The sequence below is a fragment of the Callorhinus ursinus genome, unplaced genomic scaffold (genome assembly GCF_003265705.2).
Source record: "Callorhinus ursinus isolate GAN/ISIS: 27379988/994484 unplaced genomic scaffold, GSC_fseal_2.0 scaffold2, whole genome shotgun sequence".
Lineage (NCBI taxonomy): Eukaryota > Metazoa > Chordata > Mammalia > Carnivora > Otariidae > Callorhinus > Callorhinus ursinus.
In genome coordinates this window covers 37930916-37997229 of record NW_027397064.1, presented here as the reverse complement: position 1 = coordinate 37997229, position 66314 = coordinate 37930916, and the positions used below count along the sequence as shown (strand labels likewise).

Here is a 66314-nt window from a genome sequence, read left to right as displayed (position 1 = left end):
GTTCCTCAAAAAGTTGAAAATAGAGCTACCCTATGACCCAGAAACTGTACTACTAGGTATTTACCCTAAAGACACAAATGTAGTGATCTGAAGGGGGACCTGCACCCCAATGTTTATAGCAACAAAGTCCACAATAACCAAACTATCAAAAGAGCCCAGATGCCCATCGACAGATGAATGGCTAAAGAAAATGTGGTATACATACACAATGGAATATTACACAGCCATCAAAAAATGAAATCTTGCCATTTACAATGATATGGGTGGAACTAGAGGGTATTATGCCAAGAGAAATTAAGTCAATCAGAGACAGACAATTACCATATGATCTCCCTCATATGTGGAATTTAAGACAGGCAGAGGATCATAGAAGAGAAGAAAAAAATGAAACAAGATGAAACCAAGAGAGGGAGACAAACCATAAGAGACTCTTAATCTTAGGAAACAAACTGAGGGTTGCTGGAGAGGAGGGGGGTGGGGGGAAGGGGTGGCTGGGTGATGGACATTGGGGAGGGTATATGTTGTGGTGAGCTCTGGGTGTTGCATAAGACTGATGAATCACAGACCTGTACCCGTGAAACAAATAATACATTATATGTTAAATAATAATTATATGTTAATTAAAAATAATTAAAATAAATAAATGGAAATTCAATGAAAAAATTTATATAAGAAAGAGAGATATGATACCAAGTAGGTATTAAAGCCATGACTGAAACCCAAGCTGCTCAGCATCAGAGCTCAAGTGCTTAAGTATCATAAGCCTTACCAATGAGATTTCTTCCATGAGACAAGAGTCCTCAGTCTTATGAGGCAACAGCTGTGGAAAGAAATAATAAAAACATAAGAGCTACATAGTGGATGCTGTATCCTGAAGGATGTATGCTTCCAACTGCTGGAATTCCTCAGCCATCCATCCTCATAATTGCTCTAGATGAAAGGAATCACCTTGCCCAAGGTCAGCCCCCTTCCCAGGGGAGCTCACATGCCAGGGCTGATTGACATGGAAGACCATTCTGAGAACCATTCAAGCTTCCCATCTTTACATGGGGCTCACTGGCATCTTTTTCAAAACTGTATCCCAGCCCAGAAGCTCTCTCTGTTCAATCTTGCTTCCTTCCCTTTCTTTCCACAGCTGTTAATCCTCAAAGTGCCCCCTAACAAACATCCTACATCCTTATTTCCATTTCAAAAAGGAGAAGCTAGTCTCTGTCCTGCATGCTTATCTCCATCTCAGAGACTGATTCCTAGGAATCCTGGTCTAAGACATGCTATATAGCATAAGCAACATTTGAAGGGATGAGAAGGGGGAAAGAAATTCATTAACTTCCAGGGCAAGTTCTACTGGTAGTGGGTAGAGTTGAGGGAAGTAAATCTATTCTAGTTCTTATTTATCAACAAGAAAATCCAATATGGCTAGTTTCCATTCAAAAACAAACAAACCTTATTAAATGACATTATGTAGCTCATGAACTCTCTGGGAGGGTTGGAGAACAGTTCTGAAATTATCCCTACAGACGTGCATGACATACCTTGTCGATACACATTTACAACATCTCTGCCTGAAATATCCATGCCTCAGTCAGCAATCACCACATCTGGGATTGGACTTCAAAACATCTGCCACTGCCATTCAGGGAACTGTGATACCTTCATCATGTTTGCCATCTCCTCATGCAAGGCCACCTCCTAATGTTGCTAATCTCTGATTCCACGTCCGATTTATAGAACACTGGTCAGCGGCCTATATCCTCACAGCAATGGTATCTGAGGACACGCATTTTTCAGAAGGTAGACCTTAGGTGAGAAAGTCACAATAGGTAAGGATAATGTTCGAAGATGGAGGCTAGCCGCATCCTCCACTATAGGGGGAATTACCTGGATTTTCCTCTTTATATAGCAAGGGTTCTGGGCAGTCGTTCTGGGCTATGTAGTGTTCCACAGCAACTGGAATAGGAAATTAATAGCCAACCTCCCTTTCTCTTTTTTTTTTTTTAAGATTTTATTTATTTATTTATTTGACAGAGAGAGCAAGAGAGCACAAGCAGAGGGAGCAGTAGAAGGGGAGGGAGAAGGAGGCTTCCTGCTGAGCAAGGAGCCCGATGCGGGGCTTGATCCCAGGACCCTGGGATCATGACCTGAGCCGAAGGCAGACGCTTAACCATCTGAGCCACCCAGGTGCCCCCAACCTCCCTTTCTTAACCAAATGTTTACTGCTTTTTCTCCTCTCTATGCTCACAAAAAGTAGTATTGATTAATTACGTATATTTGTCTTTTTTTTAAAGCATTTTTTCATTCCTCTTAACTTGTTCTCCATTTTTCAATGGTTTCAATTAATCTTTACACTTTAAATTCACTGCAGATTTTATATTGGACAACATGGACCAAAAGCAATTATTGAATAAAATATGGTATTCCTAGAAGTAACATTCTGAATGGTTTCTGCTCATTGAAAAGAATTGAGGAATTGTTGTACATATTTCCATATTTTACTCATAATCACAATACAATTCTATCCTTCATAAGATTAGGCTATTCTTCATTATTTCTGATCTAAATCAAGCTATCTCAGCTGAAAGTCACATTTGTCATAATGATTATTAAAGTTAGTTTATAATAAACCAATCTCTGCTGCCATTTTATATGGTAAATTATAATTTAGTCTTAAACACTAAAATTACTCTTCTGAACTTACTAGTTAAAATATTCAATTTCTAACATTCTCTTAATATTACTCTGGTTTGGACAAATACAGGGATTATTTGTAAAGCTATGATCTCAGGTACAGGATCAGTAATGGGAGTTAACATCTCATCAAGTCAACGATGTTCTGCACCTTTTGTCTATGAACTCTTTACGGGCAAACAGAAACAAAGAAAGCAGGAGAATCTGGATTAATCACTGGTTTGGCTAATAATCTTTCCTTGCCAATGCAAAACACACACACACACACACACACACACACACACACACACACACACTGGTTAATTTAAAAGGTCTTTTGATGGAGTATTTTATTGGACTGTTGGTTGTTAAAAGCTATCATACATTAGGTTTGCACCGATACCTAGCACTTCTTTGCTAACATTTTCTAGGCTCCACTCAAAAGCAAAATTACATATGTAATAGCAATAGCATTAATAGTATTTTTCCTAATGAGAATTTTTTTTTAAAAAAAGGAAGACAATTCCATGACTTTCCAAAATTCTACTTATGAAGTAATTTTAATGTGTAGGGCATTTTCCTAAATGCATGAGACAAAATCTTTGTAGCTGTCTTCTGAGCCTGAACTTTTCCTTAGATGTAAAATACTGATGTGCTTGTTAGGACTCAAAGGGATTAAATGTAATTTGCATCTGATAGCACCTTTGTTTCCCAGGGTAATTATGTATCTAGAAAAATGAAACAAAGCAGTTTCTGACAAACTAGGTATTGGCTTCAAAAAAGAAAGAACCATTTTCTAATTAATAAGTGATATGAAAAAGGAAAATAATATTTGACTATTGAACTGCCTATACAAAGAAAAATCAACACACAGATTAATTGAAAAAGTTATTCCAGACAGTTTGGGGGAAAAAAGAAAGGCATGATTGGCATTGTAGCTTTTAGTTAATTGCTTTGGCACTGTATTCACACAAACATGGCTTATTTTGCTGCCACTCTTGAGGAATTCTTCACCACCATGTTACCCAGGTGGAAAACACTGTAAAATAAACTAAGAAATAATGAAAAATATTTTCCTATCATTATAATAAAAGTATCGGGATACTTGATGTCAGGATTGTTTATATGCTGATTTCCTCTAACATCGATGAGCAAGAGAAAATTACAATCAAATAGATACACTGAAAAACTTAAACCTTTGTGGAAATGAGGCTAGACAGAAGCAAGACCAGATGACAACAAAGATTTAGTACAAAGCGAAGATCTGTGTCTTTGCTGTCTTACTGGAAAGATTAATAGCTAATGCTTTATTTGGATAAAATGCTAGAAGACTTAAGCCAAAAAAGTCAAATCCTAATTATTAGTTGACAACATGTCTGACCAAGGCTTGACACCCCAACCCTGCCACTCCTCAGCTAAGTAACTCTGAGCAGGTGGCACTCATTTCACTTCAGTCTCTTCGTCAATAAAATGAGGAAGTTGCTAACACCTACTTCACAGATAGGTGTTATGGTTAAATTTCCTTCAACAGAAATACCCAATAATTTTTCCCTCGACAGGCATAATTTACCCTAATACTGAATCATGGCAAAGACAATAAAAATGAAGATGAAGAGTCAAAGAATTGGTAGACCAATTAATAAACTAGAATGTGTATACAATAACATGGAACACACCCCAGCAGAAATAGCCGATTTAAAAGGGATTTAGGGGTGCCTGGGTGGCTCAGTCGGTTAAGTATCTGCCTTTGGCTCAGGTCATGATCCTAGGGTCCTGAGATTGAGCCCCTCGTCGGGTTCTCTGCTCAGTGGGGAGTCTGCTTCTCTCTCACCCTCTGCCCCTCCCCGTACTTGTGCTCTCTCTCTCTCTCTCTAATAAATAAAATCTTTTAACTAATTAATTAAAAGGATTTACATGGGGGTGCCTGGGTGGCTCAGGTGGTTGAGCACCTAACTCTTGCTTTTCTTGCTAGAGTGGTTTCCAACTTTGTTTTTTGAGGAGAACAAAGGTCTTTGGTTTTTTTAAGGAATAAACAAAAGTAATTAAATAGATACATTTTATTGTATAGTGGCAGGTCTTTAAAAGGTTAGAGATGCAGAAAGTTCTAAGAGCAACTTTGTTTAGCTTCCAACTTGAATGCTGCCCAATAATTTTAAATTAAGGCATAGTTTAATATAAACCCTGAATATCTGGCAGCAAATAACATCCAACAGGTCTATCTGACAGTCATCCCACATGCAGCCAGCCATCTTCCTGGTAATAATTTCGAAATAGCCTAGCAGTTACTCTTGTTATTTTATGTTTGCTTAGGGATTCAGATTTTAAGCAGTTCAGCAATCAGGGGAAGCCTGAGCCAGATTTAATAAAATAGGGCAGTGTGTATTATACAAAATATATATAGGCTCGTCCTTCTTTCCACCCCTTCTTCATCTCTAGTTTCTTTCTAACAACTTTGCTCCTTGGTACCATGTCTATCAAATTCTTGGTAAGTTTCAGTGCCCTTGCAATTTACAGAAAACTGTTACTCTTGGGTGAACTTCCATCAGGGATAGGTAGAGGACTCAGGAATCTGACTATGAATGGCTACCTGGTAGGCCCAGGTTCATGGGTACCTAGCAAGGGGAATCATGGTAATACAGACAGAGAAAAAGGCAGGATGAGAACAGAATCAGTATTAAGAAAGTCTTCACGCAAAAATTCCAGGCCAAGAAGTGAAAATTTTATCCCAGGCAAAAGCCCTGAGACCAGGATGACAAAACGGAAGAGAAGTGATTACCCAAGACATCATTTCATCTAAGAAAAAGTCTGTGTGAGCTTTGCTTTGGGTGGGTACTAGGACAATTTGGTCCAGTAAATCCTGGCATTTGGGACAACATAAAGCCTTTTCTTCCCATATACTTTTAAAAATGGTGGCTGCTATCTTTACTTGTAACCTTCAGTTGTTTGTATTCTGCTGAGCTCTGTCCAACATGATATTTACATGCTGTCTGACACAATGGAGTGATTGCAATGGCAATACTCTACTCCCTTTATCCAAAAAATGCTCTAATATGAGCAAAAAAAAAAAAGATTCACAATTAGGACAGAGTTTTTTGTTATAATATTTCTCTGTAACACCATTAAATAGCTCCTATGATACAGCTCACAGATAATTCCTCTTTCCATACTTTAAACCCAATAGACACAAGACTTTACACATTGGGGACTCAGTATTAATCATAGAAAAATAATATTCTGTACCTCTAAATGACTAATACCTTTATTTTTCCACAAAACAATACTGGTTCTATTTTTAATAATACTTATTCCTGCTATGTGGTTATTCATAACAAAAAATTACTTATTTAGACACCTATAGGAAAAAAATGTATTCACTGGACACCAAATTAAAGTTCTAATTTTTAGACTTGATAGCCCTAAGATTTTTCAGAGAATTTAGCACAATATCTAAAGTCTTCTAGAATGACTTCCACTGTCACCTCTAAGTAGATAACTATATGACCAGCTATATTTCAACCCCATTTTCTTGAGCTTCAGAAATGCATCTCCAATTTAAGTGGACATCTCCACCTTGGCGTCAACAATCAACACCTCAAATTTAGGTCCAAAACTAATGTTATCTCTTCCATGAAATCCATCCCTTCTCCTCTGTTCCCTATTTCTGCTTCTTTGAATGATTATTAACTTATTCTCCTTGTTAAAAATGACAATTCATTATTTTACAAATACTTCTCTCTCAATATTAAATGGACACTCAAATTCTGTAGATTTTTTCTTCAACAGTATCTTCTACATGTGTTCCCTTTTCCATTCTTAACACGCTTTTCAAATTATCTTGTACTTAGATTATAACAAAGTCCTTAAAAAGCCCTTGCTTTTTCCTCTTCTTGCTAATCTATTTTGAACACAATGCCTCATCTACCATCCTACTGATGATGTCATGTCACTCACTCTACTCAAAAACTTTTATCTTCCTATTGCCCATTAGATCAAGTTCAAACACCTTGCTTAACCTGTTCATCATAACCCTCTAACAAACAAAGTCTATCTGCCTAGTCTTTCAAATGTATACATACTTCACAATGACAGAAATCTCCCTAAGTTTTGAACACAGATTAGATGGAAATCTTGAGCCTAGGGTACATTTCTGAAGGGGAGAGCCTATTGGACTCATTAGAATATTTTTTCTGATTCATAAAGAGTGGGATTGCTTGTGTATTTCTAGCGAATGCATGTCCCTAGAACAGTACTCATTCCACTAACAAAACTTTGGTAATGGAAAACTTCAGTTCTCCATCAGCTATGTGGCACACCCTATGGAGCTGATGGAAAATTCAGACAGCTGAATCACTGCTATAGTGCCTGCTTTTCAGGACTCTTTCAAATGCTGATTGCTCCTAAGGTGTATATTCCTGATCACTGTAGTGCAAGAATAACTGACCATCCTTAAGTGTGGATCAAAACTAAACAACAGATGCATATTTTACCATGTTTCTGCTAACATTTTCCAGTAAATTACAGATAATATACTTCTGCTTTCATATTTAATTTGATCTGCCTTGATACCTCACATGGACACTGGCATAGGCGTCTCTTCCTTTGGACTGTGTAAGAATTTTGTACTCTAACATCACAGAATTCCAGAACCCAGGCCTATACGATTTTTCTTTATAATCTGTCCTCCCTTCATGAGCTCATTAAATCCCAAAGGCTATAAATGTCACCGGTAAGCCAACACTTTTAAATTTATGACTCCAGCCTAGGTTTCTCCCGTAACCTCTGGACTTGCTCATCTAACTGCCTACTTGACATCTTCCATCTCCCCTTGGGTGTTTAATGACACCTTTTTTTTTTTTAAGATTTTAGAGAGAGAGAGAGCAGGTGGAGGGGCAGGGAGGCAGAGGGAGAGAGAGAAACCGAAGCCAACTCCGCACTGAGGGAGGAGGCCAACGCGGGGCTAGATCTCACAACTCTGAGATCACATGACCTGAGCTGAAACCAAGAGTCAGATGCTTAACTGACTCTGCCACCCAGGCACCATATGGGTGTTTAATGACAACTTAAAACTTATTATGCCAATAATTGGGCCCACGTGTTATTTGTCTTTATTCTAGCAGCATTTACCTTAATGTCTAAATTATAGTAAATGGTCACTTAACATTTTTTACTGATGGAACTTGCAAATTTCTAACTTTATATGAAACCAAATATTCCAGAAAAATAAAGTAATTTGATCCCAATTGCATTTAGTGCCATGTGTACACAATAACATTTTCTGGGGTTATAAATATTACAGTTAAAAATTCCACTGAAGAGGGTGCCTGGGTGCCTCAGTTGGTTAAGCGTCTGCCTTCAACTCAGGTCATGATCCCAGGGTCCTGGGATCAAGCCCCACATAGGGCTCCCCTATTCAGCGGGGAGCCTGCTTCTCCCTCTCCCCCTGCTTGTGTTCCCTCTCTAGCTGTCTCTCTCTCTGTCAAATAAATAAATAAAATCTTTAAAAAAAAATTCCACTGACTGGGTATTATATGCAAACAATGAATCACAGAACACTACATCAAAAACTAATGATGTAATGTATGGTGATTAACATAACATAATAAAATTTAAAAAAAATTCCACTGAAAATTTTGGCTTAAGCTCATTTTTATCTTTGACAAAAGAAAAATGAAGCCAGTGTACAAAGCTATCTGGCATTAATTTCACTAACAATACATTGCCACAGGTCATGGGAAACTACATGTCAACAACACCAAAAACATCATTATACCATCAGAAACCATGTAATTACCTCTCATCAAAGGAAAATATTGTGGAATTTGCTAATTCTATTCCTAAGATAGATTTCACAAAGTTTAAAAATGCAGTTTAATTCAGCAAACATTTGCTGAGTACCTCCAGACCCCAGGTGTTGCTGCTCGTGCTGTTTTCTTTCTCTTGTATCCCTTAGAGATAAAAAGAAAAGTGGTAGGACCATCAGCTGTGGAGACAGCAAGTCACTGTAATGAATTTGGGTGTTTCTCGCAGCCTTCCCTAAGGTTGTGCTGTTTGTGAATTTGAGGCAGGAGGAGACAAATAAGAAACACATCTCAACAATAATGAATCTAGTGTGGAAGAAAATGGTATATTCAGTGAAAAATGACTGTAACTGAGAAGATCTAAGGATGTGAACAAGTAAGTATCATTTCAGATCTCCTAAGTAGATCTGGGGAAAGAAGACAGATTCTAGAACCCTGAACAAGGCAAAGAGGAACTAGATAAGAATAATTTTTCCTATTATTATCCCAAGCATTGTACATGACAGATGCTATTCAAAGTTCAAATACATTAATTCCGTTAATTATCACAAGAACTCTAAGTATAGTTAATATGTACTAAGTAAATATTATAACAGACGTAAGATTGATACTACCATCCAATTTTACAGACAAATTAAATCAGAGAGAGGTTAATCAACTTGTCCCATGTCATAATTCTTTGTATTTATATACATGCAAATTTTATCTGCACAAACCCCATTTCCAGAAATACCAATGGCAGGCTTCTACTGACAGAAGAAAAAGGAGATACAAAGTTTATTATTTAAAGGATATAGAAATAAGCCAACTAGTAAGGATATAAAATGAGAAATCAGCAGCATTTCTCAAGAAAGGCAGAGATGCAAGCATTCAGCCCAAAATGCTCACCATGGAATATATAGCGGAGAATGAATCGTGAATGAGGCTTGCATCAGAGTCTAACATAAATGGATATGTAGCTCACACAGAACAGCCCTGGTTTAAAACTATATCCCTACAGAATTGTGACTTGTGTTTCCCTTGTCTGTCAAAAGTGTCCTGCTTGGATGGTGTATTACATGATCATTCTAAAAACCAGCCTTCTAAAAACTGTTTTCCTTGTTGTATGTACAGTACATATGAGACCAAATGCATGTATATTTTCTGCGCATGTGTGTGGGTTGAGGGGGGACACCTCATCTGGACCAGGTGATCCTCACAAATCTTGGGGTTACATATAGAGCATGGCACCCAAGAACAGAGAATGCAGGACACTCAGAAATAAGCATGTTCTTCCATTAGATTTTCTTTGCTAACAAAGCTTGGCCTGAGGATCTTTCTGCATTCAGTGAGGAGATAGAAAACAAAGGTTATCCAGACATCTCTGAGAGTCAGGCTGAGAATCCTTAGTTATAAGGAATATCCTGCATTATCACATGCATGCTACTTTGTTAATTGCTTTCTGCCAAAATACTTTTTAAAAATGGCCCTTGGGGGCACCTGTGTGGCTCAGTCAGTTAAGTCTGCCTTTAGCTCAGGTCATGATCCCGGGGTTCTGGGATCAAGTCCCACATCAGACTCCTAGCAGGGAGTCTGCTTCTCTCTCTCCTTCTGCTGCTCCCCCTGCTCGTGTGCGCTCTCGAGCTCACTCTCCCTCTCTCTTGCAAAAATGAATAAAAAAATAAAAATGGCCCTTAGGGGAAAAGCAAAAGTAAAAAAGCAAAATACACATGCATACACATGCAAACACACACACACACACAAGCATATAAATATTGCTGAAAGTAACATGTACTAATCAAAGAAACAGCCCTTACAACTCATAATCAAGACATTATGGAACAATGATAAGGGACAAAGAAGCTGTGTGTCTGCTAGACGTGGTACTGTCTGCTAGAAGCTCCAAAGCAGGGCATAGAATACATTGGTTTATAAAGTTCTTATTAAAGTGAAATAGTGTAGAAGTCTAAAATATGCAAATAAATATACTTAAGTAAACAAATGCATGCTTCAGTAAGTGAGTAATAGAAGCATGGTAGCTTCTAGGTTTCGATAAAGCATAGATCAACTATGTCTCCCTCTTAGATGTATGCGTTTCAAGACAAATTCATTCCACTGTGCCAGTAACTGAACTCTGGGTAATACTCAGACCCCAAAAGAAATAGCCAATTTAAAATGTTTTTCTAAAGCCTATGTGCTGCTTAATGTATTATTTTGATGGTGTCAGATTCGATTGTAAACATCTTAATTGGAATTTTTTCATATTTCAGTTTTCTTTTGTAAAACGTCATGTTTAGTATTACAAGTAAATGCAATATTTTGAGAGAGGCAAAGACAAAGAGGTTTTAAAAAGGGGGAAAAAGTGATTGTATGAATCCATGCTTTGGACTTCCAAACAGCTCACCATATGCTACAAGACTCCTCCATGTTCTATCTCTACTCATCTTTCTGGCCCTATGTTGCCTTCCAGCTACCATCATCCTGGGGATTTAAACCTTCCCTGCCCTTTAACCCTGCTCCCCAAAGTACCCTGAAAAAATTTCCAAACATTTATACAAAACACACTTGTAAGCAATTTGAAGACCGAGAATCTCCTCCTTCATCTCTATCCTCAGCACAGAGCATATTACCAAGCACGAAGCAGTTGTTTAATGAATATTTGCAGCATGAGTAAGTGAAAAGTTATGCTCACTGTTTCATTTAAAATGCAGAGCCTCATAATCTTGCTAACAGAGCCCATTCCTTATTTTCCAAAACTATCTTTTAAATCTTTTAACAAGGCTTGCTACAAACAGGATCTTGCACAAGCATGTGCTTGCATGGAAACACACACATACACACACAGACACACTTACATTTTTTTTTCTTTTTTTCCCCTTATTCTCCCCCTACAGAGCAAGATGTGGCTATTAGTCAGTCAATCAGTCAACCTGGGAAATGCAAATAGCAGCTCACCATGATTTCTCCAGGCTTCCTAGCTCAGGCAGCAAAAATAAACTATATTTCTTGGAGAAAATCAAATGAACCTCATGTGAATGAATTGTTTTCTTTACCATTTTCATTTTTTTAAAAAAAGCAGAAATGCTTTTACCTGGAAAGTACTTTCTTTGACTAAGTCAGTATCATGCCGACTGACCTTTACTTTATTGTTCCACCAGCTCTCTGGCATTGTAATGTTTTGGTCCATAATAATAGTCTTGAAGAATGAAATGGGCTTTTTGAAGCAATTTTCTCCCTAAGGATTTAAAAATCAGTCTTATTTTTCACATCCTCAAAACACTTTTAAAAAAATGAAAATGCCGTTAAGGCAGATGTGGGCTCATTTACGCGTTAATATTTTTAAATGCTGGATGAAAAAGAATACTGTGTATAGATATTTTTAAATGTCTTTCTAAGCTTGAGTGATTTCTGGGTTCAGGACCAAATGCAATAAATTATAAGACTATGATCCTTCCTTTGCAGAGCTTCCTGGGATGAGAATCCTAGACAGCCCATTAAGGGGTCAGAATTTTCTGTGTATGTACACAGTTTGCTCTGCTGGAAATGTCCTTGTGCCTGGCTCCAACCTGGTTGTGTTTCTAGTCTACCTTTAAAAACTTGACTTTCTCTGGTTCCACAGTTCCTGCTAGTATAGCCTTTCAACTGTTTCCCAAAAAAATAAAAAATAAAAATAAAAGAGAATCAAAAGCTTTTCAAGTTGCAAAACAACCTTCCTCTGCTGAGCTAACAGATTTCTCTCCCTTTTGTTTCAGAGAGGAAACTGAATATACTCTTAAACCCTTCCTCCATCCCCTAACACTTGCAGCTGTTTCCTTCGCAAAGATTCATGACTATCATAACAACAACAAAAAAAAACTTATCAAAATTTTGGTGACAATTCAAACAAAACTTACAAATGTGAAATTTAAAACTGTTTTTCTCAATTATTTTAACTCATCTATATATATATATATACCAATGAAGAGATTACCTGAGAAAGATTTTGTTTAATTAGCATCACTGATAAAAATGATTTAAATTTGTTAGACAAAGGAGATGGCATTGCTCTTAAGTAAATATTTTGTCAAACATTTTCTAAATAATCAAGAAAGTTCTACTCAAAGATAAGACTATTCAAATATATCATCTTTAATGAACTGGCCAACAAATATTTAAAGGAAAATACAGCACAGTGATCAGGACACTGTCCTAGACACACAGAGTTTGAAAAAAAAATCTTAATATACAAATTTCCCACCTAAAAAAAGATCACAGTCTATTTGATATTTGTGGGGTTTTTTTAAATATTTTATTTGTATTTATTTGAGAGAGAGAGAGCACGAGCAGTGGGAAGGGGCAGAGGGAGAGGGAGAAGCAGGCTCCCTGCGGAGCAAAGAGGGAGCCCCACACAGGGCTCAATCCCAGGACCCTGAGATCATGACCTGAACCCAAGCCAGACGCTTAACCAACTGAGGCACCCAGGCACCCTGATCGCAGCCTATTTGTAAGATGAAATAACAAGCATACATGAAAGAGGTATCAAGTAACAGTACTGTGGGTAGCTGCTAAAAGAATTGTGTAGGGATAAATGTCAGTAAAAAAGAATGAAGAACTGATTGTGAGTTGGTGGCAAGAAAGAAGTTTCATCATGAATCCTTCAATTCTTGTCAAATTTTTCTCTCTACTAGTATTTGTTGACAGGCTTCTAGATTTTAGTTGCTCCATTTTTCTCATGTTTGTTTCTCATCACCAAAGACTAATACAAAGTCCTCATGTTCTACCCATTCAATATCTAAATGCATAAGTTCACAATTTTTTAACTGTTTCAAACTAAAATTCTTCACCTTAATTTCCACCAAATCCCCTGGTACCGAGTCTAGAGTTTATCATTACCCACTACTGCTTCCTGGTACATTTGTAAACCTACCATAGGTAGGTAGGTTACCTATGGTAGGTTTACATACCTCTCTGCTACCACAGTCTATGTCAATACATCTTTGCTTCTATGAAAAGCATCCAGACCAATTCCTCACCCCCATCCTTCTCACACAACCTAATTTCTCCAACTTTTTTCAGCATCCTCTGTTCTCATTTTCTTCCCTTGCCAGCCTGAACCCCAGGCTGATGAGGTAAACTACTTTTCCACCAGTATCTTCAACTACCCACACGTTCATCCTTTCTTTGTACCTACAAATTGTCTTTATTCACCAGTCTAGTGTTTAGATACCTAAGCACCATTCTTAAAAAAATTTTATGTATTTGTGATATTAAAGATGTTGTTTAATGAAGGAAGACAGACTATGGAGAAGAGAGTAAGACAGTTGTTCATTCAAGGCGTTGAGTGGGGTGCCATGAGACTGACGTGTTGGTTAAAGTCACAGACCAGAATTCAACCATGAGCTCTGGCAAAACATTCAGTGGAATAACTGTTGTCAAATTGGAGCAGATAGGGGGATGGATTTGAGGTGGCAGTGAAAATAATATACCTTTTCAAGAAGATTGGCACTAGAGAAAATGAAAGATAAAATGATAGCTAAAGAGAGAGGTGGGGGTCTGTGAAATCCTTTTAACATGGCTGATTTTTAAATACAGCTAATGAGAAGATAATACGAAGGTAAATGCTGACTGTAAAGGAGAGAAAAAAATCATCGACTGGTGGATCAAAGTATCAGAAAAGGTGGTAAGAAATGAGATCAGAGGTGTCAGTCAAGAAGGAATACCTCTTATTTTATAGAATCGAGGAAAAGACAATATTAAAAAATTAGATAACCTCTAAGGTAAGAGAGTTGAATAAATTCCAAGTTGAGAGTCTGCTTTGTTTGTGTGAGTGTGGAGCTTGGAGAAAATGTCCCCTGATAAAAAGACTGAAGATCACAGATGAAGTAGGGAGTCTGAAGAGAATAGTAAAATTTTAGAAATAGTCTTGCAAGTAGCTGTCCTAGAGAGACATGAAAGGATTGTCAAACACATTTCAGGATCCAGGTATGTTCAAAATCCACACATTTATGGTATCAAGAATACACATAATTGTGGTTTTTCTATAGTAGCTTTCTAGGATGCTTCACAGATGATGTTCCAATTTCTGTGTTCAGATCACTTCACTTCAACCTGCTTATACTCTCTAATCCCTGTTCTCTCTGCTCCTGCCTTGTTTCCTGTGAAAAAATTCACAAGGTCCCCTCTCGTCTAATGCTTTGTACCATTCCTATAACCATGACTGCAGGCTCCATTCATGTGCACCTTTTGATTGCTTTGCTCAGTCTTGTTAACCCACCGCCTGTACTGGCTGAATTCCCTGAAATCTGATGTGACATGAGCTCATCAGATTCTCTGTATCCCTATGAACAGAAAACAGATGAACAATAAACATTCTACAGGCTTTGTTTGATTTGACTCTCTATAGCATTTGATTCTCTTCTATATTCTGTCTCTAGGCTTTGTTCATCTTTCTATAGTGTCTCCTAATGCTGGTGATTCCCGAGATTTCATCCTCATTACTGGAGACCTAGACAGAAGGAAACCAGATGGGTAGCCTTGGAAGTTGCCATCCAAGATTATCTGAAAAGCCTGATGTCTTGATGGGTCTCCCTTTAGTTGAAAAACAAAACAAAACAAAACAACACACACACACACCACCACCACCAGCATAACATTAGTAAAATTAAGAAAATTTGAAAAGGAGGCTGATTTGGGAAAGATAATGAGTTGGGTTTTAGATTTCAGGCTGATTATTTTCTATTCATGCTTCCATACCTACTCTCTGCTCTTCTCTGGCCTGGTCTGTCCTCCCCGAGACTGATTAGCATGAGTTTTTATTTATATTTATATATGTGTGTGTGTGTGTGTGTGTGTGTGTGTGTGTGTGTGTGTATATATATATATATATATATATATATATATATATATATATCTCACTTAGGTTCCCTTGTCCTTTGAATTCCTGTTAGGTTTGACCAATGAGAGGACCAGAAATAAGAGAATGGGAGAAAATAGAGGCCATGTACTGCTTCCTGAAAGTGGGACCAAAGTTTTATCAGGGGCTGCATTTCTCTCTCGTGGCCACAAATTTCTCAGGACATCTGTCTTAGCTTCAGTTCCCTCCAAGTTCCAGTAACCACTCCTCTCCGGACATTCAAGCTGAGAGGTGGTGAATTTCTTGCTACTGCCAGTCCCTGGATATATCAACATACCTTTAAAAAAAATATATTCTCTTACTCCTGCCCACATCACTGTAAATAGTTTATTCACTTAATCTCTTCAATTAACCCTTTGAGTATGCCACCTGTTTCCTGCCTGGACCCTTACTGATACTAAAGTGTTTTGTTCCACATGATGGCAGAATATCCCAAGAGTGAGATGGCAGCATTTCATTGGAGACACTGCACAGAAACAAAGGAGTGAATTCAGAACTAAAAATGTATACTTGGAAAAGTATCGGCACAAATATGATAATTCAATCCACAGCAGAGGATGAAATCTCTGAAGAATGGCATGGCTGGGAGGTACAAAGTAAAGAACTAAATACAAATAATGGATACACTCTTATTTAGAATAATTGGGAAGGAATGAATGAAAGGAAAAGCAAAAAGTAGAAAAAAACTAAAGTATCAAACAGAAGTGAATCTGGGGTTCAGCAAATCTTAACATTTTTATTTTACAATAATATAAGAAATTTTAGGAAATTTGGGGACTCTGGCTTCCCAAAACTATTAAATTTTGTTGTCCTATCATCTAAGTGTAGACTGTTCATATTTGAGTATATATTGGTGTATGTAATTATCTTTTCTAAAAATATTCCAAATTGTTCGCTTCTATCCTCATGCGCATAGAAGTCCTTACATTTGTATTGGTAAGAGTTTACATTATATAGTTTATTCTTTAACATAAATAGTCCCATATCATGCAAAATAACTTACCTAACCACGGAAATTTATAAAATTACCTATGATCAACTCTGGGTGTGTGTGTTTTGTGTGTGTGTGTGTTTTACAACTTCCTGTTGTTTTGAACAGAAGCAAGTCCTGATATTACAAATTACCTTTACCAACTTAAAGAAACTGTTGTGGTATGGGAGGTAGTTGGAGCATGGTTAGGTCTTGTTCTGTTCAGTTTTCAGCCAGGGACTAGGTTAAAGATGAAGAATATGTCTGCAGAAAGGGATTGAGACCAAATTCACAAGCCAACCTCTTATAGCAGTTATTATCTATTTTCAAACTTTGCCTTTCCAATGAAGTGTAAATTGATCATTGTGTTTGACAATGCAGTTCAAATACAGAAGAGAGCCAGTTTTAGCATGTGAAAAGAACTCTGCAGTAAATCTCAACTATCCCCCTGCTGAAACTTCTGTGGCATTCACTATCAGTCCTGGGTCTGTTTGCCTTTGGATCCATTGCCTGACCTTCTCTTGCTCTCTGTCCTAATGAGGGGAATCCTTGCAGTTTGCATTCACCAGACTATGTCAGAAGACCCTCAGCTGGGTTTGACCAGTTGAAAGCAACAGTGAGAGATTGGGGCTGGGGAGGAAGAGAAAAGCCAGATGTTTGCCCCCTCCTTCTATGTTAACTGCTGTCTCTGACAGCTGCTGTGTCTTTCCCTTGGCTTTAGCACCTGCCACACAGGCTCTCCCGGATTTTATCTGCCACTCAGTGACCCAATGATCTGAGTCTCTAGGCTCCAGTAATACTGCCTCCTGCTTTTGTCTCTCCAGCCGTGGGCTGGTAGCACCTTTTGGTCTTCCCAGTTGCTGGGTGTCTTCACTGTCCTCTCTTTCATTAACTGGAAACCAATTCCCTGTACTAAACTCCTTATCTTAAATATGTTGAGTGTTTTCTATTTTCCTCATTGGTCCCTGACTAATTAATACTCTATATTCTGCTCTTATGCTTATTTGCATATTTGTTTCATTCTATTACTCTTTGAAATTAGTGCCTGTAACACCTGGCACAGTGCCTAGCACAAAGTAAACGTCTCACAAATATGTGGAATCCCATTTCTAAAGGGAGTTTTGTGAGGTTATTTAATGGAAAATTAGAATGGAATCAAGAATCATAATTAGGGACATAGTCATTCACGGTAACCTTAAAAGCAGCTATTAAAACTACCCAATAATGACTTATCTCATTGTGACACTGATTGAAGGGAAAACCACAGCATTCCTAACCTACTCTCACACAAACTACCAAAAATCCTCTTAGAATTAATAGCAGTCATAACCCTTTTCATAGGTGAAAATGCAGCACTCTTACCAGAACAGTAACATAACAATTGTAATGGCCTGTAATTTATACCATGATTGGTAAAACGCAGGCATTCTGTGGTGGTTTCCATGGCTACATGCATAGAGAAAGGAGTGAGATTAGAGATGAAAATAAGCTATGACTGAATTGTAAGAAGTATCAAGAGTAACTCCAAGAACGAGGGGGAAGTGTTTTTAAAAAAAAAATGAAGTGTTACGATTGAAACCACATAATAAAATATGTGGTTGTTATTACAACCTGACAGTGATGTGATTAACTGAGAAATACTATCAAAGTAAAAAGAAATGAGTTACTTTAATGCAAGTGAGAGAGAACTCCACACAGAAAGCCACGAGAGTCCGATACTCTGCAGCACTCCCAGGTGGAAAGACAAGCTTCCCTGCTTGCAAGACCCCACAAACGCACTCTGATACTGATGGTAATGCTCCTCTCAACTATTCTGGTGACTTGATTCAGCAAGTAACGACCCCAGAACATTCTGTGGTGATTGTTGTAAACCTGAGAGAACTGAAGGTCAATTCCCACAAGCAAATGATGATTAACTCTAAACAAGGACATAGAGGTGGTGTTAAAGAAGGAGCTGGGGATGGTCGAATTTAGCCACCTCCCCGCATTTTCACCAACAAGCCACAATTCACACAACATAAAAAAAATTCCATTTACATCTAAATATCATCCTTGCAATACAATGAAACCTCAGGAACCGTTTCCTAGCTCACTTCCTCCCCCATTTTCTAAATAATTTGACAAAAAACTTTAGTATAACAATTCTGGGGCTTTTGTAGCTTTAAAATGCAAAGCATATGTTAGAAGATGGAGGATGGTCAGTAACATACGCTCCAGATGGAGAGGGCGTTTTAACACCAAAAACTGAAGCAAGCCACTCTACATTTACGCCCAGTTTTATCCAGGGTAACTTACTGACAAAGGTTGTAGGGTGGGCGGGCAGGCAGATTGATGATCAAGGGCACTATGCAGCTATCCTCCACAGCTATCATCCTCCCACTCTCTGCGAAGCCTGGACTTCAACCCACAGCTTTTATAGAGCAAGGGGCGTGGTGGTGAGGTCACAGGGTAGTTATCTAAAGTAGCACCATCTAAGCACCAGAGGATCTCTACGAGTTATCTAGAGTGGCACCATCTGTGCACCAGAGGGGAGAACAAGATAGAGGGCCAAGATGGAGTCAGTACTGTCAGCACTCCTACAACATGTCTGTCAAGTCCTATTGCAAATGACATCTCACCTGAGTACCCAAAATACTATCAATAATGACATTCCAAGGCGGGATGCCTAACCAACACCTTAAAAACTATCACATGGGCGCCTGGGTGGCTCAGTCGTTACGCATCTGCCTTCAGCTCAGGTCATGGTCCCAGGGTCCTGGGGTCGAGTCCCAGATCGGGCTCCCTGCTCGGTGGAGAGCCTGCTTCTCCCTCTCCCGCTCTCCCCTGCTTGTGTTCCCTCTCTCGCTGTGTCTCTCTCTGTCAAATAAATAAATAAAATCTTAAAAAAAAAAATTATCACGACTCAAATTCCACATCCACTTTCAGGTTGTGGCAGATGGAAAAGGTATAGTAAAAGAAGCTCTAACCTACAAGCTAATAGAAGGTAAATGGAATTATAGAAAATGTCAGTTAATCCAAAAGAAAGTTAATGAAATAAAAACAAGAAAAAGAAAAAAGAACACATGAGATGAACAGAAAATAAACACTAAGATAACTAATGTAAACTCAAATATATGCTGCTTACAAAAGAATTTAAATATAAGAACACAAAGAGGTTGAAAATAAGACAAGGGAAAAACCATACAAGCACTAAATAAATGATACCTGGTGTTTTCATACTAATGTGAAACAAAATAGACAGGAGGCACTATTAGAAATTTTTTAAAAGGACATTTCATAATGATAAAGTTGTCAATCCATAAGGAATAAAACAATTCCAAATCTGTAAGTACCTTGTAATGTTATCTCAAAATATATGAAGCCAATATTGACAAAAATACAAGGAGAATGGAAAGAACGATCGTGTTAGGAGTCTTTCAGTCATTTCTCTCAGTAACTGCTAGAACCAGCAAACAAAGTATCAAGAGAAATATAGAAGGTTTTAATAACACAATTAATAAAATTGACTATAGAACACTAAAATAACACTGCAGAATATATATATTCTTTTCAGATACTTGTAGAGCGTTTATAACACTTGACCTTATGCTAGGCCATAAGGGAAGTCTCAACAAATTTTAAGGATTAAAAACACATTCTGTATGTTGGCACCAAAACTTGTGAAGTACATTAAAAGAAATGAACATTACAGAACAAACTCTTTCATCTTGAATCAATTTAACACTGTTTTCAAATGTTTTGAAAGCCAGCCCATGATTTTCCCTTCAGCAAGGTTTGGGGAGTCTCTAACACTGTTGAGATTGAAGAGATCTCTTGTAGCTTTACATCTAAGCCACTAGCTTCCATAGTGTGGTACCTGTCTCCTTTAGAGCCTGTCTTCCAACCTTTACATCAGTGTTTTTCTCTTTTCTCTATGTCTGCACCCTGGTTTTCTGCCTTTGGGGAGATTTCTCTCTGTTCTGCTATCCTGTCTCTAGCCTTGGAAATGTGTATGCTTTACATTCAGTGACGACCCAGATTGCCTCAAGTGCAGTTTCTCTCATTTATCCTTCCTCACTTTGAGTCTTTCATAGCTGAAATTCTGGAGCATCTCACATGGATTTCTCTCAGCTCTCTTGACATGACTTCAGTCCAAGAGCCCAGACTTCCTTGGATGAATTTCTCTCAGCATTCCTACTATGCCCTCACCTTCAGAGGGAAGCTGCTTTGGATCTCAAAGAATCTCTGCATGGCTGAGAACATATATCTCAGCTCTCTTGCTTTATTCCCAGCCTTTGGTATATTACTCCCAAGTCCTTGGGAGAATTGATAGGAAAAATTTGGAAGGTGGGTACAGATTTAGTCTGTGGCTGGAGCCCCTCATAATTCTAATCTGTCATGTAGCCTTCCTGTGGCTTTAAAACTTCTTTTAAAATTTGGCAGATTTCTCTTTAACCCTATCTAGGACAGATTCTTTTCTGTCCATCATTCCACCTGAAATGAGAACAGGGTGGATGTCTTCTCTCTTATGTAGTCGTTACCATTTTCTGGAATTCTGACCAGTTAAGTTTCTTTGTGTTTTCAACTCTCAGAGGAATTTTTTAATGATTTTATAGTTTATCTAGCTCATTTAGTTCTTAGACTAAGAGTGACAGAATCTTGAGAATTTTGAAAACTCAACCAGAAGTAGAAATAACTCTCGTATTTCTTCTTCATCTTTCAGTTCAAACTATTTGCTTAACTTCCTTCCATTGGATGTCTTCTTTGATAAACTTGATTAGGAGAATTTAGAATATTATTTAGAACAGAATTTAGAATATTATTTAATTTCCAAAATTAAGTGTATTATCTGGTATTAAAATATATAGAATATGGACTCATTTCAAAAAATACATGCAAAGAATGTTGAAGGACAGAAATAATGAAGATAAAAACAGAATTTAATAAAATAAAAAACAAACACAATAGGGAAACAAAAAGGCAAAATTTGGTTCTCTGAAGAGACTAATAAATCTGATAAATTATCTAGTTAAACTAAGAAAGAGGAAATAAAGCAGGAATATCAGGAGTGAGAAAGGAGACAAGCCAAGAAACAGTAAAAAAAAAATTATAATAAAACATTAAAATGACTTATACCAAAATTAAGAAAATTTAGATGAACTGACCATATTTTAGATGAACCTACCAAAACTGACACAAAAAGAAAAATAGAAATCTGAAGTCTTATATCTATTATATCTTATTTAGATCTGTAAGTAGCTCTTCCACAAAAACACTTTAGACGCAGATGGTTTCAGTGATGATTTTTTTTTTAAGATTTATTTATTTTGAGAGAGTGAGAATGAGAGAGAGAGAGAGCACATAAGAAGGGGGAGGGCCAGAGGGAGAAGCAGGCTCCTCGCTGAGCAGGGAGCCCGATGCGGGACTCGATCCTGGGACTCCAGGATCATGACCTGAGCCGAAGGCAGTCGCTTAACCAACTGAGCCACCCAGGCGCCCTTAAGTGACTGAAGGGAAAAAAATAGTTTAATATAAAATATTCCAAAGATAAAAAAAGAAAAAGAAAAAAATTACAAGTTGTTCTATCAATCCAGAACAACTTTAACATCCAAACTTGAAAAGAGCATGAAAAGAGAGAAAAATTAGAGGACAATCTCTCCCATGAATAAAATCGAGAAAAAAAATACTAAATAAAATATTAGCAAGTAAGAAATAGCTGACCCCAAGATTATGGTCTCAGAATGTTATTAGCCAAATATACATGCCTTCCCCTCCCCTACCCCGCCAGGCTAGAGATCACAAGATTCTTCTTGGGAAAAAGCATAAACCAAAATATGCTAAAAGTTTAGTATTCCCACGCAAAAGGCTGCCTTAGTCACATAATCATACAGTGAAACCCATGAGCAGATAAGCTCTGCCAGGCACATGAAACTTTTACACAGTTTTTCTTTAAATCTCACTTTTAAATTTAAATGAACAACAAAGAAATCACTAGGTAGAAGGGGAAAGCCACATGAGCAAGTAGATGAAAAGCAAAGAGAAATAAGAGGAAACAGAAAATGCAGGAAGCAGAATAAAACTTAATAAGGAACTATAATTAATATTATTGAGGAAAATTTTGTTTCTAAAACAAGAACAATTTACTATACAAGGAAATATCAGGAATAATAAATAACTTGGAAACTGAAAATAAGTCAATTGAAAAATTAATGGCAAGTTTGGAACAGTCAGGAAAATCTCCAAAAAAATAAAATATAAAACAAAACAATACAGATATTGAAAGAAGAAAATTAAGAAGTTAAAAAGTCCCTACAGAAAGCCCAATATCTAAATAACCCTATACATCAAATTACTAATAATTTACTTGTTATCTAATAAGACATAAAGTAGAAAACAAGAAATTATGTATGAAAACAACAGAAAAAAGAAAAAAATATCTCCTAAATCAATTGTCTAGCATAATAAATATAAATTTAAAAAATCTAGACCAATACTTATGATCACAGAAATGCAGAGCACAAAAGATAAAGAAAAGATAATAAAGGGATAGACAGAAAAAATAGCTCCCTTTCACTTATTCCTAGGAAAGCTACTGAAGGATGTAGCTCCAACAAAATGCATATGTAAACAAAAAGGGAGATGTGGGATCCTATAAATGTAGATGATAATGAAGAGAAACCCCAGAATAATAAACATGCAACAGGCCTGGACAGCAAAAAGTTGGTCCAAACAGTAGGGTGTTTTGGATTGAAGTGTTCTAAAAGGGAAAAGACCAATCATGTGATGTGTTTGGCCTTTTAGAAAATACTATTGAATGATTACAGATCTCTGAGTTTATTTGAGAAGAATTAGAAAAATAAATGAAAATGTTAGGCAATTATTAACTCTTAAAGTTGTATGATTTAAAAAATCAATTATAATATACTGCTTGACTAAACTGTGAGCAATACTTTCCTAGTTACAATAATATATATCCTAATCTTTAATTGAAAATTCTAATATAGGGTGCGTGGGTGGCTCAGTCCGTTAAGTGTCTGCCTATGGCTCAAGTCATGATTCCAGCGTCCTGGGATCCAGTCCCGTGTTGGGCTCCCTGAGCTCTCTCCCTCCCTCTCCTTCTGCCCCTCCCCCCTGCCCGTGCCCTCTCTCTCACATGTGCACTCTCTCTCTCAAATAAATAAAATCTTAAAAAAAAAGAATTCTAATATTGCAATTTTGTGAGAATAAAAGTAATTAAGAACATAGGGTAGGCAGTTTCTATGATGTAAGAAATAAATATCTCTGAATCATAGCCACAAGTCAGTATATAATTTCTTAAACATAGAAATAAATCAGTAGCAATGGAGGTTGAGTTCCCTGGGAAGCTAAGAGATGGAAATTAGCTTGTAGCAGCTCATTAAGGATCACTCTCGGGCTTAATATCTATAGAAAGGAAGAACGAGAAGAGGATTGGGCAAAGGGAAAAATTAAGCAGCAATGCACTTACAAACATCTCAGCTGACTCTGCTCTGTAGATGGGATGACCATTCAGAGCAGTCTGGAGGTAGCATGATCCTTTGGAACAGTCCTGGGTTAGAGATGAGGGAGTGGAGAGAACGAGACCTTTATATCCATCTATCCTCCTGGCCCCACCCTGTAGACTAATCAGGGGATGCAGACTAACCAAGGAAGGGGTTGTGATCTTAGGGGAGGCAGCTCACTTAACTGAGGCAATTCCTGGAAAAGGCTGCTGACTGAGGGCTATCTGCCAGTGGCATATGCAACATCTGAGTAACAAATCCTTTATTTAAGAAGGGGGACCTGCACAGCATATCACAGCATCCACCACAGAAATGTAAGCCTATTATTTGGAAATATAGCAGCAAGTATCAAAAGAAGCAGCTACAAGAGCAGAAAGTGGTTGTCTCTGAGAAGCTGGTCTTGTGATATGGGGAATGGTTGAAAAATAAAGCTGTGTCTCATTTTAAGCCTACTGGGACTGTTTGATGGCTTTCACTCTGTGTTTATTAGTTGACAAAGAAAAAAATAATAATTTTTAACAGCAGGATACAAAAAAAACCATGTAAATGTAAATGTAAATATATACATATAAAGATAGAGAAAATACTTCAGATTTCATTTTTATATTAAGGTGATAGGACTATAGTTATACACATATAGATATATGAATATATATGAATATAAGTAGAATACAGATAAGTTCCCAATGTTCAAACTTCCTATAGTCATTTACTATATTTTTTAAACAGATAATAAATAAACTTCTATAAAGAAATGAATGTGTGATATTTGCTACTTAAAAGAAATATTTTAATTTACCTATTTTTGTATTAAAGTATATTTATCCACATTCGCTATATCCTGTTCAAGTTTTAGATATGGTTTTGAAAAATATACATCTATATATATCCATCTATATACACATTGCTAATCATGAGAAATTATGTTGAATGTGTAAGTGTGTATGTATGTGTGCATCTATCTACCTAGTATGTATCTATCCATCTATCTACCATCTGTCTATCCATGACATATCATGGTGAATTAAAGAGCAGGTAACCCAGAGAGACAGGAAATCTGTTTTACCTTTACCAACAGCAAGCTGTAAAATACTACTCTGAATCAAGTCATTACCAGAAGTTCTCCCTTTGCCAAATAGCAAATTCCTATCAAGGTCAAACATAAAAAAATATATATATATATTTTCCAAAGCATTCATGTACATTCCTCTCTTCTTCATCCAGGTATGATCTCTTTATCCTTCATAATAAACATAGAATGTAGCAGGCTGGTAATTAGAGCTTCTAAAACTTCCTTGATTAAAAATAAATAATTTTTTAAAAGGAAAACAAAACCTTGACACGTACTTGTTAAAAATGCAGATTCTCTAGCCCCTGTCCTAAGTGTCTGATTCAGTACCTCTGGTCCTAGGGCTATAAATCTGTATTTTAAGAAATTCTCCAGTTGTTTGTTATAGTCAGAAGTGTTTCGTAAACACTGCTATGGTATAAAAAGCAAATGCTTTAGAAGATGAGAGATTTGAGTTCTAGTCATAGAACTAAACATCCTCAACTCCTTGTTTTCTCTTAAGTCTAACTTAATGAATTAAATAACATATATTAGGACACAGCACAGTGACCAGCACTAAATAGTACATGGCAATTGTTCTTGTCCTTTTTTTAAAAAAAAAAGATTTTATTTATTTATTTGAGAGAGAGAGAATAAGAGCCAGAGAGCACGAGAGGGAAGAGGGTCAGAGGGAGAAGCTGACTCCCCCCCTGAGCAGGGAGCCCGATGCGGGACTCGATCCTGGGACTCCAGGATCATGACCTGAGCCGAAGGCAGTCGCTTAACCAACTGAGCCACCCAGGTGCCCATGTCCTTCTTTATCCCCACTCCCATTTTATCACTTACCACCTTACTTTATAATCAGTTGTTTATAATTGCTAGATTATGAAATCCATAAACACAGGTACCACACTTTTATTCTTGGGTCCCTAGCACCTACAATTGTAACTAGCACATGGTTGATGCCCCAAAACTACTTATGGGATTAATTGATTCAGGACAACCTCCTATTCACCAGTTACAGTTTTTTGCCCAGATTTACCGCCTTGTCCAAACTATTCTAGTTCCTTCCACTCCCAACAGATTGTATATAGCAATGTATATTCCTTATAACAAAAAGGAAAAGAAAATAGATAAAACAATATTCTTGTGACAAAAGTTAAATTGGTGGTTAAAATTAGAGGAAAATTAGAATAAAATTTAAGGGAAAAAGGGAGTTTGAAATGATTTTCCATAATTGCTTCTTTGTGCCATGTAAATGTGTGGATTTTATTGTTTTAATCTGCCATGTTTCTGAGTAACAAGTATACTTAGGTAGGCATTTAGACTCTTCCTAGAATAGAAATGATCATCAGTGTCAGTTTAACTCAGTTGCCTGCTGAAGGTGATAAAGGCAGCTCATTTTTTCTTCCTAATACAGAAGAAGTCCCTTTCACTGTTTCAAGTCTTGTGATCTTGAAGGTGCAGCCAGATGATGGGATTCAAATGATAACATGAAGACTGGTAAAATTCCATGAAAACTACTTTTCAAGTAACATGCATTCCATTCTTGGGGGGGACATATTTTTCAGAGAAGTAAAAATGAACTCGTTTATTACTTATTAGCTTCTGACAGATGCAGGAGGATTACTTGATAGTTTTGAGTCTTCATACCTGGAAATGAAAATTAAGTGTTTTGCTAAGAATGATGTGCTCACAAAATGTATTTTCAAAACCACCTCCAATTTGAGGAAGCTCTTGAAGAAAGGATCAGAAAGACAAAGACTGCAGCCTCACACTCAAGAGAAATAGTAGCACACAAATAGTTGTTCCATTTACTAACTCATTTTATCTATCATCTGACGAACCTCACTCATTTTCCCTGGTAATTTTTCTTAGATTTTCTTAGATTTCTTAGATTTTGCATAGCACAATACTTATTCCCTAGATCTCTAAGAGTACATGAATTTGAAGCCCAATCCCACCATTTAATGCAGTGAGTTTGGACAAATATTTAGTGTCTCAAATCAGTTTATTTATTAATGAAGTAAAGATACCATATCAGTGTCAAAGAATCGCTTTGAGAATTAGATTAGATAATGAATTTAGAGCACGCCCATTGCCCGGGTTATTATTATTAATTACATTAGGGTAAAACTCCAGGGAATTAGCAAACCAATGCCTAGTTTTTGATGTGCATTCCCCATTGTCTAAATTTCCACATGTGAATTCTAATGTACCACTTATTATTTTACAAGCACTGTACTCAATCTTTATTATTTCCTTTTTACAACAAAGCCTTGAGATAGATAATCTCAAATCATGTAAGTCAGGAAACTGAAGCACAGAGAAATGAAATACCTGGTCCAGAGACAGCAACTAATAGGCAGGAAGGATGCAGAGAGTCTTTTCCAGGTTTTCCCTAAAGGACAACTTTCACTGCACCCTGCTTAGTACAACCGGACTGAGAACAGGTAGAACACCAACATAAGCTACATCTATCTCAGTTTAGAATTAGAGAAAAACAAATCATACTGAGATGAAATAACTTCCATAAAGCTTCAAAGAAATGCTGCATCAAAGACTTGATTAAACTCTGATGTATCAGCTCCTTGAGTTTTTTGCACTTCTTTCGAAAGCTTGCCCTTGATTTGTAACTAAGAAATAGGAACTGACTACTTTATAAACCCATATCACGAGCAGCTGGCTTTCAGGAGACTTTTCCTTCATTGGTTTTTGCTTTTCCTGAAAAAACAAATGCCGGTAGCAATATTCTGCTAATATTTTTTAAGCACAGAATTTTAGTTTCACAGCAGAATACTCTTGTGACTGAGGATTTTACCTCAAAAACTGTAAATCTAATTACAATTATAATGAATGTTAGCTCATGCAGAAGTTTCTTGTTTCTTTGTTTTGACTTCTTCATGTATTACAGGCACATTACTGTATCACAGATAACAAAAGCAGTACAGAAAGGTTAAGTGACTTGATACAACAGTTAATATTATCAGCCCTAACATTTCTGTAACCTAAAAACAGTATGATAAACGTCAGCTCCTGTGCTTTGGTTTTAGATCCTCAAATATACCTGAGACATTTGGGAATATCTGCTTAATCTGCCTTCATTCTAACATTAAAATCTGTTCTCTGAAATAAATAATTTAACAACAATGTTATATATAGTCTGGGTCCAAATATAATCTCAAGAGCAAGTGCCTTTTTTTCACTAGATTAAACAAAATATATTAATTCAGTGTTCTCAGGCACATACTTCTACAATAAAAGGGTGCATATCACACTTACATGTTAGAAAATACTTCTTAAAAATCCAAAAGTGTGTCATAAAATGGTCACTTAAGACAAATTCTATTCCATAATTATGCAAAATAAATCAATTAGCCTCGTGTTTTAATAATACCTCTATGCAAATTTGACAAAAATACTCTCATATGTATTTGTACTTGGTACCAATGTATATAATTACATGCAAAGACTGTCTTTGCTTATAATATTTTAGCCTAAAATGAAATGTACATTTTTATTAATGATCAAGGAAGCGTAACCAAACAAATAAATAAGAAAAAATCATTAACAAAATACTAGCACCTTTAAAACCACAATTAAATGCTGAGACAACAAATATTTCCATAACCATAAAAACATTAGAAAACTGAGAATGGACTATTTCCCAGTAAGAACTCCAGAGCTCCAGATGTCTTCTGGCAGACATGGCAATCATAAGCTCCTAAAATGATGGGGTTAAAGGTACTTAAGCCACTGAACCACTCTCTAAGAGAGGCTCCAGGTTTAATGCCTCCTCTTCTTTCAACCCCACAGCCAATCCATCCTGTAGATTCTATCTTAAAAGCATGTATCTTCCTTTTTTTCCCCTTTCAGTTGTTAATGCCCTAAGTTAAGATCTTTCACCTGATTTCTGAATCTGGGAATAGTCTCCAAGTTGGTTCCTGCCTTGCATTTCCTCCCTGAAAGAATCACATTCCTGCTTTCTGAACATCTCCCACTGACCTGCTAAAAAATGCCCCATTAATTGTTGGGTCTTGACCTTAGAAGTATCCCAAGTAAAATCTGAAACTGGCCCCTAAACTTAGAGGGCAGGGCAAGACCAAGAAAGAGGTAGGCCACTGCAGATGGGTAGGTGGCAGGTTTAATTAGCAAGGGAACTTACACACAAGGCCTGTCTTTGGTGGCAGCAAGATGAGTAGGTTCCATGCCACCAGCCAGACTCTTATAATTAAGTTTAGATAGAGGCTTTAACTGGGTTTAGTCATGTGTACCATCCAGATATTCTCAAGGCTCCATCCTTGATACGGCTCCCACTGTGAGAATGGTGGGCAGCAAGTGCATTTCAAGGCTAGGATGAGGGGTGAGGAGCCTCTGATTGCATGATCTAGCCTCCAGGTCAAACAGCAGTTTGGTCATAATGATGACCTTCTCCAACAAGAACAGAGCAAGAGAATGGAGAACCTGATAAGAGTGAAATTTAAATAAAGAATCTCAGAACCTAAAATCAATAGAGGAAGAAAAGGCTGTTAAACGGGGTGGGTGGGCATCTCAGTAAGAGAGATATAGTGGGAGAAATCAATTCCCTGAATTCAACACCGTTCACAAGTATCCCCAACCTACATGTGCTTTCCTTATTTCCCACTACTTAAAAAATTGTTCTTTATACTTCAAAAAAAAAAGACTATTCCATACATCCCAAACATTCTGTTCTTACTCTCTCCTTCATGCCTATAATTCTCTTTGTCTAGAAGTAACATATCCTCTACTGGTTTGCCTATTAAAATATGACCTATTTTAATGACATCCACTATTTATCTGGCATATATTCCCCCTTTTTCTATTCATGGCATCCTAAATGTACTTTGCAGAGCTACTTTTACCCCCCAGGGCAGAATCTTGAAAGGCTGTTGATCTCTGCCTTGTCTTACCCTAGCTAGGGAGACCCTGAGTGCTCCAAGCTAGGCTGGAGAGATGTTCTACTCTTAGAATTACACCAGGATTAAAATTTGTTGGATATCAGACATCACTAGGAAAACTTCATGAAATCATGGCTCATTGATTCCTGATTTTTAGATAGGTGAACTATTCTGGTTCCTGTCTTTTGAAAGTTATCTTTTCAACATTTCCTTCATTTCTGTAAATCATCCTGGTTTTAATAGCAACTATTTTTAAGAAAATAAGCAGAATCATGTGGCTGGCTTGAAGCCAAGGAATTCTAACCATTAAATTATGTTGGACACTCTTCAAATAACACCTCAGAAAAGATATTCATGACCCTGAAAACCAAATTTGATGTTTCACCTGTGGTTCATGGTTCAGCAACATCAGCATCATCTGAGAACTTGTTAGAAATGCAAATTCTTGGGTCCCACCTCAAGACTTACTGAATCAAAAACCATAGGAGTACAGCTCAGAAATCTATGTGCCCTACAGTATGTAGCACATTGCGTCTCTCTAACATTGTGCCTTCAATTACAGTCACTTGTGTATCACAGTTTTCTCCTGTGTTCTATCCCTCAACATTACATATTCATCTCTGCATCTCTAATAACATCCAGTACAGCATCCCACATATAGTAGGAGCTCAACAAATACCGGTTACACTGAATTAAATAGGTATATTCAATAGTGGCAATAAAAAGCAGCTATTATCATTCACCTTATTTTCACCCGTTATATTTCTGTATAACAAAATATACAAACATTTATCTTTTAATTGCACATTCACCACCAATCTATCTGGAGCATAAATAATTAATGATTGATAGATATAAAAGAATCAAAAAGAAATAATGTTTTCAAGTTTCAGTTTCTCTAAAACTTTTCTCTGAAATAGAAAAAGAAATGTGTCATTCAAGTCTTTTACCCTAACTACATTAATAAAAGAATAGTTCTCTGTTTACTTGAATTTCTTTCCTTCTTGTTGACTATAAATATACTATTTACCTATATGCAATGAACATATGTGATAAGTTTTGATTACCTGTCTTCTATGGATTCCCAAACTAATAAATAATAAAATTTTCGTATCTGCAGTCTCTTCCATATACCTCAAAAGCTAATCTAGGCATTTGCAGAGTGGGAAAGAGGTATCACTGGTGACCAGATGTTAAGTTAAGGTGACCAAATACTCAACTCTGGCATTAACTGAGTTTTCTGCTTTCATCGGTTTTTTGTTTATGTTACACTCAACCTAACTTGAAGCCTAAAAATAATTTATAGCATAAGTTTATTGTTTTTCAAATAAGCTTTATTCTCATGATGTTTTAAAATATTTTTCTTGGACTGCCTGGGTGGCTCAGTCGGTTAAGCGTCTGACTCTTGATTTTGCGTCATGTCATGATTTCAGAGTTGTGAGATCAAGCCTATATCAGGCTGTGTGCTTAAGGTGGAGTCCACTTGAGATTCTCTCTCTCCCTCTCCCTCTGCCCCTACCCCCACTTGCATGCTCACTCTAGCTCTCTATTTCTAAAATAAATAAATAAATCTTTTAAAAATAATAATAAAATATTTTTCTTAGTTAAGTCTGAGATCCTGAACTTGCTATCGGAGTGATGGCTAGCTTGGAGCTTATTTCTGTTTTAACAGTGTTAACTCAAACTTCTTATATGTCCAGATAGAACTGTTCTGTGCAGAGCAAAATTACAGTAATAAACAAATTTCTTAAACTGCTTACATACAACTTTGTAACAATTTGGGACTTCAAAATTTCATCAGACACACTCCCAAACTATCTGCACTTCTCAACGACTTGTATCTCACAAAAGCAAGTGCCAAATGCATGATAAAACACTTTCTTGCCCAGCCTGATTATATATTTATATAATAAAATCTATTAGTTTGGCTAAATAGCATTTCTGATTATATCACCATTATTGATTCCAGTAAATCAATTCCTTTCCTGTTGAACTTTTTTCTATTAATTTAGTCATTGCTTTCTACTTATTTTTTTATATGTACCTAGCAATAATTTGGCCCCAAACTTTCCACAGAAATAAATGTCATCTCAGCATTGTCAAATGTAGCATGTAATCCATCTTTATTATCTCTTATACTTACTTGAGAGTTCAGGAGAGTATAGAATTCAAGACTGAAAATAATTTTTGTTCAGATATTCAGAAACATTTTCTTATTTGTCTTCTAGCTTCTAGTGGCTTCTATGAAGCCCAGTGATAATCTAATTTTCAATCTATTCTGATTCCCAGTCCTTTGGAGTTTTTACATATGCATAAGGTTAGAGGTGAAGGGAATGGGCTGCCCATGGGTATTCCTCACTGGATGATCAGATCAAACCCCACTTGCTTATTTGGGAGACTGCACTACAAAATCTTAATTGGACCAATCCTTTGACTTCTTCATGGATGTGTAGAGTGGCTGATGGCATTCTGGTAGTTGAGTAAGTGCAGGAGTTATGGTTTCACCATTGTTTACCATCACTCTCTAAATAGTGCCTCCCCTCCACTTTCAGAGATTTTCATGTCCTTGATTATGCAACACTTTGGGCTTCGTATCCCCTAAATATAAACCTCCTGGCAAGGTCAAGAAGATTAAATACCTAAAACACTTTTACTAGGTAGGAAACCTGAGAGCCTAACCACTTCCTATATAGACTTTAACTGATCGCTGTTCTCCAGTGTAAAGATATCTTTTTTTTTTCCAGTGTAAAGATATCTTGAGTCTTTGTAGTTCTCTAGAAATACAAATCCTTTTGCTTTATGTTGTCTCCTCTGTAAGAAATTACGTTTCCACTTCCTCCTGTCTGCCAAGACACTAGCAACTGGACCATCTGCTTTCAGTTTCCTCAAATTTTGTTGACAACTCAATATTGCGACCATCAATTCTCCCTTTATCTGGGCCTTTGAGAGTTTGTCTTTTTAAAAATTATTTGATGTCACATTAATGTGGTTTGGGAAGGCAGCAAAAAAAATTGCTTGATCTGCCATGTTTAATCTAAAGTCTTGAAAGGTAATTTTATACTAAAAAAAATTCAATAGTATAATGTAGCAATTACAAGTATGGGCTCTGGATTAAGATGGGTATAAATCCAAACTCTATGACTTACTAGCTTACTTACTGATAGAGCTATGTACCAATTTCTCTGAGCCTATTTTCATATCTAAGAACTTAAAGACTTATTATAAAAATTAAATGAGAAAATACATCTAAAGAATATAGTATGATGCCTCGAAAAAGCTTAGTAAATGCTGAGAGACCCCATCATATCTTCATATATGTAGCACATTTTAAGCATTTCCTTTATGCTTAGCAACTTTGATCTTTTACACACCTCATATCGAATCTATCAACTCAGCGTATCAATTCTTCCTCCCATATATGTCTCCATGCAGCCATCTTTCTTAAACTTTGCAAAGTAACATCCCTTCATGGTGACCAATACCCTCTCCCCGGGGGGAGTACTGTAGCAGCCACCCATGTACTTTTGGTCCTCTCCAATCAGTTCTCCATACGCAGTCAGAATGACACTCCTAAAACATAAATTTGTTCATGGCCTTCTGCTTTTAACAATTCATGGTGTTCTTTTGGACTCAGAATCATGCCCAAATGCCTTGTCATAGTGTAAGGAGGACTGAATGACAAATCTCTGCCTGCCTTGCCCTGTTTCCTTCTTGCTCACTGTGCTCCTGATATTCTGAGCTACTATTACTTCTACAGATATGCTAAGTTCTTCCCAGGCTAAGGAACTTTGCCCATATTTTTTCTCTGCCTGGACAGCTCTTGCCCCTGTATCTCTTACGATTGACTCCACTGAATCTTTCTGGTCTCAGTCTACACATCACCTTTTCAGAGAGGCCATACCTGATCATACACCCTGAAATAGGTCCTCATTCCCATTCTCATTCTGCTCGTTTTCTCAGCAACAACCCCTTTTCATGGCCTTTATTACAACTAACAATTGTTTACTTATTACTCTATTAAGTCATGTACCCATTTTCTAGAAATAATAAACCATATTGGGATATTTGGTGACTTGGGTCCAATTACAGATAATGTTGTTCTCTTAATGCCCACTCTTGGGTGTCTAGATACCACATCAGCTGTCTAGATACCACACACTAGGTCTATCTCTTGATCATCAGTTTTGGTGATATCATCCTGTATCCCTCCCTCCCTATTTTATCTACCAATACAGATTCTCAGATGTCCATTGGAAGACAAACTTTACGTGCTGAAGTTTTATTATATAACATGCCATTAGGTGTTAAAGTTTTGTTATGTAATAGACCTTAAGTAAAGTACAAGTTTGCAAGGAATATAATTAGAGCATGTGTTTTATTTAGATTCCATTTTATCATACATGACAGTGACATATGATATTATTGGAAGTACTGAAACAAATAAGTAAAAATCAAATGACTAAGAAAACTATTAGAAATATAAACTAAATTTTGTGCATATTGAAGAGTAATATTTCTTATACAAGATCACATTCCTGTAAAGGAATTGATTACCGTGTTCAGTCATTGCAGAGTGGCTGGATTTCCCATAACTAGTGACTATTGCCTTCCTTTATAAGGATCACATACTGAAAGACTGCATATTCACTGAATTGCTTTTTGAATCTAAGATTGAGTGATACAAACCAGAGACTGTAGACAGACGTAGGGATCGGAAAAATGTTAGCCTTTAAACTACAAGTCCAGTTTAAAAGTTCATGTAATTTCCTTCCTTCCTTCCTTCCTTCCTTCCTTCTTCCTCCTTTCCTTCTTTCCTTTCTGTTATGGTTTGGAAGGAGAGGAGTCACTAGGGAGAGTAACTATAGCCTATGAAATGATTTCCGAAGTTCTTGTTTCTTGTTGTGGTCTATGTGTTGATATTTAAATTAGTTACCATGTACGGGCATGGTTTTTGTGTTTTACAGACTGGTATTATTACCTTATTAGAGTTATAAACAAAAGCTATGGTAAAAAAAATAATTATAGGTGAATTGAAGACTTTTAAGAAAAAATAAAGCAGATTTTTATGTCATTAACACCAAGCACAAAAAACAATATTTGTGTTTGATTTTAAAAATTGATTTCATTTGGGGAGCCTGGGTGACTCAGTTGGTAAGCTCAGGTCCTGATCTCAGGGTTGTGAAATCAAGCCCTGCATCACGCTCCATGCTCAGAGCAGAGTTTGCTTGAGATTCTCTCTCCTTCTCCCTCTGCCCCTCCCACTCATGGCTTGCTCTCCCTCTCTAAAATAAATAAATAAATCTTTTATTAAAAAATTGATTTCCTTCATTTATTCATCCATTTATTTATCAAACAAAACAACAACAACAACAACAATTTAACAACTACTGAGTGCCAGACACTGCATTAGGCATTGGTTATACAACAATTGAAAAAATACAATTTCTCCCTAGTAAAACATACCTTCTATAGATGGAAGACATAAAATAGGCATACAAATGTGTCAGGGGCACTATAAAAACAAACAAACAGCATACAAAGGTAGGATAAGTAAAATAGACTAGAGGAGTGTGTATGTGTGTATGTTTGTGTATAATGGTAATTGACATTGAGACAAATTCTTGTCAATGATGACACTGAGACAAGGATTTGAAGGAAGTAAGAGAGTAAGTCATATCTTAGTCAAAAGTATGCCAAGAAGTGGGGAAGAATGAGCAAAGACTCCGGAGCAAACAAAGGAGCCAGAATTAGGAGAAAAGAGCTGAGTAGGGATAATTGGTGCCATAAGGTGGGAGATGAGGTCAAAGTGATAATGGAGACCTACCCTGTATAGGATTTTGTACGCATGGCAAAGACTTTTCATATAATTTAGCAGTATATGAAAAGCCACTGAAAGGATTCTGAGGAAACAGTTACATTCTATAATATTAAATGATCTTTATCAAGACACACACACACACATACACACACAAGCTTATGTACACCATAAATGGGAGTATTACAATCAACCTGCTAGAATCAAAAAATTCAAATGTAATAAGAAAACCTTAAGTAGAGTATATTGTTTATGAAGAATCCCTCTTCCAAAAAGCTTTGAACCAAATATATCATTTAAAAAAAAATTATCTGGGTGGCGCCTGGGTGGCTCAGTCGTTAAGCGTCTGCCTTCGGCTCAGGTCATGATCTCTGGGATCATGCCCTGCATTGGGCTCCCTGCTCTGCAGGAAGCTTGCTTCTCCCTCTCCCACTCACCCTGCTTGTGTTCCCTCTCTCGCTGTGTCTCTCTCTGTCAAATAAATAAACAAAATCTTCAAAAAAATTTTAAAAATTTAAAAAATTAAATAAAAAATAAAAAAATTATCTGTCATACACTAGGATATTAAAATTATCACTCTTATAGGATAGTCTTGACTTCTACTGAAATGATTTTAATGACTCTAGCAGAATGAGATTTTAGAAAAGTATTCTGATTCTTAAATGTAAGCCTACTTTCTTATGTATTCATAAAATATAGAAAAACCTTCATTTTGCATTTTAGAAGCTATATACTAAGATATTGGTGGTGAATGTGTATGTTAGATCAACACCAGAGTAGCTTTTTATGAAAGGTTTATAGACCTGTTCGGTATCTGACACAATGCCAAATACTCAAAATTGCTTATTTCATACATTTAAAACCACAATTTTTTTAAAAGATTTTATTTATTTATTCATGAGAGAAGGAGAGAGAGAGGGAGAGAGAGAGAGAGAAGCAGGCTCCCAAGAAGCAGGGAGCCCGATGCGGGACTCGATCCGAGGACCCTGGGATCATGACCTGAGCCGAAGGCAGATGCTTAACCATCTGAGCCACCCAGGTGCCCTAAAACCACGATTTTTAAGACTTATGAAACCTACATACATTTCTTAGTTGCCTAGTTAGGTGATTCCATTCTGCAAGGATTCCTTTTTACTATTTTTAATTGATGCATTTTCTCTTCAAAAATAATTTCTTATTTATCTATAAAAAAGAAGTCCACTTTATTAGATGTGCCCTTATGTTCATAACATAACTGATTCAACAGTGGGAGAAAAGAAAAAAGAAGTCAAATCAGTTTTGATGGCTTTGCCTTTGAGATACTATAATAAATTCGATGCTGAGGATTGAGAGCGGTGATCAGAAATTTCGTGGACTCCTTTAGGCAGAATTCTATTTCACCGACACAATCCACCAGGCTGGGTAATGAAGAAAATTCACAATAACTAATTGCTGCTATATCAGTTTTAATATCCACCCTCGTTTCGAGAACTTGATATATCCCAACTCTCAAGGGTATACCTATAATTATGCTTTTGAGGTGTTCAAGTGCTTTATCACAGAGAGACACTTGAACTCCAGTGTGAGAAGGTTAATTATTTAGAATATCCTTGAGAACATTCTCTGGTATGAGTGGATTACATGAAGACACCTTGAAGTGACTACAGAAGTCCCAAGAAAGATAAATGTAAAAATCAATGATTTGTCTATGCTTAGTCTCAGAGGACTGCTTTAGAATATTAATGATATTAGCTACTTAACCTTATTTTTAGAAACTGTTTTAAAATGTTTCTTCCTCTAGCTATGCATTTCCCTGGAGGATTGTGCTTAAATTCAGTTAAAATTTTTAATTTCCTGATTTTTATTATGGAATTAATCCATATAAATCATTCGGTGATGAATAAACATGGCTTGCCTATCATGTGTGTCTTTTGATGGTCTTCAGTGTGTGATTTCATGATTATAAGACTTTTGATAATTATGACAAGGTTTGTCATTCTGAACTACTAATTAGAAAACTTTTGGGTTAGGCTATATGCTCCATATTTAAAAGTCTCCTGAAAGAAAAAATTTATATAACTTCATAAACATAAATTGGGAGGAAATTTGAAGTTTCAAGGGTCTACTTGCTTGCCCACACATTAGATGTCCAAGGAATGTATATATGGACTACATGTCCCCAGGCTAAGGAAATGCATTGTTAAATTCTTGTTTACATTTTACCCCTCTTTAAATGTAAGCCTACTTTCTTCATTAAAGATGAGACATTTTCCCTAAAATAAAAGATTTCCTTTTTTATTTTATGTAATGACACTGTGCCTATTATTTCCCTCCTCATCCACTTTAGGTTTTAATTCCTTTTTCTCTTTTATCAATGGTCTAATCAACAACAGTCTTCCTTTCTCATTTGTAGGACCTCTTCTTTATGGAGTTGTGGTTCTCCCCAGGATCACAGTTTGGCAGCATTTGTAACTTAACAACTAAACTTGGATCTGGTAAGTAGCAGATTGTATGACAGAGCTCCGTCAGAAAGCGTACCTATCGTTATTTTAAAAATCTTTTTTGGGGGGCACCTGGGTGGCTCAGTCGTTAAGTGTCTGCCTTCAGCTCAGGTCGTGATCCCAGGGTCCTGGGATTGGGCCCCGCGTGGGGCTCCCTGCTCAGCGGGAGGCCTGCTTCTCCCTCTCACACTCCCCTTGCTTGTGTTCCCTCTCTCACTGTCTCTCTCTGTCAAATAAATAAATTAGGGGCACCTGGGTGGCTCAGTCAGTTAAGCGTCTGGCTCTCATTTGGCTCAGGTCATGATCTCAGGGTCGGGGTATCCAGCCCTGTGTTGGTGCTCAGGATGGAGTCAGCTGGAGATTTTCTCCCTCTCCCTCTCCCTCTGCTCCTCTGCCTGCTCATGCTCTTTCTCTCTCTTTCTAAAATAAATAAAATCTTTTAAAAAAAATCTTTTTTTATTATGCCAAGCGAAGTAAGTCAGTTGGAGAAAGACAAACATCATATGACTTCCTCATATGTGGAATTTAAGAAACAAAATAGATGAACATAGGGGAAGGGAGGGAAAATGAAAATAAGACAAAACCAGAGAGGGCAAACCATTAAGAGACTCTTAATCTCAGGAAACCAACTGAGGGTTGCTGGAGTGGAGGGGGTAGGAGATGGGGTGGCTGGGTGATGGACATTAAGGAGGGCATGTGATGTAATGAGCCCTGGGTGTTATATGCAACTGATGAATCACTAAACTCTACCTCTGAAACTAATAATACTCTATATGTTAATTATTTGATTTTAAATAAAAAGAAAAAAATCTTTTTTTAAATCCCTTAGCTCAGGCATAAGGGGAAATTTATTAGGAGGATATTGACCTATCCCACAGAATCCTAAGAAGATTTGAACAACCAGGAATAATTTGGCTGTGCACCAAAATACTGTCTTTAACAAAAATCCAATAGCATCTCTAAAGCAGAATTTGTAGATCTTCGCTTTACTGCAAGAGATAGATAATACAGTCTAGTTCTATTGACACCTCATTTCTGTGACTTGGTAAAAAACTACAAACTCCCGGGAGAGAGAATTTGATCAGGTAGCTTGGAGTCTGGTGGTCACCCCTGGTCAATTATCTGTGGCTACACACTGAGCCTCTTAGTAGATATGTTAAACACCCACCCTTCCCAGGGCACACTTCCCCTGAGGAGAGGAAAACAGTAGTGATTCAGGCAGTCAGCCTAGGAGTGCCCACTACATTCTCTTGCAGGTCACTCCGCCCTTAAAGAACCTGGAATGCCTTAGCCCTGAACTCATCCATAGTATTGTACCTCACAATGGAGGCCCTCTCATTTTCTATGCTTTGCTATTCTATAGAACCATTGATGTAGTTAGAACAGGGAAGGATTTCCTGGAATCTGAGCATACTCCACAAGGTGCTTTCTTCTCTTCCAATGTTGTTCCATTCTTAGGTGTTTCCTTGTTACTAGTATATAGTCACTATTATTTCTTCTGTTTAATTAATTAGCTAATTAATTATACAGATATTCATTGAACATGTGCTGAGTTTTGGGCTAGGAGCTGGGGAGACCCATTTTGGAACTACTAATGATGTCCAGCATAAAGTACATTTCTCCTTTGTTGGTTTAATGCTTCCCCCACACACACACCTTTTTTGGATCTTTACATAAGATATCAAATGTTAATTAAAGTCAAACGGTGCTTTGCATTTTACCCAGATTTCAGGTATATCTTATCTATTCCTCTGAGATAAGTATCAAATACTGTTATTCTCATGCAGAAGAGGAAACTGAAGCTCTGGGAAGTTAAGTGCTTTATTTGGGTTTTTATAGCTACTCAATGGCAGATCTAGGATTCCGGTAAGTGTCTGACAGTAATTTCATATTGTAGATTGTGATTTTACTCTTCTCTCCCTCCACTACTGAAAGAACCACGAGCATCAGTACTTTGAAGATATAGGGAAGTCAAAAGGATGACAATACGTATTTGCTAAGTGTATTCTACAAGTCTAAAAATCTGTACTGGAACTATTTAGAAAACTGATAATATGTTAAGATTATATGATATTTAGAAAATTGATAATATGTTAATATTTTGGCTGGGCACCAAAATACTGTCTTTAACAAAAATCCTATAGGTTTAGCTTGGTTAAATAATTTTAAGAAAAAAATTGAAATAGTCTTACTCTAAATTTTATGATTAGATGGTCTCTAGTCTTGATTAGACATGAACCAACAGATATAAAACCACTATCCAATGTCACCAGAGGTTTTTATAATGCAAATTTGCTAGTGATAATCATTACTTGTACCAATTACCAAGTTCTTAAATTATTGGATTCCAGTAAATACTTACAATCCAAGCATGATCGCTGAATCAAATACTATTTCATTAAGGAAGGATACATCACCCATAAATATAAAAGTTAACTTCAAAATTTTTAAGCAGTTATCATGGGTAAGGATAACAAAATAAGTTTTTGAACAAAAATATCTAAGTCAGTGTCTGCGTAAATGTTAGCAAATGACACTTGAATCAGCAACATTTATTAAATATGGGCTGTGTGACTGACATGATATTATGTAAATGGAAAGCTAAAAGTAAATGAATAAAATAAATAAGAATAAAATGTCGGAAAGTTTCTTTTAAGAACTTTGATAACTTGATCTGGCGACTCGTGAATTGAGGGACTTACTTATATTTGTATTTTTTTACAGCTTTCCAACAAAGTTCCACTTAAGATTTGAGACATCCCAGTCACCTTTACAATTTGAAAATAGTTGTGGAAAATTTATCTTTATGGTATGTATATTTTGGAAAAACTTATCCATAATTCTACACTACGAAAACATCAAAGACTTTCTGAAATCAGTGTAACACGAGAACGTTTCCACCACCACTTCACATACCTCCTGCTCCTTTCCTGTTCTTTCCATGTGCCTCTACCCACCTGATCCCATCCCTCAACACTTTTGGCATTAATAATTTTGAGACATTCAAAATTCATCCATGCATTCAAACCACTATTTTAAAGAACCCATGATATACCAGACACTGTCAGCGGTGAGGCTGAGGTAGTAGTAGAAGAGAGAGAGGATGGCGGTATTTTATTGTTATTGGCAGTGGGAATGGAGAGGGGTGGATGGAGGCGAGTTATTTGGGAGATATAATTATCCTTTCTTGGTAATTGAGGAATGTGGGGAGGTATCTGTTTCCCAAGGTTTGGTCACCGAATAGAATATATTAGATATAGTTGCTCAAGCAATTTTTGTTCCAGAAATCTGAACTGATTTCTAATGAAAGCATTTTTAAACATTTTATTAGTGCTCACATTCAAAGCAGCCATAGGAAGGTAAATATATTTTGAAGATGCATTCAGTTTTCCCGATGTTTGTTTTTGCATCATTATGAGATTTATACCAAATATGTTCAACATAAAACTTTAAAATACACTTATAAGAAAGCAAAACAGGCTTGTCAACAACTAAACAGGTTGTCAAAATAAATCTGTATAATGTCAGATAAAAGTTACAAACACTGAATAAAAAATTTCAATGTGAGTTTTAAGGTTCCATTTTTAAACAGCCTCAAACAAATGTCTTTTCAAAGCTTTCTTTTGCCAGTAGATGTTATTACTAAGGAGGGATAATTTCACTAGTAGGTGCATTATGGCCACCTAAATTAGGAGAGTCCACATCCTCACAGATGTTTCTCAGACAAGCAGATGGGGACTTCATGGACGATTTGTCCTTCTTCCCAGGAGCAAGTGTCATCTGGAGGAGACTGGAAACCTGCCATTTAGTACCACGTCAAAACACTCACTCGACCTGAATCCATATTCCAGTTGTTGTCATGATGTAGCAACTTTTATCTTGAGCTTACCATGTAAACAAAACACTCACCATGAGGCAAGACGGAGGTCTCACAGTTCTTTGGATTTAAGTGTGTATACTTCTCTCAATTTCTTCCTTCTACAAAAGGACTGCATCCTTTGGCTAGGTTTTAATGAAACATTTCAAACACCCAAAATGCCTAAGGATAAGATAGTCGATACTTAACGAATGTACCATCCCAGCTTGAAAATAAAACTTGAAAAACAGACGAGCTCTGCCTCTTTCAGATCACGTTTCTCTACGTAGCCATGAGAGGTAGCCTCTATTTTGAATTTTGTGTTTTCTGTTCCCATGCATTTCTTTATAGGTTTACTATGCATATATTAAACATATAATATTGTTTGGCAGGTTTTAAACTTAAAACAAATAGCGTACTGGTTATTCAACAACTGTCTCTGCTTCACACCTGTGTTCTATACTCTGCTCTATGATGCTGGGGCAGGGACACTGCAGACAACATTTCTGCTTCAGCAGCTGGTTTCCTGCTGGGCTCTGCCAATAGAGGTACCAGAGGGAGTCTGGAAGGTTGAAGAAAAAAGTGACTTGCTTCTTCTGGTTTGCTCCCTGTTGCTGTGACCCTTAGAGCTTGGCAACTCATCTTCACCCCAGCAGCAGCAGCAGTGTCTTCCATCAGTAGCAGTCCCTGAACCAGCCTTTTTGCTGCCTCGTCAGGAGCCAGGCACTGGCCATAGATGTCCCCCACCTTAGAGGTGTGGGTCCCAACTTCACAGGGTCCTTCCTGGTTTGCAAACAACAGCACCAATTAATTAGGCCCTTTTCTCCAGTCTGAGCTTCCGTTTTATTCCTACAGCCCCAGGCAAAGTCGCTGCTCTCTGCATTTACTACTCTCTGATTCCAGAGTCCCCTTTTTCACTTTTTAATCACTTCGTTAACTAGATATAAGTTTGTCGCTGTTAACAATTTATTTTGTTAAATTCTCTATGTCTCCTGATTCTAATTTAAGTGGTATCATTAATGTAGGTAATATTATTGAATGTACAGTGTTCAGCCAGAATTTTGTTTCTACAGTTCATCTGTAATATTGGTATAGGTCTAGTGAAATAGTTTTCCCTGCTGTAGAAGATTCTGTCATGCTGACATGTCACAACTGATGTATTCGTTCTTCCTGGAATCAGTTGTTTAAAAAAAAAATGCTGCTGTACATATTTTTGTGATGGCTTAGTGTACATGTGGGTCAGGACAGTTTACTATGTGCTCGAGATTCTCAGGTAAGTTAACAAGTTATGGATTCATTGTTCCATAGAATTTGTGCATTTTTAAACTTTACAAAATAATATCAAATTGCTTTCCAATGTACTCTCATTAGTTTAAGCTCCCAAAAAGAACGGCATAATAATTCCCACTGATCGAGGTATTGCCAGGGTCCTTAATTTCTTAAATCTTCATGTAAAATGATATTTTATTGTGATTTTAATTTCTATTTCCTTAACACTGAGCACTTTTTCCCTATGTTTATTGGCTATTTGGATTTCTTGCTTGAATCATTTATTTATATATTTTGTCCATTCTCATGGGTTCTTTTATTGATTTGTTAATATTCTGTATATATTACAGACTCTAATCTTATACTATTTTTAAGTGCTTTTCAAGTATTTTCTCCCAATCTGTGGTATCTCTTCACTTTTAATGGTATCTCTTGATGAACAGATATTTTTGTTTTGAATGTGCCAAATTCAGGAAATCTTAATATTATTCATGATTTATGGGGTTTTTTTGTGGGTTTTTTCCTTTTTTGATTTATTTAAATTCAAGTTAGTTAACACATAGTGTATTATTAATTTCAGGGTAGAATTTAGTGATTCATCAGTTGCATGTAACACCCAGTGCTCACTGCATCACGTGCCCTCCTTCATGCCTTTTGCCCAATTATCCCCCCACCCACCTCCCCTCCAGCAACCCTCCGTTTGTTTCCTAAAGTTACAAGTCTCTTATGGTTTGCCTCCCTGTTTTCATCTTATTTTATTTTCCCTTCCCTTCCCCTATGTTCATCTGTTTTGTTTCTTAAACTCCACATGAGATATTTGTCTTCTCTGACTGACTTCGTTTACCATAATACCCTCTAGTTCCATCCATATCACTGCAAATGGCAAGCTTTAATTATTTTTGATGGCTGAGTAATATTCTTATATATATAACATATATATATATACATATATTACACACCACATCTTCTTTATCCATTCATCCATCCATGGACATCTGGGCTTTTTCCACAGTTTGGATATTGCGGACATTGCTGCTATAAACTTTGGGGCACATGTGTCCCTTCAAATCACTCTTTTTGTAATTCTTTGAGATCACAAAGTTATTCACCTATAAAATATTTGTTTACTATATTTTGGTCCTTAACCTACTTGATATTTTACATGGAAATTCAATTTTATTTTATTTCTTCCATATAGAAAGCCTATCATTTATTGAATGGTCTATCCTTTTATGGTGATCTGCAATGATACCTCTGATATTTATCAAATTTTCAGATATTAGTAAGACTGTTCCTGAATTCTATCAATCTACTTGTCTACCATCATGACACATTAATCTGTTACAGCTTCATAAAAAAACTTGATTTTCTTATAAGAAAAGAACTTTTTCTACTCCCTGCCTTCTACTCCTTTATCACCACCTTCTATTCCTTTAAAATTTTCATGGCTCTCCTTGGCTTTTTTTCCTTCCATATAAAAATTTCAAACTAGTTTATTAATTTCCATGAAAAACTATGTTGTAATTTCAGTTGGCTTTTCAAGATACCTGTCGATTAATTGGAAGAGTTGGCACCCTTTGATATCAAGTCTTACTCTTTATGGGTATTATATTTATCTCTATTTAGGACTTCTTTATTGTCTTTTAATACATCTTAATAATTTTCTCCATGAAGACCATGTACCTTTTATTTTTTTTTTAAGATTTTATTTATTTATTTGACAGAGAGAGACACAGTGAGAGAGGGAACACAAGCAGGGGGAGAGGGAAAGGGAGAAACAGGCTTCTCGCTGAGCAGGGAGCCCGATGTGGGGTTCGCTCGATCCCAGGACCCTGGGATCATGACCTGAGCCGAAGGCAGACGCTTAACAACTGAGCCACCCAGGCGCCCCTCATGTACCTTTTAAAAAATATTTTTTCCTAGGTACCCCATTACTTTTTTGTTGCTATTATAAATGGTATCTTTTTAAAATTACATTTTCTGTCTGTTGCTGGTAATAGGAATATAATTGACTTCTGTATATTAATCTTATATCTGAAAACTTGCTGAACTCTTATTAATTATAATAATTTGTATATTTTTCTAACATTTCCTATAGAAACCATCATTACCTTCAAATAATAACAGTTTCATTTTTAATTTGAATCATTATACTTTAAAATTAATGGAGCAACTGGATGGCTCATTAGATTGTCTGCCTTCGGCTTCGGTCATGATGTCAGGGTCCTGAGATCAGACCCAGATCGGGCTTCCTGCTCAGCAGGAAGCCTGCTTCTCCCTCCCCCTCTCTGCTCCCCCTGCTTGTGCTCTCTCTGTCAAATAAATAAATAAAATCCTTAAAAATAAACAAATAAATAAATAAAATGAAATAAAATAAAATTTTACTAGGTGCATTAGGACTACCTCCTGTCCAATATTAAATGATCAATGGCAGAGAGCACCCCAGTCTTTCCTTTTCCCTAATTTTGAGAGGAATATTTTTAAGTTCATCATTAATTATGAATGTTCCTTTGTGTAACTGGTAGATACTCGTTTTCAGGTTGAGAAAATGTCCTTCTATTTACAGTTTGCTATGAGTGGGTGCTTAATTTTATAGAAAACTTTGCATCTATTGAAATTATAACTATTGACTAGAAAGAGGAGAACTCAATAGAATGTAAGCAGAACACACTTTGTTTTCATTCCCCCCCACTCCCCTTCATACCTATTTCATGCCCTAGTTTTGTTTTATTTTTTTTAAGATTTTATTTATTTATTTGACAGAGAGAGACACAGCGAGACAGGGAATACAAGCAGTGGGAATGGGAGAGAGAGAAGCAGGCTTCCCGCGGAGCAGGGAGCCCGATGCGGGGCTCGACCCCAGGACCTGGAATCATGGACCTGAGCCAAAGGCAGATGCTTAACGACTGAGCCACCCAGGCGCCCCTGTTTTTTTTTTTTTTTTTTTTATGATCTTGGATAAAATATAACGCAGATCATGCGGTGCTTCCTGTCATTCCTAATATAAAATCGCTTTTAAGCCCGGAAATAGTGTCATTTTAGTAGCTAAATTATCCATGTGGGGTTAATGTCATATATGAGCTTTCCCAGCCCACATCCTGTTCCCACTTCCCAGCTAGGCTTTGTACCAGACTGGAAGCTTGAAGTAGAACAAGAAGCATGGTCAACTTCTTTCCTCAGAACCCTGCCTCATCTAACTGCTCACTAGCTATTATGGACCCTCCAGAGTCAGGTCTAGGGGAAGGGAATGGGGGAAAAAAACAGAACAGATTTAAGTGCCTGGTACTCTCCTACTCCAGTACTGGACTATGGACTCTGAGAAACAAACTGAGGGTTCTAGAGGGGAGGGGGGTGGGGGGATGGGTTAGCCTGGTGATGGGTATTAAAGAGGGCACATATTGAATGGAGCACTGGGTGTTATACGCAAGCAATGAATCATGGAACACTACATCAAAAACTAATGATGTAATGTATGGTGATTAACATAACATAATAAAATTTAAAAAAAAAGAAATTTCTGGACTTAGACATTCAAAGCTGCCATTTTTCTTTCTGGAAAGCATTTCTGGGATATTCAAATGCTTTTCTCCCAGGAACTTCCCACCCCAATTCCTGTGTTAAAGGTTATATCATCTTCATTGTGACATTTTTGACTGATTCTCAGTTTCTATATTTTCAGGAATTCTTTTTTCTGCTTGTCTCCCTCTCCAGGAAATTCTTTTTTGCATAAAGTCCCATTCATGCAAGTTTTATGCTGATTGCATCTTTGAAAAAAAAGACATGGCAGTAGAAGTTTCACCCACCCCTAATTCAGCCCAACTTTTCTATTCTCTGCTGCCTTGGGTCCATAGCTACGACTTATGCCAATAATGACCAATCTCTCCAACCAGCTGATCAACACTTTCACTACCCCTTGCATATCCTCATATCAGGTGATAAGCAAAGCATCACCAAACTAGTTTCCTATGTTTGTCCCTCAAATTCTTAAATGTGCAATTATACGGGACCTACTGTGTTGTTCCTATTGTGGTTCCTATTGTGGTTTCAACAAAACAGAGAAGCGCTCCATTTTAACATACTCTTATAAGATTACCACTCATTTTTTTCCATCTGTTAATGCAGTGAATTGAATTAATAAATTTTGTAGTGGTAAACCATTCTTGCCTTTCATCTATGTTTATAAGTGGTTATTCACAAAATACTGTCATTTATTTATTTTTTTTTTAATTTTTTTTTTAAAGATTTTATTTATTTATTTGAGAGAGAGAATGAGAGATAGAAAGCATGAGAAGGAAGAGGGTCAGAGGGAGAAGCAGACTCCCTGCTGAGCAGGGAGCCCGATGCGGGACTCGATCCCGGGACTCCAGGATCATGACCTGAGCCGAAGGCAGTCGCTTAACCAACTGAGCCACCCAGGCGCCCAAAATACTGTCATTTATACTTAACCAAACGAAGTCAGTCTAATCGCCATTCCTTCTCTCTGGTTGCTTTAAAATCTTCTAGTCTTTGGTGCTCTATATTTTCATTATGATTTGTCTAAATGTGGTTTTCTTTTATTTATCCTATTTGGGAGTTATGTTTCCTGAATTTGAGGATGTATGCTTGTCATCAATTTCAGGAAAATTTTCAGCCATTATGTCTTTTAAATCTGCTTCTTTCCTATCTGTTCACTGTCTTTTGGAATTCCAATTAAAATATGTTCAACCTCAATCTATCCTCTGTGTCTCTTAACCTCTCTTTTATTTCTTTTTCTTCTTCTGTCTTCCTTAGCAATTTATTTACATCTATTTTTCTGCTTATGAATAATCTTTTCAGATATATTCAACTTGCTATTTCTACATATTCAAGATTTTTTAACTCAGTTTTTGTATTTGCTTCACTTTAAAATTTGTCTACTTGTTTCCAAGAGTATATTATTTTTCTGAATTTTTTGATTCAATCTTTTGCTCTTTCAAAAATTTAAAAAATATTTATTTATTTATATTTTAGGTCTTATAATTCCAGTATCTGAAGTCTTGGGAATATAATTTGTTTTTGTTATCTGATAGTTTTTGTCTGTAGTGTCTTGTTTCCTCTCATGTTTTAGTTGTACATTTTTTATTTAGGGGCACATATTTAGTGTGTTTTATCAATTTGTACCTTGTCAGTCCTATTTTGATGATACATCCATGGAGTGCTATCAGCTGGGGACAACCTTAAGTTAATTTCTCAGCTAGGGGTTTTCTGAACAATACTATTATATTAATTTGAATCCCAAGCCCTTATAAAGACAATCCTATGGTGGAGAATTTTCAGGGTAGATGTTTCCCTTCTGTTTACCCAGAGCCTTGTCCATTTTTATTTAGTCATATTGGGCTAGACTTTATTGTGGTTAACAAACCCGAAAATCTCATTGAGTAATAACTAATGTTTATTTATTGCTCATGCCAAGTCCAGTGAGTCTTGGGGTGGGACTCTTCTTTACCTGATGACTTAGGGATCCAAGTTCCTTCTATCCAGGTTCCTATCTATCATCTCAATACATGGCTTCTAAAGGGATGCATCAATGAAGATATTTGTACTATCACACTGCTAATGTAGATATCATGTAGACTTCTTCAACTAGTATAATTTTTTATTTGTGATCAGTTGATGGAATTTGACACTTAAAAAAAATTAAGCTTTCTATGTTCATACAGCACAAGAAATGTCATTAAATAGATTTACTATAAACTATCATGAAAAAATATACATATATATACATATATATATTTGGAGGGTTAAAAGTATATTTTGTATGTATATGTATATACATATATTACATACATATATACATATAATGCATATATACATACATTATATATACAAATATATATAATGTATACACATATATTCTATATACATTAAATGTATATTATATATAAAATATATTTATTTTTATTATTTATATGTGTGTGTGTGTGTACACACACACAAAAGACCCAACATTCCCTGACATCAAATGTGAGGACATAAAAACTAAGAATAAAATTGGTATAGAACTAGAATGTTTCATGTCTTTCACTGATTAACATTTTAATGAAGGCACCAGATTGAACTACTACGATTGGTCATAAAATTTATTCTTTGCATAGGTAGCCAAATTATGTCAAAATACCTTAATGTATGTACTACAATCCTATCTCTGTTCCTTTGTCTGTGTATCCAGTCTATTTATTGTTGAACCCAGCTGCTTTTCCTTCATAATGACTATCAGCACTGCCTCATTATTTCCTTTTCCTACTGTTCTAATGTTACTAAGACTGTGCTCCTCTCTGGCTTGGGCAATGACCATCTCCTCAGGCAATCCATAGCTTTCCAATTCTTTTCACTGGCTCCAAACTCTCTTCTCAGTTTCTTGTTTTGATCTTCACCGTTCCCATGTTTAAACTCAGGGCGACAAAACTATGTCACATTCCTAGTCTAGATTTTGTTTGTCATTTAGGATAAAATAAATGTCTTCTAAGACTGCAATAGGAATTAGGTGCAGTTAACTCAAGTTTTAAATTATCAGCTAACATAAATGTATTCCTCTCCTCCCTAGCAATTAAAAAAAAAAAAAAAATCTCAAGGTAAAAAGGATCCTGAATCCTTTTCATCGAAGCCTGACTACAATGGGGTTGAGTTAAATGAACTGTGAAATCTCTCTGTGCTCTCCTAAGTGAGTTATTTCATTAGACTAAAAATAGGCCCAGTATGGTTTAATAGAGAAGAAGTCAAGGGAACAGTTCTAACTTGTTGGAAAATTGCTGTTCTTAATTCCATAAATACCTTACAAAAGTTGGTTTTTAATAAATAGTTAAAAAGGAGAATATATGATTTGCCAAATTAGATATAGCATTGGGTAGATGTTAAAGCCAATAAAAATATTACTAAGGTAAATTCAATATGACTTCTGCTCTTTCGTTGCAGTATTCTTCAAAAGATGAATTAACATGCTTTGTCATAATTGCTGACCATCCACTCACTCCTTATCTTCTGGAAATTTTGTTTCTTCAGTTACTCTAATGAAATCTCTCTGTTGTCAACAATGAATTAAATGTCACATTTAGTTTGTTTCCCTTCAGTCCATATCTGTCTTGACTTCTCTGAAACATGGCACTGTTGACTACCCTACACTTTCTTTGCTCCATTATCCCAGGTCACCTTTCTAAACACACACATACACACACACACACACACACACACACACGGTGAATACCTATTAGACTTCCTAACTCTTCTCATCCTTTAAACGTAAGCATTAATTACAATTTAGTTCTGAGCCCAATGATCTCGTTAAATATTCTTAAAAGGGTTCCTTTATCCTCATAGCTTCAAGTAACCTCTATCCCTCTGTCCTTAATTTCAGGGTGTCTTGGGCTGTGTTAGAACTAGTTGACTGAACACTGCCTACAGCTCTTTAAATTCTTGGATCTGTAGATTTTTAAATGTTCCATTATTGGAAAACCAAAGAAAATCACTAGGTGGAAAATTAATTTTCTGGAATATAGCAGCAGCGACTCTTAAGGCTGGATGAAATGAAGCTGTAGACTTCATGCAGTCTCACTTCAGAGCATCTTAACTCTCTGTTGGTTCTTAAACTCTCCACGATGGTCAATGAGGAAAAGTGATTTGTATGAGAGTCTGGAGACCCCATCTGATTGAACCTAGATGTACTAAAAGAAAGTGGTTTAAAATTTTCTCTATCTTTCTCTCTTCCTATTTTTATTCTCTCACGAATCTCTTCTTAACCTCCTAATCTTGGGTCTCTTCAAATCCCAGCTGTGAATAGCTTTGCTTGGACTCATTGCCACACAGAATTTTGGGACACCTTGGGTTTTGTTTTCAAACTTCTGGTTCTGCTCTGAGAAGAATGTCATGTAACGGCTTTATCTCCCTTCTTTCAATATGTCCCTTAATGGAAAAAAAATTTTTTTTTTAATTTGGCAAGGATGAATAGTTTATAAAATACCTGTGCCAGCTACATTCATATATGTGTAGAAGTTCATAGCTCTATGACTTAAGTTTATTTGACCATGAATACAACTGGAGACACAGGGAATTTGAAGGGAAGAAACTAGAACCCTTGATAGGAATTAAATGACTAACAGAGCAAGCTATAATCCATTCTCTTGCTGGGTTCAGTTGGTGATGTGTTGTCTGTGTCACTCTTGGAAAGAAGGCAGATGATCTGGACTAATCTTTACAAACATGCAAATGACTGACCTCATGGCAAACAAACTCATTGTATTTCCTAGTGGGAAGTCCTTATCTGAGAAATGTTTTATCAGGGTGTACCTAATTGTCTAAGATTGTTTATAGTAAACAAACCTACTGATTTATGGATGGCTCCCTGCAAATTGTTTTGCAAACTCTGTAACTATCTGTTATACTCTGTTGTGTATGAGTCTCTTTATGGCTTACATTCTTGAAATTCGGTTAAACTTGATACTGTGGAAGAGATCTAATTTGTATATTTGATTTAATAATTTGATTATATAATGATATATAGCAAATAACACTGGCTTTGGAAAAGATAAATCTAAGGCATTTAGATTGGTTTTACTTAACTTTTACAACCTTAAGTTTTCCTAATGTTTAGAAAGAGGGCACAGGCTTGTCTTTAGAGTTTTTGCTACTATTAAATGACAAACTTGTTTAAATCATTTGCCACAGAAATTAATTGAATTTAAATTTAAAAAACAATAAATAAATAAATAAAATTTTTAAAAATCGTTTGCCACAGAAGTTGGCATATATCAATCTCAACTACATGGCAAATTTCTGGAAGTCTAGGACCCTGACATATAATTCTCTATTTCTACTGCACCAATATATAGTAGTTGCTCAATAAATATTTGTAGAAAGAATGAGTATTTTAGGTGATAAAAACAAGATGGTGAGTGGCAAATTTTAAGTACAAACTCCGGTGACAAAGAAATATTTTATGCATACTTAAATTCAGTACAAGCACACCTGGGTGCTCAGTCAGTTAAGTCTCTGCCTTCAGCTCAGCTCATGATCCCAGGGTCCTGGGATGGAGCCCCACATCAAGCTCTCTGCTCAGCGGGGAGCCTGCTTCTCCTTCTACCTCAGCTGCTCCCCCTGCTTGTGCTCTTTCTTTCAAATAAATAAAAAAAATATTTTTAAAATTAAATTCAGTACAAAATAGCTTTATGGAGGAAACTGCTAAATGTGCACCAAAATTTGCTTTTCTTTTCTCTGCTAGGAAGTAAAATTATAGCTAGGTGTGTCCACCAGCTGAGGACTACCCTTTCCAGCTCCCTCTTCCCATAATGTGCTTATGAGACCATGTTTTTGTCAGTGGAATGAAAACAGAAGTAACCTGTGTTACTTCTGGTCCCACCCACGTCTTTAAGCAACGGAGGTACACAACCACATTTGCCCTCTTGTGACCTGAACATAGATGTACTTGAAGCCCGGCTTTGACAATGCAAATGAGGACAATACCCCAGAAGATGCCAGAGAAACAAGATGAAAAGTAACATGGGCCCATGAATGACAGAAGAGAGTGGAGCAACTGCCCGAGAACTTAGAATGGTATTTAAAAGAGAAACAAGAAACATTACCCCTTGATCTACCTATTATTGTCTCATGGTTACAGCAACTTATTTATTATTTTAATATAAGCAGGAAAAGGTAAAAGAACATAAACTATAATGTTTTTGATTGGTAAGGTGATCTAATTTGTTTTAACAAGTTTGGGAATGAATTTGGAGAAAGAAGTTTTAAAAGAACATGTTTATGATTTTTTATTTCCTTAGTCTCCTTTTAAAATTATTTAAATAATTGAAGTAGCATTTAAATTTTAGCTATCATTTGCATTTAACTCTAATTAACAATCAAATCCCGGGCGCCTGGGTGGCTCAGTTGGTTAAGCGACTGCCTTCGGCTCAGGTCATGATCCTGGAGTCCCGGGATCGAGTCCCACATCGGGCTCCCTGCTCAGCAGGGAGTCTGCTTCTCCCTCTGACCCTCTTCCTTCTCATGCTCTCTATCTCTCATTCTCTCTCTCTCAAATAAATAAATAAAATCTTTAAAAAAAAAAAAACAATCAAATCCCAAAGAGATATAGTTTTAAAATTTGCCCATGAAATTTAAGATACTTTTATCATCTTTTAAAGTAACACTTAGTGAACTTACAGTACATAGATATTAAAGTTTCCAAAGAGTTTTCAAAGAATAGTTTTTAGTGCATGAGATCTTCCCTTACTTTATTTTTTTAACATTTGAATGTCTTCTCTTTCAAATATATGAATTCTATTGCTTTTGCTCTAGAAAGTTCACTCCATTATCATTTCAATGGAAAATTTTCTCTTTTGACTCTGCTCACCTTACCTGGGAATATTTTTGGTGAAACCTTGGAAGGGTCATTTGGTTTCTCTTTCCGAACTCTTTTCCATGCTACAATCACACTTAGACTAAGTTTCTAAAATGTAACAAACATGGACCACATCATTTCAAAGATAGTTGCTATGGGAAACAATATGTTAAAATTTGGTGAGATTTTTAGCTTCGGATAAAAAAATAAGTTAAGCAGTTTCCTATCAAATAAAAAGGAATTAATTCCAGGTCAGATTCCATTATTATGAATCTTCATAGGATTGTGTATCACATTGTAGCACATAAAAAACTCAATTTTACCTTTTATTTGTTTGATTGTTTGGTTAGTGTTTCCCCCCCTCTAACAACCAAGGTCAGAAAAACCCTGTGGCTGTTTTTATTATTGGCTAGCATAATGTCTGATGCTTTGTAAGTGTGTAATAAATATTTGAAAGTTAGAGAAGCACCTGAAGTTAAAGATGTATTTTTGATGCATATACGATATAACAAATTGATGGTATACTTCTCTCACACCCGGACACTTCTTCTTTTCTTTGTATTTATTTTGAAATATGTAAATATTTAAACACAATAGAAACATTTATCTTTATAAATGTGAATAATTTTTTTAGATATCTGGATGAATTATTTAATATAAAATGTCATGATTAAAAATACAAAAAATAAAAACCCATACAGTAATTCCATACAGAGAAAAAAGTAGAATGTGCAGTGGTAAAAGCCTTATTTATGATAGACCAGAATATTCATATATTGACAAAATGCAAAATATACTGTTTTTTGCATTATAAAAGTAATATTAAATGTAATAAAATATTAAATGTAAAAAAGTCCTATTAAAGATCATAACAGAGAATATTGCAAATGTTTCTTTCTGTTTTTTTTAGAAAGAGAGAGTAAGAGAGCGTGTGTGAGTGCAAGTGGTGCGGAGGGGCAGAGGGAGAGAGAGAGAGAGAATCTTAAGCAGGCTCCATGCTCAACACAGAGCCCGACACTGGGCTTGATCTCACCACACTGAGATCATGACCTGAGCTGAAATCAACAGTCAGACATTTAAACAACTGAGCCACCCAGGCGCCCTTGTTGCAAATGTTTCTAAATGACATTACGGTATTTTAGATTTATGAATTATGGCAATTGATACAACATTTCCAAGGGTGAAATCCCAGGTGCAAAGCCATTGCTTAAAGGTACATTCAAAGAAATAGCATCCAAACATTCTAAAAATAATTCAAAAGCAGCATATTTACTGAAATCTGAAAATGAAAACAATGAGGGCATAGATCACTTTAAACACACAACAAACTTAAGAAATAATTAAATTTCTTTCTCACTCTCATCTATGGAAGCTACCAAGAAGGCACCTTCTCCCTCCTACCAAATTTCCTAAAACTCTTCCCTAATTCTTACTCATGCTGAGTCTTGTATTTCTCCCTCCCTCTTTCCTTCTGTTGCTATTTAAATTACTTCCCAACAATCATTTCTCTCCTCTCAGATCTTCCTTTGCTCATAATTATGGTCTGATACCACAAGGCTCGTGTACAAACTCCACAGTTACCAAGAGCTACCTGTGTTTTAGTTCTTGTTTCTAGAAAGTAGAGCATGGGAACTAAAACCACAAATGGAGAGTCAAGGTTAAGTATAAATCGCCAAAAAGATAAAAAATGACAAACTAGTGTTATCTGCAACACAGCAAAATCAGAGCTTTGCATTACTTCTTGGAGGACAGTTGTTTATATATATCAAAAGTCTGAAAAATGTGCATACCTTACTAATGAGCATTTTAAATCTTAGGAATTTATTTTAAAGAAATAATTGTCACTTACATTAGTAAAAACAGAAACAAATGTTCAAGAATACAAGTAATTGATTCTTTGATGTGAAAAAACTAATTCAAAGTACTTTTTAAAATTCATTTATCCAAATAGATAAAAACAGGGATCCCTGGGTGGCTCAGTTGGTTAAGCGACCAACTCTTGACTTCAGTTCAGGTCATGATCTCAGGGTCCTGAGATGAAGCCCCATGAAGGCTCCCTCTGCCCCTCCCTGCCCCCGCTCCCTCTCAAAAAAAAAAAAAAATTAAAACAATAAGGAGATACGGTAATTCACATACCAATATTTTCAGGTTAGTCACTTTTAGTTGTTTGTGGATGGGCTAGTGGATTTCAGTGGTGCTGTTCCCCATATACAGTCCCAGCACCTTTGAATTAGAGAAATGTTGACACACTTTATAGCAACAACAATGATTTATCCTTCCCATTTTATTTGACCTTTTCAGGAGGAATAACAAGTTCATATGTTGATCGAAACAGAAAAGACAAAGGATGGTCCCACTAGAAGAGAAAGTAGATAGAGTCATATTATGCCTCATACCTCATTTAAAAAAAAATAGAGAGGAATTGAAAACTAAAGAAAATGATTATTAAACCACATCATTTAAAGTCTCTGTTTTTCACGCTTTGAGATACTTTACATGGGTCTTCTAGAAAACAGTATTACATGTAATCATAGAATCAGAAATTTCACCAGATCAAGTCATAGTTAGAATGTTAACTACAGCGTTAACTGGATTTTATGAGTTACCTATAAAGACCTCAGATCTGGACAGGTGTTTTTCATTTGAATGATTTTTTTTTTCCCCAACTGAAGGTCATCAACTTCCCTAGGTAACAAATTTTAAGATTCTGCCATTGTTCAATTATATTCACAGATAAAACAATTTAAATCTAAGTTTAGCTCAGCACCAGAAATAAACAGATCATTAAAAAGAAAGCCTTCTTCATTTAGAAAAGGCAAGAAATAATTGCCCTTCATAAAAAGGCTTTCTTCTTTTCTCAAACTTGAAATACTGTAACTTTTGTTTTGACAGTGTTGACATTTTGAAGTTTTCTTCTAACTTAAAATGATTTTCTTTTATAATTTATCTCTAAAAGGGGCCATTTAATTTTTAGAACAAATTTCATTTTTAACATTCCAAATACAGGATCAGCTGTTAATGTATTGCATTTACATAATGCTTTGGAAGTAGAAGACTCCCAGTGTGCCTTAAAACCTTGGGTAGGTTAGAAAAACCTACACCTACTAGGGAAATACAATAACGTCCTAAACAGAGCACATTATAGTCATTCAGTCTGTTACATACAGAATAATAATCATTTGTGTGATTTGTGAGAGGGCAAAGCCTTGAGTCCTTTTAAATCATTTCCTTTCTTCCCCCACCAATTTTTCTTCTAAAGTCAATTAGTACTTTTGCTTGACAAGGGATTAATGAGGGAAATTTCTTTCTGAAATTCTTCTGCAGGGTTGGCTGCTAGTATGGCACTCTGGGTTTTTTTTAATTAATTTATTTTTTAAAATAACGGTATGTTTACTATGCAATCAAATATCAGGTTTTGATCAGTTGAGTAATAAAAATAAAGGGCTTTGTTAGGGCGCAGGTCAAGATGATTAGGCAAAATTTAACTTTATTTTACCTCCAATTTTTTATGTATTCTCTCATTTCTTTTAGAATAATAAAGTTACTATGTTTATAAAATGCATTACAAAGGCATTAAAATGTGTTACAAAAAGTTCAAACTGTACAGGGAAAAAATTCCACATTTCACCATCCAGAAAGAACACTTGAGTTAACATTAAGTAGTTTAATTGCTTGTTTCTTTCTGTGCATTGTAATGAAAGAAGGCTAGACAGAAATAATAGTTTTATAAAAATGAGACAATAGGATACATGCTGTTTAATATATATTAATTTAAATTTTACTTGAATTAACAGGATAAAATGAAACTGGTAAACTAAAGGAATGGCTGTGCTTGTTCATTACAGGGATTATTATTTCCTAAAAGACCTTTTTTTTTTAAAGATTGTATTTATTTATTTGAGAGAGAGAGAGAGAAAGAACGCCAGAGTGTGAACAGAAGCAGGAGGAGGAGCGAAGGGGGAGGAAGAGGAACAAGCAGACTGTGCTGAGCACAGAGCACCCTGCAGGCTCAGTCCTAGGACCTTGAGATCATGACCTGAGCTGAAACCAAGAGTCGGTTGCTTAAGCTACTGAGCCCCCCAGGCACCCCAAAAGACCATTTTGAGAATTTAAAAAAAAAGATTATTAGAGATTGTGTTATTGTATTGTCAAGTTTTATATCATTTATATATTTTTGTAATGTAATTCAATCAATTGTCTAGTTTGGGTCTATATTCACATATATTCAGTGTTACCTTTCTGGAATTCTTTCATCTTTGGGACTGTCAGTGTTCTGGGAGGACAATTTAGCTGGTTCTAAAATTTTGGGTTTAAAAATCAAATAGAATCAAATCAAATTCTTGGTTTACATTTTATTTATGTCAGAAATTTGGTTTGTTTTTTTTGTTTTAAGTAATCTCCACACCCAGTGTGGGGCTTGAATTCACAACCCTGGGGTCAAGAGTTGCATGCTCTATCAACTGAACCAGCCAGGTGCCCCTATTACCCCAGAAATGTGTGAACCTTGTTACTATATTGATTTGGCATTGCATGTTGTTTGGAATACTCTGAGGCCAGTTTAACTTTTTACTCTTTTAAAAAAAAGTGTTTCGGTTTGTTTCCTTACCTCAATGCTCAAGAAATATTTCCTGTCTTGGAAATTCAGTATAATTTAAGCTTTTTTAAAAAAAAAAAAAAAAAGATCACTGCTGATCTTAACCTTCCCTGGAATATACTGTCTTTCTATTTTCAGATTTAGTTTCTTTTTATTTTTAATGAAAACTTCCTTTTATTATGAATTTAAATATTTTTTTCCTGCTCCAGTTGCATAAAGTACTTCAGGAATGCTAAACAGCTTTTATTGAATCATCACTGTCTGTTCCTCACCCCCCATTCCAGTTGATGATCTGTCTTCTAATTCCATTTATCTGACACTTTCCTCTTCTTTTACTGTCATTAGATAATCTCAGTTTTATTCAATGTCACTTACTTAGCTGCCTTCTACTCAAATAACCTGCGCAATTAGCTGATACTCCATATACCATCTATAAAACAGACTCACTGATGCCCATGACTTGTGGCTGGTCAGGCTCTCCCTAGTATGTCCACGTATTTTTGCTTTCACTGACTAGACTGCATGCTTGTCAAGACTAAGTTGTGTTTGTTCCCAAAAATGTTTTTGCCAGTTGTGGAAGTTATGATTACATTATTTGATTAAACAATTAAAAAACTCATTTGGTATAATGTGATAAGGAAACGAGATGTTTCCATAAAAAGTAATTTGGATGCTTTCTTAAAATTTGATATAAACAAATTCCTGAAAAAAAAAAACTTCTATCAAATCTGATATAACTGAGGTAGCACCAAAAGAACGAAAATACATTGATATTGTATGGTGACTAACATAACATAATAAAATAAAATTTAAAAAAAACATAAGGGCGCCTGGGTGGCTCAGCTGGTTAAGCGACTGCCTTCGGCTCAGGTCATGATCCTGGAGTCCTGGGATCGAGTCCCACATCGGGCTCTCTGCTCAGCAGGGAGTCTGCTTCTCTCTCTGACCCTCTTCCCTCTCGTGCTCCCTATCTCTCATTCTCTCTCTCTCAAATAAATAAATAAAATCTTTAAAAAAAAACATAAAATACAATAGCAAGAATTAGGACAACTAGATGAAGAATCAAAAAAAAAAAATACATTGATAAATTCCTTGAAGGATTCTGAACTCAGTCTGCTTCATGGTTGTTGTTTAAGATTTTATTTATTTATGAGAGAGAGAGAGGGAGAGAGCACAAGCAGGGGGAGCAGCAGAGGGGGAGGGAGAAGCAGGCCCCCCACCACTGAGCTGGGAGCCCAATGAGGGGCTTGATCCCAGGACTTGGGGATCATGATTGGAGCTGATGCTTAACCTACTGAGCCACCCAGGTGCCCCATGCTTTATGGTTGTTTTGACGTTTTTGTTTCTCATTGGAGATTATCAGTGATGAAAAAAACTGAAGATCAACTAATCTGTAGGTCTATACTGGGAATAAAAAAACCCATGATATCAAAATATAGGCAAATAAATGTACATTTTTCTGCTTTAAAGTAAAAATCTGTAATGTGTGTATCTGATAAACTATTTCTGCACTTCTAAAAAACATGGAATTAAACTGTGTGTATTCTTAATGAATTTTTTTCTTTAGTCCAATATTACGTATATGAGATTCCTCTATTGTTGGATGTAGTTGGAGTTTCTTTGGTTTTTATTGTTTTATATAATTGCACTGAATCACTATTTATCCTTTAGCTTCTAGCTCCCTCAAAAGTCTGTCTTCTCTATTCTATCAGTTCCCCTAAGTCACAGTTTACTGGTGCTTTTATGGCTATTTTCCTCCTCATCTGCTTTTCTCCTAGCCCAGAGATACCGAAGTGAGGATCTCTTTTTATCTTGCTCTACTGAGAACATGTGGTGATAAAGAGGAACATCCACATTTTACGGCTTCTTTTAACTTTTTCCCAGAGTGACACCTCCTCTTTAATCTGCCTTTTTTCCAAGGAAGATAAGAAAGGGGCATGGAGATTGTGTTAATAAGGATTTTTAGGATTTTGTTTATTCACCTTCTTTCTTGTCCTAGTGCCAATTTTGGGTTGGTGTGATGGGAATAGGGCAAGCAGTAGACTTAATTATGTAAGAACCAAAGTCTGCATCATGACATTTTCCTGTGTGTTTATTGCTGCTGGTGCCTTATACTGGTTGAATTTCTCCTTTTCAGTGAAGTTTGTTAAACTTTGAGAGGAGGAGAGTCTCAATCTAGAGATTATTTTGCCATCTGTATTAGGATATTTTCCTTTGCATATTCCCTATTATGTGACAAATCCCTGATTATCTTTGTTGCTTTTTATATATCTAAAGTCCATATCTTTGTTATTTATATAATGAAAAACTTAAACTATCAGAGTTTTACTGTGAACCTTTTGTTAATAGCCATAGCTAAAAAGTTATAATCATATAATCTTTTAATTAAGAAAGTATCTTTAAGGGACACTTGGGTGGCTCAGTTGGTTAAGCATCTGCCTTCGGCTCAGGTCATGATCCCAGGGTCCTGGTATCAAGTCCTACATCGGGTTCCCTGCTCAGCAGGGGAATCTGCTTCTCCCTTTGCCTGCCACTGCCCCTGCTTGTGCTCTGTAGCTCTCTCTCTCTCTCTGACAAATAAATAAAATCTTAAAAAACAAAGTATCTTTAAAAATTCCAAATGACAGTTTTGACCATGTCCATTAACATATATGTTCCATATAAATGTTCTGTAATAAAACCCCATAAGAATAGTTTTCTAATACTTGCTTTGTGCCTGGGAATATGCTTTGATGTCTTCTTCATTTTTTTAAGTTCTCACATAAATGCAAGAGACAGGCCCTAATGTAAAGATTAGGAAACTGAGGGGGCCTGGGTGGCTCAGTTGGTTAAGTGACTGCCTTCGGCTCAGGTCATGATCCTGGAGTCCCGGGATCGAGTCCCGCATCGGGCTCCCAGCTCGGCAGGGAGTCTGCTTCTCCCTCTGACCCTCTTCCCTCTCATGCTCTCTATCTCTCATTCTCTCTCAAATAAATAAATAAAATCTTAAAAAAAAAAAAAAAAAGATTAGGAAACTGAAGTTTAGAGAAAGCAAAGAAGTAACTGCCCCAGGGTCAGACATGGCTTGAGATCTCAGTTTGGCTCCTAGACTGAGCTAACGTTGTGTACCTCTTTCAGCTTTAGTTTTGTGGTCAGCTAACTTTCCTCATACATTAGATTTTCAAAACCCTAGGCAAAGACCAAATGCGTTTGATTCTTAAAGAAGTCAAGTAGTAAAACTGGGGTGTTTCAGAGTTAAGGAATTTCTGCTTTACTCTGGATCTTCTCCATGGGATGTTAAGTAGTAAATGGCCCAGATCTTGCCTTCATTGGTGCATATACAAGAGTCATTACCTATGATACTGAGTCACTTTCCTTGGTTGGATAGGCCCCACTCCGAATCTGATCTTGACTTTCTACTGTCCCCTTGTCCAGCAGAGACAGTCTAAGAGTCCTCTAAGTTTTCTCTTCTGCTAAGTGTCCTCTTCTTTACCTCTGTTCCAGTTATTCAACCTTGCCGTTCTCTAATGAGGGGTTCTCTCAACCAATTCAGTTGTAGGTCACAGACAGATATTTTCTCTCTTAGCAAAGCTGCATTTCTCTCTACTTCTAGACTAATGACCTACAGACTGTCCTTTCCTTGTGCTATATTGACCTTACTGAAAATTATCTGAGATAATAAATGCACTCTAACATCCTGAATTTATCCTACCTCTTTCCCTATTTTATAGCCTCCACTGCAACTGTCTGAGCCTTAGTCCTACATCTGAAGGTACAGGAAATAGTTGAATCAAATGTTTCATGGCTGCATAACAAGACTCCCCAGTGTCCTCAACTAAATGGTAAGATGTTATGTAATTCTGTCCCTACATATCGTATTTATCTGGTTCCACATTTGGGGGACTATTATTTAACAGCTCCTTATTTTTAAGTATGTGATTTGGTAATACTCAAGGTTTTCGACTATAATTGATAAAAGCAACCCTGTTAATTTAAGCAAATAAAGAATTTATTAAAGAATACCATGGAACTCACAGAATTTCCAGAAGGGCCTGATTCACATTCCACAGAACAGTTTCATGAAGACACTACTCTGACATATCCCTGAAGATTTTAATGTTGTCTCTGAAAACTGGATCTACCCACTGTCCCTATTGCTCCCATCACCAGAATAAATTCTGCACATTACTAGCTTGTATTTGAAAGTCTGGAGTAATTATATTCAGGAGGCAAAAGTTCTACGATGTTACCTCTCAAAAGAGGTCTGTTCTCTAACAGATGTATTCTATAAAATAATAATTTCAAGCATTTATCTATAAGATGTCATAGCATTATGGAGATGTATCACATAGATGACTTCAGACTGCTTGCTTCTTAAATTCAATGGGAACCATCATGGACTTTTAGCTTTAAAGAGAGGAGGAGGCTTCTAGAGAAAAATAGCTTTCACCTTATGGGAATCTGTTATGATATATGAGAAATAATATCTTTCTTTTTTTTTCACCCACTCAACAGGTACCAAAGTAAATTTAACTTTCCTTTTTCTATTATCCATTTATAAGTTTACTTACCTTCAACAGTCACTTCCTCTTATTTCTATTTATCATTCATTTTCAACCAGATCTCCCTCCTGGGGTAGGGTTATCAGGTTCAGCAAGAGGAGTGACTTATAAAGCTGGCCTATGTGAATCTGGCCATTGTTTCCCCTTTACCCATTCCCAGTCATATGGAGTTGTGCTGGGTATGTAAAAACTTATAGGACTGTCTTGTCCACTAGGTAGGAAAGGGGCAGTAATTGTTATTCCCAGCTTAGACAGGAGAGGAGAAACAGTAACATCTCATACCACCATTCCTTTAGGAATTCAGGTGGTAATATTCAGATATACTGTAGCTGTGTGATGTTTAATAACTAATCTCTACTTTGGAACCCATAAGATGTAATTTAGATCCTGGAACTACAAGATCAAGCACAGGGGGAAAAAATTAGAAATAGCTTAGATGTTTAAATAAGTTCCAAGGTCTTTCTTATTTCCTCTTCCTTATCTATAAAAGTGATAGCATTTTAAGAATCTATCCAATAGTGATTTTATTCCCATGCATATTAAATATATCATTCATTTGATTTTGTAAGTCATCTCTTCAGTGTCTTATCCCCACCCCCAGTAAGCACATGTTTTTGTTTGTTTTAATTGTGGTTAAAAAGAATAATAGGAGCTCTACCCTCTTAACAAACTTTTAATTGTAAAGTATTGTTAACTATAATCACCAGGTTGTAGAGCAGGTTTCTAGAACTTTTTCATCTTGTGTAACTGAAACTTTACTCATTAAATAGCAACTCCTCATTTTTCCCTACCCTTAGCCTCTGGCAACCACCATTCCCTTTCTGTTTCTGAGTTTAACTACTTTAGGTGCCTTATATAAAAGGAATCAGGCAGTATTTATTTCTGTGGCTGACTTAGTTCACTTAGCATAATGTTCCCAAGCTGCATCCATATTGTTGAATATGATAGGATTTCTTTTTTATGGCTAAATAATATTCCATTGTACATATGGATGACATTTTCTTTATCCATTTTATTAGTCAGGGTTCTCCAGAGAAACAGACTCAATATATATGCATATCTATATGCTAATTTATTTAGGAAAAACCCTTGGAGACACATCCAGATACAATTTTTAACCACATATTTGGTCATCCTTTAGCCTAGTCAAGCTGACACATACAGTTAACTATTGATCTGTTCATAGATATTTAAGTTCAATACTAGAATTAAAAGTGATTTATGGACTACCATTATTGTATTACACGATTCTGTATTTATATATTTACTAATGAGTTTTTTCTTTAACTAATGGGTTTTTTTAAAACCTTTGTAATTAGCTTTTGTTTTTGGTTTTTTGTTTGTTTGTTTTTTAACCTTTGTATGCTTTCATGTTGTTGTTTAGTGTCCTTTCCTTTAAAATTGAAGGATTACTTCAGCATTTCCCATCAGGGGGGTCTACTGGTGATGTAATCCCTCAGCTTTTGGTTATCTGGCAAAGTCATTATGTCTCCCTTATTTTTGTAAGAGAGTTTTGCCAGATATAATATTCTTGGTTGGCAGTTTTTTGTTTTTTTTTCTTTCCACACTTTGAATATACCATCCCATTTCCTTCTGGTCTGTGTTGTTTCCAGTGAGAAATTCACTGATAGTCTTCTGGGTGTTCCCTTGTATTTGTTAAGTTGCTTTTCTCCTACTGATTTCAAAATTCTCTCTTTTAATTTTGACACTTTGATTATAATATGTCTTGGTGTCAACATCTTTGTTTCATTATATTTGGAAACTTTTGGGTCTCTTGAATCTGGATGTCCATTTCCCTACCCAGATTTGGAAAGTCTTCAATCATTTTTTTTTTCTTTAAATAAGCTTTCTGTTCCTTTCTCTCTCTTCACTTTCTGGGACTCCTTTAATGTGTATATTCATCCATTGGTTGGTACCCAAAAAAATCCTTAAGTTTTCTTCATTCTTTTTCCTTCTTTTTTTTTATTTTTGCTCTTCTAAGTAATTTCAAATGACCTGTCTTTGAATTTGCTGATTCTTTCTTCTGCTTGATCAAATCTGTGTTGAATCCCTCTAGTGATTTTCAGTTTGTTATATTCTTCAGTCTGACATTCCCAGGTTTTATTTTATTTTTTATATTTTTAAACTTTTGTTGAAGTATTCATTTTGTTTGTGAATCATTTTTAAGAGCTTGCTGACACTTTTGTGATGGTTATTTTTAGTTCTCTGTCAAATAATTCATATACCTCTATTTCTTTGGATTGGTATCTGCAGAATGATTTTGTTTCTTTGTTTGGACTGTGTTTCCTTGTTTTTTTTTAGAGCTCCTTGACATTTTGTGTTGGTAACTACATATTTGAAATACAAGCCAACTCTCCCAGCTTTATCAATTGGCATGGCACAGGGGAAACCCTTCACCAATAAGCCTGGCTACAGACTCTGGGGGCTTCTCAAACTTTCCCTAAGTATATGTCTTCTCTGGATGTGTATATGTAAATTCCTAATCAGAGAGATTGCCAGTTTCTTTTTCCAGGAGTTTCTAATCTCTTGCTACCTCTGGCATCTGTCTGCTATACCATGGGTCTGCTGGAAGAGCAGCATACTGCCCAGCTCTTTTTGTTGTTGTTCTCAGCAGCCCCCAGACATCCAGAATATCCAGAGTATCATCAATACTCTGAGACAGGTGACACTGAAATCATTCCCTTGGTCAGCCCACAAAAAGACTGAAGGTTAGATGTGTATTTTGGTCTTCTCTTACCCTCCACAAAGAGAAGCTGGGAGTTTTGAGTTTTCCTAATCATGTCTTGTTGAGCCAGGACAGGCTCTGGCAGTGAGTGTACATTAGCCAAAACTGTCATCTTTGTTCTCAGTGGCCCCCAGGCATCTATAGTATGCCAGTCCTGTCAATGTTCTAAGACATGTGATAAAGAAGTTAGTCCCTTGGGCAGCCCTCTGAAGTTGGAATGTTGGATAGATACTCCAAGTCTTTCCCTGCTGAAGGAGAATTTTGTATTTAAGTATTTTCATCTACTTGTTCTTCACTGAGACAGTGGGGGTGGGAGGTGGGAGGCTATGACCAATGAATGTGCACTAGTTCAAGCCATCAGCTTTATTCTTAGTGGTTCACAACCTGGGACTTCCTGTTAACTCTGACATTCAGGCAAGACAGAAATCAGTCTTGGATGAAGCCATCAGAAAATTCAGAATGTTGGATATATGGTCCAGTCCTCTCCTTCCCTCTCCAGGGAGAAATTGAGAGCTGGGAGTTTCCTCCTGATCATGTGGTGCTGTGCCAGATGGGAGGGATTCTGGCAAGAGGGTCCCAATTTTTCCTAATGGCTTCATTGTGTGGGCTACAGGAGTCTCTCAGCTGGTCTCTGGATAGCTCACAAAGGGAAATGGTTCATGTATTGTTGAATCAGTGTGTTCATGGAGGGAAGTAGGATCTGGGGTTTCCTATTCTGCCATCTTGCTGATGCTATCCCTCCAATAAGCACGTTTTAATTGTACATGCTAATTTCTATTCAGTTAACTAATCTGTAGATGGCAAACTATATGATAAGTCCATTCATGATGTATCTTAGCCTACTACTATACTATACCTACTATTGTACTATACCTACTATTGTATTATACCTGTTCCTTCATCAATGATATATAAGTGAGGGG

General features: G+C 36.4%; 1 long non-coding RNA gene across 2 annotated transcripts; it reads left to right on the top strand.

Moving 5' to 3' along the window:
- Positions 1 to 39436: 39436 nt before the first annotated feature.
- LOC112835725 (uncharacterized) lies at positions 39437 to 42172 on the top strand. Of its 2 annotated transcripts, XR_003211311.2 has the most exons (4): positions 39437 to 39486; positions 39790 to 39930; positions 40789 to 40873; positions 41832 to 42172. It is a non-coding gene; the product is annotated as an uncharacterized lncRNA (long non-coding RNA). The 2 variants fall into 2 exon arrangements; XR_012381754.1 differs by lacking the exon at positions 39790 to 39930 and having other exon boundaries at positions 39440 to 39486.
- The last annotated feature ends 24142 nt before the right edge of the window (positions 42173 to 66314 follow it).